The following is a 64,060-nucleotide window of genomic DNA, read 5'->3' as shown; positions in this document are numbered from 1 at the left end:
TTTTTTTTAATTTGTCTCAAAGTTTCATGTATGTATCTGTACTGCCCTATAATGCTTTATAATTTTTATTTTTTTCCAGTTGACATACAATATTATATTAGTTTTAGGTGTACAACCCAATGATGAGACATTTCTTAGAAAATATTGAGTATAAGATTAAAACTAAGAAGCGAACCAACCAGACAAAAGCCCACAGTTTTTACTCCAAAGGACATTTTCTACCTGGAGTTCAAGTAAAATATGTCCTTTTCTGTGTGCAGACTTTTTCTCCTAGTGTCATTCTGAGAACTCCTGGGGCCTATAAAATGTATTCCCTTCCATATAAACAATTCTTCCAAAACACTGAGGAGTCATATTCTGTTTTTGCTGAGTTTTCCTAAGTTACTTCCAAGGTAAGGTGACCAGACGTCCCGCTTTTGGCGGGACAGTCCCGGTTTTTAACAATTTGTCCCGGGACACGTCTGGTCACCTTATTCTAAGGGTTGTATTCAAAGAGGACCTTGAGGTAAGAAAACAGCAAAAGCATCCGTAGCTTTGGTCAAGCAATGGCAGTCACCCTGGCTCGGCTGTGCATTTGCACAATAAAAAGTAGAACATTGAAACAACGTCCAGATAATTCAGGCCTACTAGTGTACCACATTCCCCGAAAGCAGGTGGGCGGGAGGGGGGGGGGGGGAGGAGAAGTGTGTCATTTTGGTTTAAGTTGTCTGAATCACTGCGTTAATTCCACTAAATCTAAGTAGATTCAGAGGTTTTCAGCTTGGTCAGGAGTGTCTAGATTTTTCTCTGATTATTGGTAGCTCTTTCCAAAATTGCAGTGGTCTAAAAGTTCCCCCTATTAGCCGAGGTCTCATCCAATCTGCAGGCTTCCTGGAGTAGACCCACCCAGGAATGCTTGGGGATTTCTGTGTGCCCCGGCCCCGGAAACGCTGCGGCCAGGGAGGGAGCCACTGGGATCTGGAGTTCTCTCCAGCCGCTCAGACTCTGCACGAGGCCAATGGTAGTTTCCAATTACCCTAAGGAATTCAAGAATTGAATTACTTAATCGAGTGCTCATACCTGGATTAAGATACCAGAGCAAGGAACCTGATTGGATGGTGTAAAAGGATGTTGCGTAAGAGCCTGAAGTCATTCTACACTGAAGAATTGAAAAAGGTAATGTGAAAAGAAAAATGTGTCTCTAATAACCAAACTTTTATTGCAGGAGAGGAGTCACTGCAGAATCTATACTAATAAAAGGGAAAAATGCTAATTAGACCGGATGTCTTCCAAATGTCATTCTGGGTGTCCTTCCTGACAAAGCCAAGGCCTGGGCGAAGCTGCCTGGGGTCCGAGTGCCTGCAGCCAGCCAGAGGGAGGGAAGCCCGGATCCTGGTTGCCTGAGACTGATTGGAGGAGAAAAGCCAGGGTCCCAGGTACAGGGCTGAGGCAGAGGTGGTCGTGGGCAATCAGGTAGTCAGCAAGCAGTTAAGGGAATCAGGTAGGCAGGCAGAGTGGTTAGGAACCAGCTGTTCCAGATTGCGAGAGGGTGCAGGCTGGGCTGAGAGGGACCCCCCTCCCATGCACAAATTTCATGCATCAGGCCTCTAGTATGGTATATAAAAGACTAGGAATTTCATGTTTTATTTGAATATCCTACTCATTCTTGTTTGTTTTTAAATGGGAGGAGGGCGTATTTATCCCATGTGGGACTTAATTTTTTGTATATTGTAGGCCAGTAATAACTCGATAGAGGTACTGTATGTGTGAGTAACCTCCACATGAGGACAATAACAGGACCTGCTTCCTAGGGTGGTAGTGAGGAACACACTCCAAAACCCTGCATTTCCCAGGATGAGCTGGGCACATCCAGAACAGTCCAGACAGCTTCACTGTCCGTGCTGTAATTGTCAGCATTATTACTAGATGTTTTCAATGTGTTCACAGATTCTTATCTAAAAGAGAGGACAGCTCTGAATGCTATATATAATTTTTCAGACTTTATAACTTCACTTATGAAGGTGGAGAGTTCCAGATGCCCATGAAGAAGCACACTTAGAAACGTGGTGACCTGGGCTCCTCTCTGGTTCTGAAAGGCAGGGCTGGGAGCCTGACAAAGGCGGCCACCTCTCCCCCCGTCACACCTGCAGCCCTGACCTCACCCAGGAAGCCCAGCGAAGAGTTTCCACTGCGGTGGGCTCCTTCAAACCCAGTGGCCTCGCGTTCAAATCCCAATATCTCTGGTCCGAGTATCAGAGTGTTGGAGGAGCCTCGGGCAGCATTTAACCCGCTAATGGCCATTTCGCCCAGGATTGATGACAGCATTCCAGTCTCAAGGAACGTGACAGTTGGCACACCCCTACATCGACTGAAGTTGCCTCTCCCTGAATCTTTCACTCCCTTGGTTATTATTAGTTTTCCTTCTATTTTGTTTTCTGAGTGTGTGCCCTCTCTTCTCTGGCCCTCTCTATCTGTTGTATAGGTTAAAAAAAAAAAAAAAGACTTGATTTGAATATTTCTGTCTGCAGTAACGTTCCTTGTGCAGAGCTGTGGTTGCCCACCCATTTCTGGCCCACGTGGGTGCCCAGCCAACCACAGAAGGAGGGTCGCCTCCCCTCCCAAAGGGAAAGGCAGAGTGGGGCCTGGCCCTGGCCCTGACAGCTCCCTGAGAACCACAGGCGCTTCTGCCTAAAGTGAAAGCTGGCCAGGGGGCTCGCTGCCCTGCCCAGGAACCCAGCCAGCCTCGGAGAACTTACCCAGCCGATCCAGGAAACATGAGATTTCCATTTATGGACATTTTCCTTTACCATGAAGATCAAGAGGAGTTGCCCGCCCTGCCACCTCCCCACCCCGCCCCTTCCCCTTACACACCCCCCCCCATGGCTTTATTTTACATTAAAAAATGCTATACAGGAGCTGACGTCACGGGCGCTGTCTGGGGAGATTAAGGGCAGGGAATCGGGTCTGATGTCGGCATGTGAACAGCCAGTGCTTCAGTTTTTATCACAAGTGAGCGAACGCGGTGACATGCCAGACATTCCTTCGGAAAGTGAACCGAGGTAAAGATGGCAAAAGATCAACATGTCACTTGCAATGCTATTTGGGAGGCTGGGGTGCAGAGGTGACAGTTCTGTGAAGTGACTGACGCGGCATTGTAAAAGGAAAGTCCCCTGGGTGTGCGGGGGAGGGGAGTGAGGGGAGGGGTGTGACTGAGCTGCAAATGAAACAATGGACCGAGGGGACTTCCAGGGCCTCCGCCTTCCTGCCCTGCCCGTGGAAGTGCCCCAGGACCTTTCCGCCTGCAGGACTGGAGAGCTTCTGCCTAGGACATTGTCCCCACTGATCCCAAGGCTTAGCCTGTAGATGAATGTGACACCTCGGGGGACGATAAGAGGAAAATTCCAGTGCTGACTTCCTAGAGCAGAATTCGAAGACAAGTTTGAAGTGCAGGCTCCTAAGCAAACATTTCAGAGAAGCAGCTGTTAAGTTTTGTAAACTGCCCAAACAGGCAGGTCTCCAGAAGAAGGTCCCCCCTGCAATTCTTGGGTGGTATTTCTGCCTGGAGACCCAAGATGGCCTTCTGCTTGGAGCTCCTGAGAGACTCGGGGTTGGACGCCCTCTGTGCTCTGCGGTGCTGTGCATGCCACGACTTATGCAAATGCTGTTTCTGGTTCTGGGTTTGAATTTGCACATTTGAATTAACGTATCATCTTAATTATCAAGTAGGTTTTTTAAGCTTTTCCTCTTATTTTTATACCAGTTTTGTTGAGGTATATTTTATATGTACAATCAAAGGTATCTATAATCAAAGGTATCTATTTTAAGTGTACAATTGGATTATTTTTTACCACTGTCATATTTCAGAATATTTCTTTCATCTCCACAAATTACCCTCATTGCAGTCAGTCCCCTATCTCTGGTCTCCACTACACTTGTTTCTTTTCTCATAGTTTCACCTCATTTAGAAGTCCATATAAATACGATCACATAGAATATGTTTTTGTATGTGTGTGCCTGGCTTCCTTCACTTAGCACAATGCTTTCAAATTTATCCATGTCCTGTATGTATCAGTGATTCATTCTTTTTTATTATGTTTTTATCTACATTTATTTTGTGTTAAGGTATCCATAATCAAAGTTACCACTTCTACATGTACATCAAATTGACTTTCATTTGGATTTGGAAAAAAAAAAAAAAAAGATTTATTTGGGTCATGTGGAAAAGCAAATCAATTTTTGTTGCCTTTTTGAAAAGCATGTGTTAATTGAAGTGGGTCATAAAAATATGTTTACATCCATCTGACCTTTACAGGTTCCTTGAAATAGAAGACCCCACCCTGCCATGTTTAAAATGAAGTTGTAAATGCACAGATTTTGAGCCATTTGTCAGGCTAATCTGAATGTGAAGGAAATCTCCAGATACTAGTATATAGCAAAAATACAAGTTACTTAACAACTTCCAGGTAAATGGTTATAGTTGGGACATAAGCCTGGGTTAGACCAAGAGTTCCATAGAAGTTTAACATAATGAGTGAGTAATTTCAATTAGTAAAAGGTTAGAGCAAAAAAAACTTCCATCTTTCTCATATATTTGTCAGTAACTATAACAAGGAAAAACTGACGGTGCTTAGTGATACTAAAAGCAACAACAACAACAATAATATTTTATTACAGCTTACTTTTATAGTGTACCTATATTCTATGTCTGATGCTGCTGAGCTCTAGGTAGGTCATTAACTCATTTCATTTCCCCGTCAACATTTCCAGGTGAGTGTCCTATTATTATCCACATTCTACAGATAAAGAAACTGAGGTGTCGAAACTGGTTTGGCTCAGTGGATAGAGCGTCGGCCTGCAGACTGAAGGATCCCGGGTTCGATTCCGATCAAGGGCACATACCTTGGTTGCGGGCACATCCCCAGTGGTGGGGGTGCAGGAGGCAGCTGGTCGATGTTTCTCTCTCATCGACATTTCTAACTCTCTCTCTCAATTCCTCTCTGTGTAAAATCAATAAAATATATTTTAAAAAAGAAAGAAAGAAAGAAAGAAAAGAAACTGAGGCTCAGAGGAAACTAAGTAGCCTGCCTTGCTGAGAGCCAGGATTTGGCCCTGAGATTCTGCTCCAGAGCCTTGATGTTTGACTGTTAGAATACTCTTAACCCTAGTAGTGCCCTAGAGAAAAAATTTCAAATTAGCAAAGGGGGCTGATATTGTCCCTGAGCGAGGCAGGAGATTAAGCCAGAGTGGAGATTGCAAGCCTAGACCAGACAAGTTATTTAGATGGACGAAGAAGCCCAGAACAAGGCCACGAGAAGAGGTAGGAACTGAGAAACATGGGTGCATCCTCTTTACAGGAAAGAGGTTGCTGGCTGGCCTAGGGCCCAGGGGCCTGCTGGGTCCAGGTGACCTCTGGGGGTTCTTTCAGAGCAAACATGTGAGGAAAACCAGAATTCTTTGTTCAGAGTTCATTGTGGTTTGGCTTTATGGACGTGGGCCAATAGCCCACAATCTGCTAGGGGTGTTAACAGATGTTGACAAGTAACCATTGACTGCATATTGAATTCATTCGATATTGTGAGTTTGTCTTTTTTATTGTGCTTTGTAATCGAACCTAACAAAGGGATTATGGACTCCAGAACTAGATCGCCAGGTTTTGAATCTTAGCTTTGCCACTTATTCACAGTGTGACTTGGTCTTTCCAGGCCTCTGTTTTACCATCTGTAAAAAGGGGAAAGGAATAGTACACCTATTTCATAGTGTTGTTTTGAAGCGTTATTATGTGTAAAGGACTTATCGCAGTGATGACAAATAGTAGGAACAATATATGTGATGGCTATTATCACTATCCAAAAATGATGATAGATACAACTATCTATCCACCCTTTAGATAGAATGAACAATCGTGATCTGTGCTAAAATGAAACTGCCCTTCCAGCTTTATTTCAGAGGCCTTGCTCCTGGTCCTGCTGGACTGTGGGACATTGCACAGCCCTGACGGGCGGAAATACAAGGAGCAAAGGGTGCAGGGACTGGAAAGGGGCAGTGTTGGACGCACCCAGATCCTCCATTCTCTGGCTGTCACTCACTTCACCTAGCACAGTGGGCTTGGGTGATACTCACAGTGGGTCTCAACAAACCTCTTCGAATGGGTCCATAGAGAATGGTTACAGAAATAGGGTCTAGGTAGGATGTAAAAGGAGTAATAAATCCAGATCCTCTTTCTCACACAATTCAACAGAATACTTATTTGGCACCCACTGTGAGCTAGAGGCTGTACCAATTATTAGGGAGGTCCACCTGTCCCCAGGGAACTTCATGAGCTGTTAGCCCAAATGATCAGGAAGTTATGGGGACCCAGGGGGCTCAGGGGGGAGAGGGCTGTTGGTCCCGGCCCATGATGGTGAGGGAAGGAAGGAGGTGTCAGCAGATTGGGTGGGCTGGGATCCGTGTTTCCGAAAGAGGCTGAGAAGAGGACCCTGTTGTAACTCTCCTCCGACTGGCCTGTTCTCCTTGGTGCCTCTTAGACCACAGCTGATCAGGGCTGCCAATTCCTTTCTGAGTGTGCGCACTTGAGGCCGGACCTCCCAGTTTGAGGAAGGGGCGGTCTGCTAGCTCCCTCTGCACCCCTGGACCACCCCGGGAGAGGAGGAGGGCCCTGGCACATTCCTCCCCAAGGATCCCTGGGCCGCAGCAGCCTCCGCACGCACCACACCCTTGGCTGGCCCCGGCCAGGTGTGCGCGCGAGGGGGGGAGCCCGCGGCCCGGGGTGAGCGCTTTTACAGCTCGGCTGGTGCTGTTTGTCTGCCTCCCGAGGGCTGGGTCCTCCTTATTCACAGGTGAGTCACACCCTGAGACGCAGGCTCTCTTCCTGTCAGGACTGAGTCAGGTAGAAGAGTCGATAAAACCACCTGATCGAGGAAAAGGAAGGCACAGCGGGAGTGCAGAGTGAAAACCACCACCGGCCGCCAGGCGCCACAGGCAGCGACCCCTGCAGCAGTGGACGGCGCGCCCGGCCGGCCCGGCCATGCCCGCGCTCTGGCTCAGCTGCTGCCTCTGCGTCCTGCTCCTGCCTGCCGCCCGGGCCACCTTCGGGAGGGAAGGTGAGTCGGTTCCAGGAGGGAAGCTCGCAGTCCTGGGCTGCGAACTGGCCGTTCTGTGCAGACGGGGAGGCTGAATGCACATCGGAAGATGCCCACTTCGCCCAGAACCTCTCTGAGCTCCCGCCTCCTCTCTGCCACCCCCATTGGGGCTTTTCCAGAGATGGAGTTTCCACAAGACTAACATTACTATGCAAAGCTTTCTGACTTAAAAACAACTGGGAAGCCAACAGGTGTGCCAAACCAGGGGTTTCCTTACTTTAAGCATTCTCTTTGATTGCCTTTTTTTTTTTTTTTTTTTTTTTTTTTTTTTTTTTTTTTACCACGTGCAATGACTAAATGTTGGTGCCTAAACGCTTTTCTCATTGCGTGTTTTTGCTGTTGGGATTTCGGCGTGAATGTTCTCTGTGACGGAGCACCACGAAGTTTGAAAATGAACCTCTTCCGTAATCCTCCTTCCATAATTCCCGTTTCACCTTTGGGATGGAAAAATGAGCCTCTTGAGTCTTCCAGATGCCTTGCTTTTGATTAATGTTACCTTTTATAGTGTTTTCCTACAGCAATCACTCAGCAGGCATTTCGCCATAGATCACTGGATCTTATCTGGGGCTCCCCGTGGCTGTCATGCCCCGAGAAGTTCAGCTGATATAAACAAAACTCGCAGGCAGCCTAGCAACCACCTACTGTACGCATGTATCAGCTATGACAACACATAACGGGTGTTTTCCTTGTCACTTAGTCTCACCACTGACACTTGACTGGGTAATTACCCTGAGTTTTCATGTTTATATTGCTTCCTGCACCCGATGGCATTCCAGCAGTCATTTCAATGGGGCTAAGAGGCATTTTCACACGTGAGCATGAATGAACATGAGACGATGTTCATGCCCACTGTGGGCTCATCTTAGATGTTCCATTTATTATTGTGCGTCTGGGTAAATGCTGGCCTGAAGGGATGCGAATGGCAGGAATATTTTAGCATGTGTTTCAAACCTCTGATACGGTCCTTTTGGTTTTGTTTCTTGTTTTGTTTTTCTAAATTGGTTTTGGGATTAACTTCCAACACATCATCATAACTTTCATTTAAAAAACTATTTATGAAGATGATCACATAGGTTCCGTTCCCTCAGAGTTAGGATAAGTAGTCTTAAGCCAGTGGGGAAAAAACATTGTAAAAGTAAGCATAGTCTCTGAATATTGGAATATACAAAGGACTTTTTATAGATCAACTGCTAGAATCTGGTGGCTTAAAAAAAATGAGAAAATGGATTTGCACAGAACCACAGAGGCAGCTGTTGGCAGAGACAGAATTGGAACTTGATTCAGGATTCTTAGAATGGAATTTTTGGGACCACATTACGAAAGTAATAAAGAAGAAAGGTACATATTTACCCAATGGGTAATTATTGAAGCAATTTTCCCCTTCACTATGGTTAAGTATGCATGTGTGAGTGTGTGTGTGTGTGTGTGTGTGTGTGTGTTAGTTAGCATTAGATAGTAGAAACAAATGTGTGGGATCTTATCAAGTCTTTAATGAAATCAGACTCAAGTGGACAGAGCTTGGACTGTCCCTTCTCAAAGACGGACCAGCTCTGAGCATTCTGTGTAGACCGTTAAATTCAGGCTCATTTCTAGAACTCCCTCTACTTTGGGGACGGACTGCTTAAGACATTAGACTCCCTTTTCAAAAGGCATCGCCTTGGGGTTCAGTGAGAGTGCGGAAAGTTTGGTATTCAGGTGTTGCACTCATGCTTGTCCACTCCTGGGATGTTGGAATGCAGCGGAAGTTAGGTTGAAAGTATGGTACTTTGCCATCTCCCTAAGCCTCCCACATCTGTGCATCCTCTGGTCTACACCTGTGAGTCCAAAGCAATAACATTGCTTCTAGGTTGTTCCCTCAAAGGTGAAGTTATGGTGTTAGATGTCATCAGCAAGACTTTCGGGGATGGTCTCAGCTAGAGCACACGGTTCAGAGGCAGCCTGACCTGGCTTTATATTTTATCTCATTCACTTACTCCTCTACTTCCTTATAAGTAACCTCAGCCGCTCAGAGTCTGCTTCTTCACCTGTTAATTGGAGGCAGCAGTACTGTGCAGCCCCGTAGAGCTGCTGAAAGGATGAGAAGTTATTGTAAAGTGCCTCAAAATGCCTGGAACCTTCTTTCTTTTAAAAGTCTAATGCTAACTCTAGCCAAAACCGGTTTGGCTCAATGGATAGAGCGTCGGCTTGGGAACTGAGGATTCCTGGGTTCGATTCTGGTCGAGGGCATGTACCTTGGTTGCGGGCATATCCCCGGTGGGGGGTGTGCAGAAGGCAGCTGATCGATGACTCTCTCTCATCGATGTTTCTAGCTCTCTATCTCTCTCCCTTCCTCTCTGTACAAAATCAATAAAATAATATATATATTATTAAAAAAAAAAAGTCTAATGCTAACTCTATAGGCATAATGAACTCGGATGTCTGGAGATCAGTAAGGAGGAGGAATACTCCCCTCCAGGAGCTCACAGTTGGTGGGAGAGAATGTGGCTCCAATGGTCTGGGTCAGAGTTCCCATGGGACGGTATGACTGGAGAAGAGGCTAGAAGGAGACTAGAACTGTAGCCAAGAATCCGGTCCCTAAGAGCCTTACATGCCAGACTGTGCAGTTGGGATGGTGTTCTGTAGGCAAAACAGGGTTGCAGGTGGTTTATAAGCAGGATATAGGCAAGGCCACTCCCTCAGAGGCTTACAGGATGGAGGTGAGCCAGGAGAGGCCAGTGAATGGCCGTTGCAAGAGTAAAAACCGGACAGTCAACAGAGATAATTCAAAGGTGCAATGGAAAGAATTTGGTGATCCACTAAGTGTGTGTTAGGGATACCGGTAAGGGAAAATTGTGAGGAATGAATCCAAGAATGGGTCCAAGGCTCAGTTCCTGTGATTGTTTACACAGTAATAACATGAAAGAAAATGAGGACTGTGAGAAAGTATGAGATTTGGGAGCAAGGTTGATCATTGAAGAGGAGGGATGGAATTCCTGGGGGCACCTGCTGAATTTGATTGAGATGAGAGTAGAGGTGTCCAAAGACCCTGGGTAACAGCTGGAACTATGATTTTGAAGTTTAGAAGAAAAGTTTGAAATATGCAGTTGGGAGCCCAAAGGTGGAAAGCAAAGCCTTGACAGTAGATGAGACTACCTGGGAGAGAGAGGTAGTCCCAACACCTAACAAGTGGATGGGAGAACAATGAGGGAGAATCAGGAGGGATGAGCACCGAGGAGAAAAGAGTTAAGAAAGAGGTGTGTTTTGTTAGGCAGTGAGTTAATGAGTTTCGGCAATGTAGGAGTAACAACCGATATTCAGATTTAAAAATATGAATATACAAAGACGAGGAGTAAAATACACTGTTGGATTCAGCCATCAGGTAAGTTTTGAAGCAATTGTTCTAGAATAGTGAGCTCAGTATCCAAAAGTATTATAGATCACCAATGTGGTTTTTCCCCTGGCCTGGTACTGGAAAAGAGGTGCTATCGATAGTGGAAAGGATCTGTGGAAAGGTTTATACTCCCATGGATTCTGTTATTTAAATTGCTTAAGTAGCATCATGCATAAGAGCGCAGGCTCTGGAGTAAGACTGCCTGGGTTCAAATCCTTGGTCCTGCGTGTACCAGTGCTGGGACTTAGCAAGCTAGCACACCTTCAGGCTCCTCATTTCTAAGGTGAGCACTTTGTAAAAAAATTGAAAAAGAAAAATCTTTACCTTATATTCAAGTGTGTACAATAAACAGGAGTCTAGAATTGGGTTGGAGTGTAAGTTAGAAATTTCCATGCAGCTTAAACTCTGGGTGTCCTGGATTGGGGGAGCAGCCACTGGTTTAGCTCTGCTGGTCCGAGAAGCTGAGGAAGAACACTGATTTGTGACCAGTGTTCATGGGAAAGTCAGGAGCGTGAAATTAAAGTGTCAATCTCGGGAATATTTGTTCCATTTGTTTTTTTCTCTGCAAAAAGCTTTATTGTTTCATTTGGTCCAGTGCCTATGAGAGGGCTTCAGGGTGGTTAAAGGAATGGCCAGTAGTTTCGGGGAGAGGCTCAGGCAAAAGGCAGACACTGGGGAGGGGGTGGGGGTGCAGATGGTCCCCTCAAAGGCCTCGGGGCTCCACAGGCTCCTAGTTGTGCTGGAGGGGAGCCTTTCCAATAGACACTCGCCCCTCCCAGCCGGGGGCCATAGCCTGCAGAGGGGAGCCAGGTGTGGCCCATCTTCCTGAAGAGTTTCACCTCCTCACCCGGAAGTGGTTCTGCAGGAAGTCAGAGCTGAGGGTCAGTGTAGGCAGAACCAGAGCTCCCAGGTCCACAAGGGCCTGGGTCAGGCTCCTCCCCAAGGCCAAGGCGGCCTCCCTGGCGCCCTGAGTTCTGCCCTCTCATCCTGGGGGGCCTCAGCGCGTCCTGGGGGAGAGGGAGGCCACCGCGCTGGGTTTGCAGCTTTAAGACACTCAGAGCCCTCCGGCCTCTCCTCCACCAGCTCGCCCAGAGAGAGGTAGGTGCCCGCGGCCGCAGAGGCAGGGGGTCTGGGGGTTGATGGCAGCCTCCGCCTCAGGGGGATAATTCTGACAAATTTGGGAGCTCATGGTTGTCTGGCGATAAGGAGTTAACGTAGAAAAGAAGCCGGTGTGCTGGCCGGTCCCAGAGGTGGTGCTGAAGATTGAAGATGGTGATTGGGAGGGTGGCCGGAGGCTGGGAGAAGGGGCAGCCCTGGGTCTGTTCGTCCAAACACTGTTGAAGCAAGAGGCAGATCTGGGACCATTGAAGGCACTGCCCCCATTTAAGTTTCTTGGTGGCTCAACTGTATGGCTTCCCTCTTGCTCCTTCTCATTGCCGCACTCCCCCCCCCCCCCAGCCCACCCAGTACCCCCCCCGCGCCCCCCCCACTCCTCCCCCCCCCCCCCCCCCCCCCCGCCGAAAAATTTGCCAGGACAAGACTTGAATCATCTATTACCAGTCTATAGGAGCCCCATAGATTCTGGAATATTCTAACTTAGTCACAAATTAGGCCGAGTGGATTGCTGAATCATTACTGGGCTGTGCTCTAATGTAACCCCCAGGTACATGAGGTCATATTTGCATCATATCCAAAGCTGAAAGCTGAATCTTTCCTGTGTCTGTGGGTGACTGTATGTCTGTGTATGCGCCTTCCCAACAAACGGGTGCTTCTTCTGTCACGATTTTGAAAGAAAAAAAGTACGGTTCTTCCTCCAACTCTGATCAGCAGAAGGGCCCGAGTCCTCCCTTCTGCGCATCAGAGGCAGGTGAGGTTCAGGAGAGCAAAGGCATATGTTAATTACACCCCCTGGACATCTTCAGGCTTCTAGGCCAGTGATTTTTCAAACTTTTTAAAAAATTTCATGGCACACATAAACTAATTACTAAAATTCTAGGGCACACCAAAAAACATTTTTTTTGCCGTTCTGACAGAAAAAATAGATATAATTTTGATTAATTCAAAATTTACGTTTAAAATACCAATAAGCTTTTCAGGGTTTTATCCATCATTGTTCTTCAATGATGGTTGACATTTTGAATCTGTTGATGCATGTTTGTGTCCAGAGGTATAAGTTTTGGAGTCTTTCTGGGTCATGCTGTTTATGGCTAGAACACTGACAACGCAATCTTTATGCATGCTTACTGCTGTTTCAAATCACTATCCATTGTGCTTTTGGTAAAAGGAGCTCCCTAAGAGTTTAAAGATCGTTTCTCATCTCAAAACAGACTGGTCCACTTTGCAAGCAGTGGGTCCAACAGCGACCCAACTTTCTGCTCTGGCCTTGTCAAAGGGGTTGAACATGGTAGGAAGTGAGATCTGTGGAGACAGAGAGGAAGTCACAGTGAACCGGAAGTGGAGAGTGGTAGTGGGAAGCAGCACATTTGTCTGACGGAGACACAGGACTCATGGCTTCCACTCCCTGGGGAAGGCTTCATGGTCCAACCTCTTCTTGGAATATTTGTTACTTCTCGTTATGGATCTAAAAATGGTTGGGCTCCTGAAAGGCCATTTAATTCATTTTCTGACTTTAAGCAGTAAATTTTTAATTTATTGTTTTTAAAAACGGTTTATTTTTAGGAAAAAATCATTAAAGGAGATGTGATAAATGCACTCCACACATAGTTGCCCAACATTGTAAATGTACATGAATTACCATTATGTTATTTTTTTTTTTTTTTCAAAACTGGAAACTATAGTGGTTATAGTTAGCACACAGATACCTAAATGTGTGAGTCTTTGTGAAGAGATGTGGTGATAGTAAAAAGATGAAAATAAATCTATGGCTAATCTCCATGTGCAAGAATATGTTGTTCATAAAAGCAATGGGTTTAAAGGTGGAGAATTATTCGGTAACTTTTTTTAAGGAGCCAACAAATCACAAATTTAGGTAATTGAAATACTACTTGTAATGTATACTCCAAAAATGTCAGTTCAAATCAGAATTTCAGTACAAATTAAAACTTCCTTTTAAGCTTTTCTTTATTCAGGTGCACACAATTCATGCACAGGTAGGGTCCCGAGGCCTGGCTGGTGATTAGGCCCGATCAGGGCCTTCTAGCTGCCAGCCCGGGCCTTCCTTCCATGGTTTCCAGTTGCCAGCTGCCATCTTCAGTCCACGTTGCCCCCTGGTGGTCAGTGAACATCATAGCAAGTGATTGAACTCCTGGTCTCGTGGTCAAACTCCTAAGGAGACACTTTGCATATTAGCCTTTTATGTATATAGATATGCCTCATGCACGACTGCTTTCCTTTTGGTCCTCATTTTTTTTTTTTTAAATATATATTTTATTGATTTTACACAGAGAGGAATTGAGAGGGACAGAGAGTTAGAAACGTCGATGAGAGAGAAACATCGACCAGCTGCCTCTTGCACATCCCCTACTGGGGATGTGCCCGCAACCAAGGTACATGCCCTTGACCAGAATCGAACCCGGGACCTTTTAGTCCGCAGGCTGACGCTCTACCACTGAGCCAAACCGGTCCTGGCCTTTTGGTCCTCATTTTGATGTCACTTCTACGTGTCCTGAGCTCTCTAATTTTCATTATCTCAGCTGCTTTGTAAAAGGTTACATGACACCTTTTGCTGGGCCAGGTAGAAAATGCTTCTTAAGTAGGCTTCTTAGGAATAAAATGTGACTTCTGAATTGGATCCTTTTTTTTGGAGATGAACTCGGGGAAATACAAAAATTGCTGTTTATGTGGTCAGGGATGCATGGGGTTACTTATAGGTGAATGAATACTTTCACATAGAATTCTTACCATGAGCACAAACTGAGTCTCGCACTGGAGCTCACACCTGCTGCCTTGGAGTGGAGCCTTAAAGGTGCAGGTGTGAGAGAAGGGAGGCTCTTCTGTATGGTGTATCCTACTCCTCTCTTCCCTTTACTATTGAACTCAGACTGAGTCCTCAGCCTCCTCCTCTGCCCTCAACTCCTTTGCTAGCCAGACAAAAATCAGTGTCTCCAACCTCTCTGTTCACTGGGATTGTCTTTCCCTTTCCCCACCAGATACTGGAACTAGGTGGGGAGTTAGGGAAATACATCTCCAGGTGTGGTCTCCTGGTGTCATTGTCGCTAGGCTGAGTTCTCTAAGTCCACCTGTGCCTTTTCCAAGTCTGGGTTGTAATACCAAGTGCTATAAACTGAGTGAAAATAGGTGACTCCTTTTAAGCTATCATCTTTCAAAAGAAAAATGGTGGTGATCTGAGTTTCCTTGACTCCTGATTATTTTAGGCTATTTAGAGTTGGAAAGCTTGGCCCACATTTTATCATTCAGAGTGACCCAGATGATCAGAATCCTGACCTCTTTGTCCCTCTTCTCAGAGCACTTCCCGTTGGCAGCCTCACTCACCCTGCTTGGGCGTTGATGTGTCCTGGAAATAAAAGAACCAGGCAGGATGTGGCACCGGTGGTCTGGCTGCATTGTTGGGAAGGTAGTGGTGAAAACGGTGGGAGAGAAAACTGAATTCAGTTAAAAAATTCCTCGTAAGGGATGTGCCAGTTCCATTTTCTTATTCTGATTAGAAGACATATTGTGACAAACCTTAAAAAGATAAAACTAAAGCAGATAGTCACACATTAAACCTAAAATTCAAGATCAGTTTTAATAAAAAAAAAACCTGTTCAGATGTTGTTTTAAATATTCACCCAAATTGAGAACTATTTTAAACCATGGAAAGAAAAATCTCACACAGGAGGTTTTTAAAACTAGACAGTACTTAGGAGCATTTTCATCAGCACATGTAAGTGTAATCATATATATATATATATATATATATATATATATATATATATATACACACACACACACACACACACACACACACACACACACACATATGGCTAATATGCAAAGTGTCCTCTCGGGAGTTTGATGGGTAGACTGGGAGTTTGATCACCTCACTATGATGTGCGCTGACCATCAGGGGGTGGCAATGTTATATTCATTTCAGGTGCAATGAATATTTAAGGACACTTGCAATCATTGCTTTTGTTCTGAAAATAGGGATTTGTCATCTTTTAAAAAGTGAATACTATTCTCAACTTTAACTTTGCTCACCATTTTCAATCGAGCTATTTACATGGAGGTGACAGTTGCTATATTTGAGCATAAAAGCATTGTCAGTTTACATGAGGCCAGTTCTTTGACTCCAAGAAAGGGAATGACATTCAATAAGATAAATTAATGTTTAATTGGTAGTGTAACTTCTTTGAACAAACAAAACAGGAAAGGGTAGTTAAGATTGTTAATTCCAACTCACCTCTCCTCACAATGATGCTTTCCTTTACAAAGCAAGAATTTAAAGAAGCAGAGGGGATGAAGATATGAAATGAAGTGGAAGTGGAATGAACGGGAGAGGGAGAGATGTCTCAGTGGGAAGTGTTACGGGAAATCAGGCTGGAAAAGTATATGGGATTAGAACACGGACATCTTTGTAAGCAATGTTAAGGAATTCTGGTCTTTACCCTAGAAGTAGGTAAAGGGAAGGCATCACGGAGTTTTAAGAAGAGCAGTAGTGCTAACATTTGTACTTTGAAAAGGTTTAGTGACTACTGAGTGGAGGGAGGCAAGGGATGTTGCAGGGAATGCCATTCCAAAGCTATGGCAGACAAGCGATGATTGGGGTTTGGTCTAGAGTAGCCATCGTGGAGGTGCCCTTGGATGGATTTGAGCTAGTTCGTGGGTCGTATTATAAAATGTGGTAAGAAAGATAGAGAACCTATAAGGATAGCTTCCCAGCTTTCTGACTTGATGGGTTGACAACCATGAGTTTTCTTTTAACCATGTTTTATGTAACGAGCTTTTGAGATAACCAGTGGGGAATGTAAAGTGGTAGGCTGAGCATGAGGGTCTCAAGCTGAGAATGAAGTCTGGGCCAGGGCAGAATCTTAGCATGACAACACCTGTCATGGTCACTGAAGGCCTTGGCCTGGGTGAGAGGTTCTAGAGCACATGTGTCAAACACAAGGCCCGCGGGCCAAATCCGTCCCGCCAGGCCTTGCAATGTGGCTCGCACCGCGCTGTCATCACTGCACTCCGCTGCATTTCCATCACAATGACAGTTTATGACTGTTCAGTAAACCATTCGGCCCGAGATTTAGGCTGGATTTTAGATTTTGGCCCCTTCTCTGATTGAGTTCGACACCCCTATTCTAGAGTGAGGAGCCTGAGTTCAGTTCAGGACTGAGCCTTGAGGAACATCAACATTTAGAATTGGGATGAGGAGAGGAGCCCGCAGACAAGCCAAGAAGAAACCTGACAGAATGGCATCATGCTATTTAAGGGAAGAAAGAGTTTCACAAAAGGAAAGAAAAAGATTCAATGTCCCAGAAAGGGGATGAGGGGCACACAATGCTAGGAAGGAAACACAGGGCACACATCTCCCCTCTAAATAAGGAAGAGAATTAAATGTCATCTCTACATGATTTATACATGGCCTGCTCCTTTACAGGTAACTAACTGGTTTGATACCCTTGCTGCTGTTTAACTGCATCAGTATAAGTGCGCACCAAGCAGCAGAATGGAAGCGAGAGCAGCAAAGCTCTACGTAATAGCAGCCAGCACACACCGTCAAGTTCAAACATGACACTAAGATTCCTAGCTCATGAGCTAGTCCCACACATGAGCCAAGTACATTACCTGTCAAGGCTGCCAGGTCTCTGCAAACTGATCTCATGGTCTCCAGCCTGCCTCCCGGCCTCCCATGCACAGCCCTCAGCTTGCTGCCCTTTGAGATGATGGGCAGAAGGTCTTCACAGCTCCAAGCTCACAGAGTGCAGGCGCACAGGCATCCTGGCACAGCAATAGTTCATGTGGTGTAAGCAGCTACCTGGAAGAACATCCCATACTCCTTCTACCTCAAAGTACCGTGTTCCTCTGGCAATTCTTTCTGTTCCCATTTCACCATGGATTTTGTTGTTGTTGAAACATTAGCTTTTTACACTGAATGCCATATATGTAATCTATGTATTGTGTTGAAAAATTTTCATACTGGACTGCTGTGAGATTTCTCTATGTTTGAGTTCTTGTTTTATCATTTTTAAAAGTCAGACTTCCTTCCTTCCTTTCTTCTTTCCTCTTCCTATTCATTTTCCCATCTACCCTTCTATTCACCCATCCATCCATCCATTCATTCATGTATCCATCCATCCACCCATCCATCCTCCCATCCATCCTCCCATCCATCCATCCTTCCATCCATCCATCCATCCATCCATCCATCCATCCAACAATCACTATCCCTAGCTCGGTATTAGGTACTGTGGGGACACAGATGTGTGAAATGCTAAAGGGGAAGTAAGTCATGTACACAAATAGTGATGACATGGGAGAGAAAGTGATAAATGCTGGGAGAGTGGTAGGGATGAAGATCTGTGGGCATTCAGAGGAGGGAGATTGTTGAAGGGTTATCAGCAGGGATCCTACATGATCTGATTTATGCTCTTTTAAAAGATCACTCTGGTTGTCCTGTGGGTTCAAGAAGAGTGGAAGAGGATAGAGCCCTAGGCAAAGGAAGTAGCCATCAGGGCCTGGTCATGGCAAGAGAAGAGCTTGGTGCATCCCAGATTCCTGTGAGGGTCTGTGTGGTGGAGCCCAGTGAACAGGAATGAGATCAAGTTGCAGAGGTCAGCGGAGCCACATCTTCAGGGTTTGAAAAGAAGTTTGCTTTTTAATTTTGCTGCCACTGTTGGAGTACTAAAAACGCGATGATTCCCTAAATTGCATGAAGATGGCAATGAGATCATCCGGGTGAATAGCAGAGCATGTGTTTTAAGTGTAGAACAGAAGAAAGAGGATCTGCTTAGCACAAATGATTCAGTGGATGCCAAATTGTGAAAATTTCTCGTAACTGTTTGCAGCATTTCCTATGGAAAATTTACAATGAGCTCTGGATGAACTGCAGCCACCGATGTTGAGTATTCCAAGGCTTGGCCCACGTCCAACCCGAGGAAATATTTTCAGTTTCCTTCTATTCTCCTACGGATACAGCTTGGAAACAGCCTTTGCCCCCGCGCTTCCTGCCCCGACCTGTTGGAGCTGTGTTGGAAGGAGGGTGGTGGCATGAAGGGAGCCTGAGGGGTTCCGCACACCTTGATGCCTTGCTTGTTGCTGGCGCAGAGTTTCCAGCTCCTTGAATCTGCATCTGGGGGTGCGGTGGGGGTGGCGGCGGGCGGACCAGCCTGTGTCTGGCTGCCTGGCGGGCTTTGCTAAGAAGCACTTTGAGGGTCAGGTGCTATGATAGTTATTATTATAATAAATGCTTAAGTGCCGAAGAGGGTGCATACAGCTTAGTCAGACACAATTACCTCCCACGCTTTACTAGACTGAAAAAAATCTGTGAAAATCTGAGTAAGATGACTCGGTTTTAGAAGTGTTTATGGTGGGCTCAGGGTAAACTTGGTAGAGAGAACCCCTGCCGACAGAGACAAGGATTTGTGGGCATTGGAGCGAGGGGACAAAGAGAGGATGGGACAAATCCTTGAAGAGAGGTCTGTAGTTTGGAAAGAGCGCAGTACAAATGAAGAGACGAATAAGAGAAATGGATGGGACCTGGCGCCTATGATAGAGTCAGGGAGAGAGGGGGCAGGACCTGCCTTTCTTGATTCCTAGAGCCTCTGAGGCCTCAGGGCTGTTCAGGGTCCCAGTCAGATTTGTTTCTGTATTTTCTGGTTCAGTGATCCCTTAAGGCCAGGTCCCAGATTCATGGTGAAAGGAGGAAAACGTGGATGATATGATGAGTGCTTGACAAAACCCAATATGTATTAAGTAAGTATACACAGAATATCATGTTTGACAAAATAAACTCTTAGAAACTCCCCTTTTTGAAATCTTGCTTCTTCACTAAGTCCCAGTGTCCGAGCACCAAGTGCAGCCTCACTGTTAGGCATGAGGCGATGTTTATTAAATGAATGGAATAGGCGTATAGCACAATGTCCAAGGAGAGAACAAGGAGCGGGGACAAGGAACAAGAATCAGTAAAACAAAATCTATCAATGAGACGCTTTGGCGAGAAAGGGAATTTATCAGGAGGGACAAAGAAAATCTGCAACACGACAGGCAAAGAGTTTGCTACCTTTGTTATAAAAACAAGGCATGATAATTTATTTAAAAAACAAAAAAAGCAAAAAACAAACAAACAAAAAATCCCCACATGGTGCCCATTAGGTAAATGGACAAAGATCGTGAACAGATCACTATCAAAATAGAAATAAAATAGGAAACCAGCACCTGACCCACTCTCTGATTTTTATTTCCTTTCACCATGTTCTGTAGCTGTCCTTAACAAATATCACTCTCAGGATTCTCTCTGTATTTCTTATTTATCTTCTTTCCCTCCTACTTGCATGAGAACTTCAAAAGGGCTGAAACATCTATTGGTTTTGTATACCCTTTACCCCCTGTGCCTAGAACAGGGCCTAGCATACAGTAGATGCTTATTATCTATTTGTTGGGTGAATGGATTGAGTGAATGGACTGTTAATAAAAAGGGAATGTCCAAGGCCTTTATCTTTACACTTCCATCAGTTGCTTATGAACCAAGGCTTCCTGATGGAAACTAGAGAACATAGTCATGAAATTTGCTGCTGGCCCAGAATTTGGAAAAATACCAAGTACATTACAAAATGAAAATGAGAAAATTCTGGGCATAAAATTGAACAAGACTAAACACAGAGGAAGGAAAGTATACTAAAATCCTTTTTAGAATTTCCTCCTGTTTGAAGTGTATTCTAGCCTTGTATTTAGGTCTGTTAGTCTAAATAAGTCATATGATAAGCTATCAAAGAATGCTAGTTTTAGATGGGGCTTCTGTGGAGAAAAGCATCCCCTCCAGGAATGGGGAACAGAGTGTCTGCTCAGTGGCGGTATTTGTATTTTAGGGCACATCCAGACATGTGGGAACACGTGGAGTCCTTTGAATGGTACAAACACATCTAGGAATTTCCTGAAGTTTAAGAAAACATTCATTCATTTGTTCATTGAAAAGCACTAAACACCTACTAAATACAGACACTGAGCCAGATACCAGGGCTTCATTTTTCCTTTTCTAAGCATGGGTGTACTTTCGGCCTGTTTAAAGGGCAGAATCAAGTGAAGATATTTGCCCAGCTTCATTTCAAAAATAAATTTAAAAAATATTTCTGCCAATAGTTAAAAATCAGTACATTTCAGACATAAAGCGAAATTTCTCTCTCCTTTGAGAACGTAAGTGGAAATGCTATCTATGGGAGACATCGTTTCTGTATGGCAAGATTGGCTAAGGGGGTGTACAGCTTCTCCCTTTAGCCCTTTTGGCAGAGTTCCCTCTGCTCCCTGTCGCCTTATTCCTAGCCTGGCAGTGCCCTTTGGCAACCAGTGGTGTGCCAATGGTACTGGCTGGGCAGAAATTGGTCACAGAGTAAGACAGACCAGGCACAAGCTGTATGAGGCCCATTTTGTTCAGCTCTGAATTTGTAGGAATCATCTGAAATTGGAATCATAAAGATTTTTTTTTTTTTTTATCAGTAGTGAGATTAAGTAATAATTGGTTTTTGGGAAGTTAGTCTAAATTTGGGAGATGATTTGAGAGAGGCCATGTTGCAAATGCATCCATGACAAAAGGGGTCATTCCATGCAAAAGGGCAAACTCTCCTCATTCTCTGGGTGTGAGTGTTTGGAAGATACTTGAGCTAAGTGCAGTGCAGCTAAGTGTTGAGCTCAGTGCCATTTGGTAACTTCAAGGTCCCGCAGACAAGGCTGGACAGAGTGTCTTCATGGGATTATCACATAATGCAGACACAGGAGGCCAGTGCACTCCCCGGACATGAGGCCCATAGGTTCTTTCATTCCAAGCAGCATGACCTTGGGGTTGACAAAAACCCACGTGAGAGAGAGGAGGATTGACAATAGGTTTGTCACCTGTCGGGCAAGTTTCAGAGTGGAGATGCTGGTTGGAAAACTCCCTTGCTGGAACTGTAATGCATCTCCAAGAATGACTATGACTTGAAAGGAAGAACATAGTTCTTTCAGAATAGAGCTTGGACAGTAGAACATAGTTCTTTCAGAATAGAGCTTGGACATAAGTAAAAAAAGAGGAAAAAAAGATAATGACAAGGTTGTCTATTTTTTAAATATTGCTCTAAAGTAAATATATCATGAGCTGTCTTTATGAAGTCAACTATCACCAGCAAAAAGTTTGTTCTGAATTAGAAAGGCACAATGAAAAGTTTGTAATTGCGACTCCTTGCCAAAGTCATCCAGGGCACAGAGGGCTGAGTAACCTCATAAGGATCATTGGCTGGTGAATGTAGCTCTTTTACATGCCTGATGATGTACTCAGTAGAAACTTCACAGCCTGTGACAGCTGTGTGGCACATCTGTTCCAGATCCAAAACATCAGTCACACACGCGTTCACTGGGAAAGGTTCGCCTTGGCACCAGCTCTGTGAAAAGCCCTGGGAGCTTGACTTGAGCACAAATTGAATAGGCTGTGAGTTGAATGAAATGATAGGCTGCAGCCATAGAGTTGTAATACCTGGTCTTGTTGGAAGCAGAGCTGTTCAAGCCACACTAGAAGAACTGTAATAAATCGGGTCATTTAAACAAACATACTGAAAATTTGTTCTTGGATGGATAGTCAAGAAGGATCTAGGAATCATCACATGGGAGATGGTTGGAGGTCTTGGAGGTGATAGCCTTCCAGCTTAACCTGAAGGGGGAAAAAAAAAAAGATGAAGGGGGGAGATGCTATGGCTACCGTGTTTCCCTGAAAATAAGACATCCTCCGAAAATAAGACCTAGCGCATGGAAAAATAAGACATCCCCTGAAAATAAGATCTAGCGCATCTTTGGGAGCAAAAATTAATATAAGACACTGTCTTATTTTCGGGGAAACAGGGTACTATCTTAAGATATTCAAAGGCTTGGCTGATGTAGAACAATCTCTAAAATAAGTGTCTGATGAATAAATAGATAAATGAAAAAGAGAGTAGGGGTGTGTGTGTGTGTGGGGGGGGGGGTGTTTCCAAGGAAGAACAAGAATACAGGGTAAAAATTACAGGGAGGGAGACAGATTTAAGACTCTATAAAAAATAATTTATAACAACTAGCACTGCCTAAAAAAGAACATGAGATGGTACTAGATTAGAAAGGATTCAAGAAGGAATTGAATTTATAAAAAAAAATGCCTACTTTCCGTGGTAAACCAGATTCTTGAGAAGTGGAAAGGTAAGGGTTTTGTGATTGGACAGGCCTGGGAGCAAATTTATCTTAGCCCATTTAGCTGTCTGATTTCGAGCAAGATACCTACTCCTTCTAAGCCTTCTGTGAAATGGGAATAGTAAAACTCAGGTTAAAGTGTTGTTATGAGCTGGTGCACTTAAACTCCTGGAAACAGAGTGGGCTCTGGATTGATGTTAGTTGACTTGGCCCTAAATTAGTTGGCATCCCAAGTAGCATGTGAGTTCTAGGAGCTGATGTCAGGAAGTCGCTCAGGAAGCTCCTAAGATTTGCCGAGTCACCTTTGTGTCTTCAGAGCCTGACTCGGCTTGCAAGGGGCAGCTGCTCAGTACATCTTGGCATATTTGCGGAAGTTATTATCAGTGTTCTGGGTAAGTCGTGGCCCTAGGCGCCTCTAGAAACAGGCTCTCAGGAGGATTGCATGACCCATAGACACAGTGTGCCTGGCGAAAAGAAAGTGAGTTTTGGCCCCAGACGGGTTCAAATTCCAGCTCTCCACTGTGTCAAGTGACTTCCCCTTGCAGAGCTGCACTTTTCCCATCTGAGCCAGTGCCTGTTCCATGGGAGGGAGGAAGGGACACAACAGTGTAGGCGAAGGACTAGATATTCTCTTCTCAGTGGGACCCTCTCACAGGCCAGGGAGGCAGACAATGTGTGTACATTTCTAAGAGAAGAGCCAGGATTCAGAGTCTTTTGCCCCAGGAACTAGCAGAACTAGTATTTGATCCAATTCTTTTCACCTCGAGGCTCATCATCTTTCTCTTCTACGTGGTGATGAAACTTTTTTTTAGTATCTGCCTCTGTGCCAGGTACTAAGCTACGTATTTCCACGTGTTACCTCATTGGCTGTGCAGGTCTCTCATGGAGATGCCACTCTGAGAGTCTCTTTTGAACATCCACTTGGGAAAGGTCATTCTTTATGGGGCCATGGTTTTCTTTGATACGTGGCTTTGGGAGGGACATGCCAGGCACAGTGAGTGGGGCAGGAGATACCTGTCCAGACAGTCATATTATTAGCTCCTCAGCATGGACCATCACTGGAGGAGCAGATGTTGTGCTGTGTGTCTTGAAAAGATGAAACCACCAGCTGTTAGCTAGGCCACTGTCCACATGCTGGCAGTCCTCAGGTCTCCATCCCATACAGTTTTCTATAGGGTTACATGGGGTTTTAAAAATGAACTTCTTGCAAATATTTAATTCAGAAAATTTCACATAAAAACACAGAAGACTTTTGAGGAAATGGACACTTGGGTAACCCTGGACTCATGTTCTCCCGGGGAACATCCCACCAGCCCTGTGTAACTGCTCCTTCCTTTAGATGAGTGAGAACTCTCCCAGTCCTCACCTGGCTCCTTTCATGTCCTCCTCTTACTCCATCAAGTAGTTGGAACTAAGCTGTAGGCCCCATGCATAGCTTATATTAATAACACAGCACCTGGGAGAATTGGCTCTGTCCTTTTTGCTAACGATGTTTTTCTTTGCCTGATTCCCAGTCTGTGATTGCAATGGAAAGTCCCAGCAATGCGTCTTTGATTGGGAACTTCACAGGCAGACGGGGCATGGATACCGCTGCCTCAACTGCAAGGACAACACCGGTGGCATTCACTGCGAGCGGTGCAAGGAAGGATTCTACAGGCAGAGAGAAAGAGACCGCTGTTTGCCCTGCAACTGTAATCCCAAAGGTAGCTGGGGAAGAACGGGAGGGAGGGAATGAGGGAAGAAGGGAGGGAGGGAGAGCGGCTTGGAGGGAGAAGCCAACAGGCCAGGAGAGAAGTGTTCAACTTCTAGAACAACTGGGAATCTAACCAGACACTGGTCTTTGTGTGTGTGTGTGTCAGTTTCAATCTGAAAAGAAATATGTTTTTCTGAAGTCTGAATTGTAGGAACCAGCTGGTGTCTTTAGGGTGCATTGATTTGAATTCTAGAACCAAGAGGCCCAGGATTACTTATCCTGGCAGATGACAGTCTTTGACCCTTGGACAAAAGAAGCTCACACTCTCCCAGTGATAGCTTCTCATATCTGCAACCATCCCTTTGCCCAGCCTCTAAAACATTAAAGGATTAGAAAGGTCTGTTTCTGGTGCTGTGCTAGGTGCTAAGGATATAAAGTGGCAGCAATAGAAAAGACAGACAAATAAATAGTCTTTCAAAGGGTTGTTGACAAGAAAAAATAGAATTAACAAACAGGAAACACCTAAAGGGTGGCTGGCTCAGAGGTGGGTTCTTTATTGTTTTTGTTTTTTTTGCTGAACATACCACCTGGAGCTATATTATCAGAACTGAAGGGAGTTTTGTGCACAGACACACGCGATGCCCTGGATTCATTGTGGGCACACGGTAGGACAAGCTAGTAAAAATAGAGACAGGTAGTTCTGCTGAATAAGTTGAGTTTTTCTTTTTCATTGACCTTATTGTCTATTACCTTGACAGTGTCTGGGTCACTTCTTTGTTAGAAAGTGTTTAGTAAGATAATATGATAAATAGGAAGCCACCTAAAAGCTATGGCCTAATACGTGGCAGTGACTCAGTGTGGCTGCATGGAACCAATTCATAGCAGCAGCTCAATGCATCTGAAAATAGTAGATTGTGGTCCAGCTGTGAGTTGCTTATATTGTGTATTAGGGAGCTTCATAGGAAACGGGGGCGACCCTGTCATGATACAGACCCATATCCCAGCAAACACTTCCCAGTCACCAGAGTGCCCTGATGATGTGGTTTGAGTCAGGTTTGCTCAGCTTGGTGGTAGAGAATCAGCATCCAGAATCTTTTGGATTTAGCAATTCTCCCTAAGAATCAAGAAATTTCATTTAAAAAAAAAAATCTAAACAAAAAAAAAGTGATTCCATTTGAATGGGCATTTAACCTCTCTGAAGAGCCCACATCCCCTTAGGTTATGTAGCTTTACTGTGAGTCACTGGAGTTGGGTCATCCCAGCAAAGAGATTGGTGAGAGTCTAATTAGAAATATAATTGGCTCCACTGGAAAGCCTAGCCTGAGGACAAGGTCATTGTCCCAAAGTAGAACAGGAGGCTGCTGCTGCACTCAGAGAGATGGTGACAAGGGACTGGCAATCCATTGCCCATCTGGCAACGATGAGCCTAACTCTTTTGGGGAACAGCTATCCCAGACTAAGGGTGATCAACCCGGGAGAAGGTAGAGCCCAGCAATGACTTACACCTTGTGCCATAGCTAGCATGCATTACTTGCTTTCTCTGTGCCAGGCACTTTTCTAGGTGCTTTGGAGCAATAATCTAATCCCCACAAATCACCTTATGAAGAGGATGCTGTTATTATTTTTCATTTTACAAATGAAGTAGCAGAGGCTTAGAGAGAGATAGGAGATGAAACATGTAGAAGGTTGTAGAGCTATGTGAGTTCCAGCCCCAGGTGTGCTGACATCAAAGGTCATAATGTAGAGTATCGCAGTGGGTTTTGGAGCCGGGCAGCCTGGGTTCAAATCCTGGCACTGCCACTACTGTGTGTCCTTCTGGGCGAGCCCCTTAAGGTCTCTCTGCCCCCAGTGTCCTCATCTGTAACAGAGTGATCATGCTATTTACATCATAGGATTGTGTGAGGATAAAATGATGTTTATTAAACACATGCTAGACAACTCAATACAGTAATGTCATTGTTTTTCTTATTAGGACAGAGGTCAGGGTCCCAATCAATTACATGCCAGCCTAGAAAGAAGCCTCAATAAGGCAATTTGTTAATATTTTATTATTAACATCCTGAAATTGGCAGAAAAATTTTCAAATATTTGTTAACAGTGGGGAAACTGAGAGCTAGAAGAATTAATTCATGGCCTAACATTTCCCAGCAAATTATTACAAGAGCTAAAGTTGTAGCCCAGGTGTTTGGATCAGTAGCTATTCCCTTTTATTCCCTCTGTGTGAAAGAAAAATATCAATCGCAGATAATTAGAGGTTCAGGAAAAAAATATCATGGATATTATTTCCTAAGATCTGGGTAATGCTTTCTATTTTTCCAGAACATTTTATCATACTATGTGTTCTTTATGTATGTATTAACATGTTCCATCCAGCATTAAAGACATGAAGAGACTGAAGCTCCAGGGCCCAAGCTGCACAGATCACTAAATCAGTGGTACAAGATTAATTCCCAAAGTGATTTCTCAGCCTCTTAATCAAAGGATATTTTTCACTTTCAAATAATAATTTCACAAGGGACCTTGTTGTATATTCAATTTAAAATGTCGGAGACTACATCTTCCCAAATAATGCTATGATCCCATGTATGGCAAAGGAAGCCAATAGCATGAATCATCCCTTAGCTGCTCCAGATTTGGACTTGACATCAGTTTTTCATAATCAGAGCAGCTAGACTTATTTTTATGTGATGATTTTGTGGGCTCAGCAATCAGCCCACTATCTTTAATTCTTATAACCACATGTGTAGGCCCAGATACCCTTTTGCAAATACTTTGAAATTCACTGTGTGTGCACGTGTGTTCATTCCTCTCATGACACCTAAATTCTTGAGATCTGTGTTGACATCAATAATGTTAAACTTGTTCTCTTAATTTTAGCTTTTTTTTTTTTTTTTTTTTTTTTTTTTACATACTATGACCCTGATAGTGGGTTACTCAGTCTCTAACATTTGAGTTATTATTTAAAACATGTCTTAAATAATAATTACTTAATTATTATTAATTATCTAGAGGCCTGGTGCACAAAATCCATGCACTCAGAAAGAGAGGGGATGTCCCTCAGCCCTGCCTGCACCCTGTCACAGTCTGGGAGCTCTTAGGGGATGTCCGACTGACAGCTTAGGCCCATGAGCCCAGCTTCTGGATGAGCAGCACTCCCCCTGTTGGAGCGTCTGCCCCCTTGTGGTCAGTACCCATCATAGTGACCAGTGGTTCCTCTGTTGGGTCGATTTGCATATTAGCCTTTTATTATATAGGATAGAATTATTCCATAACGGTCATGTCATTTTTAAATTCAAGTATATATTTACACCCATTAGGTTCTCAAAAGGAATTATATGCTCTCCGTTTAAATTTGAAATGTTAATCCTTTTAGAATACCTTCCTGAGTTCCCAAACACATGTAGACTATATGTTCATAAGTTCTGAAAGTGCTTATTGGGACACAGACTTGAAACAGGAAGCTTTTCTCATCTGTTCTTGAAACCCAGTTGTTCACAGCCCCTGAGAGTAGCTCTTGATGTAGGAACTGGGACAAGTGCTTTTATATCAGTGAGACACTTTGGAAACCCAGTGCTATCACTTTGGACATTTTGGAACATGAAATAAAGTCGTCCTGTTCATGCTAAGAGCCTGTGTACTTGGCAAGGCTTGAAGGAGGCCTAGAGATAATGTATAAACTTCAATTCTTGTGTGCCTACTATGCATCAGATACTGAATTGGGCACTTTATATATTTCAGTTCAAAGTCTTAGGACAGCTCTCCAAGGTGCAGGTTGTTATCCCCTCTTCAAAGAGTGATGAATGAGCAGTTTGCCCAAGGACACAAGCAAATAAGTGGTAGAGTTGGTATTTGAAGTGAGGTCTGTTGGACTTCAAAGCCTGGGCTCTTTTCATGACCCCCCAGCGTCTAGAGCTGTGATCTATATATAATGTCCTAAGGAACACTGTGTTCCTCCAGATAATAATAGGTGTTTCCTGTAAGAATGTCAAATAATGTTTGGAAACACTGGCATTACAAAGTTAAGCTTTATGCCTACTGAATGTATTATGTTATAAATCTCTGCAAGATTTAGTCTGTACTATTTCCCAAACTCTCTGGAACACAGAGTGCCTATTTTTATGAGGTGACTGTTAATAACCCTCAGAAAGGTATTTTATAGAGTACCATTTGGGGGTTATTTGGGCCAAATCCAAAAGCAAAGTACAGTCTTCTTCATTCTATAAGATTAATTCATTTCTGGAAAAACTGTAGAAGGAGTCTTCCGAATTCAAAAGCATAAGTTCTATTCATTTGAATGGGAAAAATTATGTTTCTGAGTCCCAGATCGGCACCCATTTATGTTAAAAAAACAACAACTCAATTATATTAAAGAGATAATTCTTCTGTTAAATGTTCCTTATCCTCCTGTATAATAAAAGATTAATATGCAAATCAACCAAACAGCAGAACAGCCAGTCGCTATGGCATGCACTGACCACCAAGGGGAAGATGCTCAGTGCAGGAGCTGCCCCCTGGTGGTCAGTGCGCTCCCACAGGGGGAGCGCTGCTCAGCCAGAAGCCGGGCTCATGGCTAGCTAGGGCAGCAGCGGTGGTGGGAGCTCTCCCGCCTCCGCAGCAGCGCTAAGGATGTCCAACTAATGGCTTAGGCCCACTCCCTATAGGACTAAGCCATCAGTTGGACATCCCCTGCTGGTCCTGAGAGGGTGCTATCCTGGCTGAGAGACACCCCCCCCACATCCCCCCGCCCCCGTGCACAAATTTCATATAGTTAGAGTATAATTTTGTTATATTATAGGCCTCTCGTTAGAGTATAACTTTGTTTGTTTGTTTTTAGCTCTGTTTACTGTTGGTAGAGCAGTGAGATGGCTGTCTCTAAATGTCAAACCCAACAAACAACCTCTCTTCATTCTCATCTTGTTAAATGTTCTCTGCCTTAGATCCTGAAAACTATCCCACTCTCCTTCCTGGCCTTCCTCTGTCCTAAGACTTTTCACCTCTCTGGTCACCTCTTTCCTTAATCAATAAGGCTGCATTTCTAAGCCAGGCACTTACCCTAACCTCTCTATCTGCTCCCAGAGTGAGCTCATGCTTCCTTGTTTGGCCTGTGAACTTCATCTCCAGCCTCTTTCATGAGTTCCAGAATTACATTTCCACCTAATATGCCACTAGAAACTCAAGTTTCCTATGTCTAAACTAAACCACTGAGCTCCTCTTGATGACTCAACCCCAGATCCTGCTCTTCCTTTCCCTTCCCTTTGGTAAATAGCATCCCATTCCATCTCATTGTGGCCTCCAAGACCTTGGTGCCACCCATGTGATCCCTGTCTCCACAACCCCCCATTATCCATGTCCCAAAAGTCACCGAAGTCTGTTCCTTCTACATCCACAGTGACTCTCCCAGGGTTTCCTTCCTCTTCTCCTCCCCAGACCCGTCTCCTCCAGGCCATCAGGTCATGTCGGATTCCTTTCATGGGAGCCTGCTGGTCTTCCCTTTCCCAAGCCTCTCTGCAGATTCCTCTAGAGTTGTCTTTCTAAACTGCAGGTCTGGCCAAGACCGGTTTGGCTCAATGGATAGAGCTTCGGCTTGGGGACTGAAGGGTCCCGGGTTCGATTCCGGTCAAGGGCATGTACCTTGGTTGCGGGCATATCCCCAGTAGGGGGTGTGCAAGAGGCAGCTGATCGATGACTCTCTCTCATTGATGTTTCTAACTCTGTATCTCTCACCCTTCCTCTCTGTACAAAATCAATAAAATATACTTAAAAATAAATAAATAAATAAAATAAATAAACTGCAGGTCTGATAGTTCCGTTACCCACAAATGGACCTTTTATCCTTCTGTTGGCATTTAATTCACTGATAGCTAGCATGAAAATATATATATATATATGCCTCACTGAGCATCTTGCATGTCGTGGGTGCTCAAAAAATGCACTTTAGACTATTATCCCTGAGAGCCCCCAAGTCTTCCAAAGTTGACATAGAGTCCTTCATAGACACTAACTCTGGATGTGGCTAATTTATTTCATGTTCCATATGTGGCATAAAAGCCTTTATATGGATACAGATCCAATACCTTTATTGGTTTGAATTGTAACTACTAGTGAATTAAAAGTTCATAGAAGGATAACAGATCTTTTTTTTTTTCTTCTTCTAAAGGAGCAACTGGTTAGTGCTCTGTTGGCTGGCTAGAGAATGGATACCCTAATTATCACAGTGGAGCTACACAGGCTATTTTATAGTTCTACCAGCCACAGGAACATTTTAAAGTAGGTGAGCTGTACCTCTAGCCAGTTTCCACCTCGTTGTTTGGCTCCCTCCTACGTGCTTTCACAACAGCCCTTCTCTTTCTTGGCATGGGTGCATCCCTTCAGTGAATGTCTGGGTCGGGCTCTGTGCTGGGTGCTGGAGACACAGCCGAGAATATGGGCTAACTCATCATAAGTAAGCAGGGCTAAGGACTGGAGTAAGGGTGGGATGGATATTTTAGCTATGAGGGTCAGAGAAGATTTCTCTAGAGAAGTGATATTTAATCAACATCTGAGTGCTGAGAATGGGCCAACGTAGGGAAGTTCTAGGGCAACAACATTCCAGGCTGAGGGATCATTAAGTGCAAAAGCCCCGAGGAGGGAAGCAGTTTAGCACCTTTTAGGAACAGTGTGAAGAGCTGGGAACTTTGGAAGGCGAGTAGGAGATGAGGTCAGAGGTTTAGTCTTGCAGGCCATGGTACAGAGTTTGCATGTTATCTTGCTGATAGCGGGAAGCCACCGGAGAACTTAGACAAATAATATAATCTGAATTCCACTTTAGAAAGAGCACCCTGACTTCTGTATATAGACTGGAGTGTAGGGAGACAAGGATGAGAGGCGGGGTCCAGGTGAACTCGGTGGCAGAAGGCGAGGTGATGGGTTCCGGGGGTGATGGAGTGGCACATTTTTTTTTTTTTAATATTTTATTGATTTTACACAGAGAGGAATTGAGAGGGATAGAGAGTTAGAAACGTCAATGAGAGAGAAACATTGACCAGCTGCCTCTTGCACATCCCCTACTAGGGATGTGCCCGCAACCAAGGTACGTGCCCTTGACCGGAATCGAACCCGGGACCTTTCAGTCCGCAGGCTGACGCTCTATCCACTGAGCCAAACCAATTTCGGCAGAGTGGCACATCTTGTTATCCTAGCACCCCTTGCCTTTCATCAACGCTTCTGAGAGGACTCAGTTACAAGGAAGAGCATGTCTATAAAAAACTAATCACGGGGCAAGGACTCCAGTGCACTAAACTGGGTAAGAGGCATACGTCCTCTACTCCTCCAAAAACAAGAATTTCTGCCCCTCCCGGTTGGTAGAGATATTTTTGGTTAAGAGGCCCTTTTGTCCTCTTAAAAAAAAAAAAAAATCACACCATTCAAACACTAACCCTTCAAAGATGGCGTTTGCCTGCCAGAAATAAGGGAGAATGTGGCTCACTTCCTCATGCTCCCTTGTGCCAGGAGGCCATGCCCATTCACAACTGTCCTCCTGCTGACGATCTTGAAGATCTGACAAACTTAAAAAGCGGTGGCTTACACATTACTTCGTGTTGAAAGGAGGCAGATAGATGTACTAAAACACATTCAGGAGTCATTTCCACTCATTTCCCGGGAGAAGTCATCCTTTGCTGTTAAAACTCACCCTGGTGGGCAGGTGCAAGCTCAGACAATGTGGGAATTGCATGAGGGAGCAGGTGGTGTCTATTGCATAGTATTTATTGTCCCCCGGAGTGCTCCCTAACAGTATATAAATTACCTATTTCCTCTTCTTCTTTCCTTTCCCCTACCTTGTGGGTTACAGGTTCTCTTAGCCCTCGATGTGACAACTCGGGACGGTGCAGCTGTAAGCCAGGTGTGACAGGAGACAGGTGTGATCGATGTCTGCCAGGCTTCCACACACTCACTGATGCCGGGTGCACCCAAGACCAAAGGCTGATGTAAGTGCCCACTGCTGCCTCTGCCATGAATAACGACAATTGCATTAACCCTGTGACCAGTGACAGTTCCTGAGAACCTGTTGTGTGCCAAACACTGCTGTGAGAACTTCATGTGGGTTATCTCAGCCCTCACAATAACCTTAAGAAGTTGGGATCACCATTATACTCATGTTAAAGATAAGAAATACATTCCACGAGAGGTTAAATAAATTGTCCCATGGTAGTGGGGAAGGTGGATGTGATAGTCAAACCCAGAGTCTTGGCTCAGGAACCCATGTTCTGCACCCTGCCAATTGCCCCCTTTAGATGAACAATGATGGAAGAAAGAATCTTCAGATTCCCACCTGAGACCTGTTCTCACCCAATGAGCTTGGAGTAGAGAACTGTTGTGTATAACTTTAATCTCCATTATTTTGAAGCAGCTTCTGTCCCTCCTCACATTCTTCTCTGGAAGAAGGTGGAGCATGCATTATAAATCACATATCCAGTCCGCAGAGATGCAGAGCAGGCAGGGCACTGGTGTGGCTTGTGCGGGGCGGGAGGGGCGGGTGCGGGGGGGTGGTGGTGGTGCGGGGAGCTTGGCAGTGAAGCCCTTAGTTATAAGGCGGCCTGCGGAGGATTTGTGTCCCCTTGCCCTTATGGGAAGATCCCTCCAGCCATGCTCGGTCTGCCCCCGTAATTACTCTCCCATGTTCTCTTACCCTCTGGGCCTTTGCATAGATTGTTCTCTTCCAGCCTCCTTGTTCAATGATCTTCCCTGGGCCCCATCTCCTTTTCATAACCCTCCTAAAATACAAGTAGATCGTATCACTTCTCTGCTGGCGGTCCTCTGTTAGCCCCCTTGCCCACTCAAAGTGAGTCCAGACTTCTCATCAAAGCCAGTAAGGCCCTGTGAGATCCTGCCCCAACCTCAGTCACAGTCTCCCCGACTTCTCACCACTCTTCTCCACCCACCCACACCCCACCCCGCGCCCCCTCTTCCGGCTCCCCACACTTTAGCGCACTAGCCTTCTTTCCCTCCTCCAAAGGAGCCAAGTGTAGATGGCCTTGACCTTGGCCTAGAGCACTGCCCTTCCCCAGTCCCCACCCCAGCCACACAGAGCTTCCTGGGGCTCCATCCCCACCACATTCATCTCCTCACAGAGGCCTTCCCTGCCCAGTCCCCACTCCTTCGTGTGCTGACTGCTATTCTACTTCAAACCTCTCATTTCCTATATGTGCTCATCTCTCTGTCTCTCTCACTAGAATAGGGGTGTCGAACTCAATCAGAGAAGGGGCCAAAATCTAAAATCCAGCCTAAATCACAGGCCAAATGGTTTACTGAACAGTCATAAACTGTCATTGTGATGGAAACGCAGCGGAGTGCAGTGATGACAGCGCGGTGCGGGCCACATTGCAAGGCCTGGCGGGACGGATTTGGCCCGCGGGCCTTGTGTTTGACACATGTGCACTAGAACCTGAGCCCCATTATGACTCTGTCTTGTTCACTGCTGCCTCCCTGTAGGAGGCACATAGAGGGTGTTCCAGCTCGGCTACAGCTGCCCCCTGCTTTACTGTCCCTGAGACTCCCAGAACAACAGGGGTATCCCCCATGTCTTAGTACCCCCAGTGCTTAGCAGCCAGTGGATGTTGTATAATGTCCACCAAAGGAGCTAGATAAATAGTACGGGGCTAAGACAGGGAGGAGATCATGGGAATTAAAGGTGAAAATTGACAAAGAAATCTTCAGGAAGCCTGACAGGACTTGGCAGCTAGTTAGATGAGGAATGTAAGGGAGAGGAAGGAGTCAAGTTCAAGTCTGGGCAGGATTTGGATGGGATCATAGGGCAATCAGAGGAGGAGCAGATCAGTAGAGTACAGATGACACTTGGTTTTGGACCCATGAGATAACTACATAATTGTGTTCCAAACTGAGTGAAAGAGACCCATGCTTTGACTGTCAGGGACCAGTCACTAGTCAAAGCCCTAGTCTGCAAAAGACAAGGAGATTGTGCCAACATTAAATAATGAAGAACTTTACTGAGAAAGTCTTGCCAAAAAAAAAAAAAAAATCAGCCAAACTCAGCAATTCCACTCAAGAGATATGAAAACATATCTTCACAGAAACTAGTACACACATGTTCAATGGATAAACAAAATATAGTATTCCCACATGATAGGATTTTATTCAGCCTTAAAGAAACAAAGTACTGATACATGGCATGACATGGAAGGACCTTGAAAACATGGTAACTGAAAGAAGCCAGACACAAAAGGCGACATGTTGTATGTACATTCATAGGAAATGTGCAGAAGAGGCACATCCACAGAGACAGAAAGCTGTAGTGGCTGCCTCGGATTGGGGTAGGACATGAAGGGGGATTGCTAATGGGCACCAGGCTTCTTTTTGGAGTGATGAAAATATTCTAAAATTGTGGTGATGGATATTCAACTCTGAGAATCTACTAAAAACTATTGAATCGTACACATTAAATGGGTGAATTACATAGCTTGTGAATTATGTCTCAATAAAAGGGTTACCTAAAGAAAGAACTGAATGAATTAAAGTAGAAAATAGATGGAATTAATCATAATTAAAGCAGATATCATTGAATTAAACAATGGAGAAACAAATACTTTAAAAAAAATCCTCTGAACCAAACAGTCAACCAAACTAGACAGCTTAGTGATGAGTTTGGCTTATATTCTGGCACAGAGCACCTTCTCTCTGTAGGTAGCAAACAGGTCATGGACCGGTTGCCACCCAGAACACACTGGAGTAGCCCTGTCATAGACAAATGAGTCTGTACAGAGTCGGCGAGGCATGAGCATGGACAGGGATAGTTAAGAAAGACCTCACTGAAGAGGAAAGATTTGCTCAAGTCGGTGACGTTGGCTGATGAGCACTTGATCTTTATGTGGAAAGTTGCAAAGCACTTGGAAACACATCCCTAACTCTTGTTTTCTTCTTTCCCAGAGACCCCAACTGTGACTGCGACCCAGCTGGCGTCTCGGGGCCCTGTGACTCAGGCCGCTGTGTCTGCAAGCCGGCTGTCACCGGGGAGCGCTGCGATAGGTCTGTGAACGCGGGCCCTGTGGACACAGCAGGGGGAAGCCCTTGGCCACTAGCATAAATAATCCTCTAGTGCAGTATGGGAAAGAGACACTTAACAGATGTTGATGGCCTTCTTCCTGTCCCCTGTCTTTAAAAAACGAAGCTTAAAAAGGGAATACCACGGAGCCCCCAAACCTCACTGGACTCCATGCGTTGGCTGTGGCTCCTTCTCTTCGTTTGCACCACAGGAGAGGCACAGGGCCCCAGTGAGAGCCCTTGCCAGCTGGCTCCGAACCCCAGGTGCTCAGCTACCAGGTGGTACGCAGTGACGAGGTCACATGACTCATCTTGCTCCCAGGAAAGGCCTGACCTAATTAAGCACGTTGGGAAAATTCTCGTAAGAGGGAATATCGCAGTGCATGGCCATATTTAACCATCGTGTGCAGAATAGGACCCGCCCAGGGATGGCATGGTGGCTGCGTGCATGCACACGCACGGGGGAGATGCAAGAGCATGCAGGCCCCATGCCAAGCTTGGGCAGGTGGCCCCAAGAGAGGAGACCCACCCTCGGCTGCTGCAGGAGGACGTGCCTGTGTAAACAATGCTCAGACCTAAAGCTCTGTCCTCCTCTCCTTGCCCTCCTCCCTCCCCCCTCAGAGACTGTGAAGTCTGTGAGGAGCAGGGGCTGTGGCCAGGCCCCAGGGGTAAAGGCTTCCTCCTCATTTCCTCACAAGAAAGAAAGCAGCTCTTTGGCATCCTGCCAGTCACTCCTACCTGGGCAGAGGAAATGCCAGGCACATTCCAATCTTGCTTTTCAAGGGGGTTCTCTGCTGCCGAGGTGGGGAGGAGGAAATGCAGCTTCAGAGTTAAAAGAGGAGTCACTTTGTTGAAAACGTTTTTAATTTCAAAATATAACACGGAAATAGAGAGCCACAGGAAACCAATGTTGTCAGCACCACCAATTGTAGGAAATAGCCCTGGGCTGAAAATGTGGCATCCCAACACCACCCTCCCTCCTCCCTCCACCCTGGAAGCGACCACTATTCTGACCTGTAGGGTGATGGCTTCCTTACTTTTCTTTATGATTTGTTATGCAAATGCACCCCTGTAAACACTAGTAGTGTTGCCTGATTCCCTTCATTTTCCTCCCCTCCTTTGTCATGCCCTCTCTCCCCTTTCTGGACCTACCTCCCTCTTCCCTTCACCCCCCTCTCCCTCTCTCTTTCCCCCCTCTCTCCTTTCTCCCTTTTTCCCTCCCTCCCGTCCCTCCCTCCCATTTCCTTCCCTCCCTCCCTTCCTCCCTCTTTTCTTGTTTCCATCCTTGTTTTTAAATTTCTTTTAATCTACAGGTTTCCTCCATAGAAACGATGATAAAAAACAAACAAACAAACAAAAAAACTTGTCCTATAGAGAAAAGCCATGCTTATTTACTTGCTGCTGTTCTCTGAAGCATCCCAGCCAACTGGCTTTTCTGGGATTTTGTACCATAAGCATTCTCCCGACCTATGGCCCAGTGAGTTTAGACGGCGTGGATTAGAAACAAACGTGCTTGAGTTTGCATCTTGCCTCAGCCACCTACCAGCTGAATGAACAAGCTTCTTAGCCTTTCTTGGTCTCTTCATCTGAGAAAATTGGAAACAACAATTGCTATCTCATAGGGAAGTAGTGAAGATTAAATGAGTGAGCACACGTCAGGGCTCTGGCATATCATTTGAAGTGTTAAATAAATTATACTTAAAACTATTGTTTTTTCATGTATTATAGAAGGATGTAGTGAACTCGAACAGAGAAAAACATGAGTCCTCCCTAGTTCCCCTCTCCTCTTCTCTGTGACCCCAACATCTGGGACTCGTGTGGCAGCTGTTTTCAGAGAAGCCCTTGGACAGCTCCAGCTGGGAGAGGGGTGGAACTCTAGCCCACACTTTGCTTCTGTAGAGAGTCTCCAGCCATCCTTTGTCATAGATGCCAGCTAACACCTTGTGCTCTGGTTGTGGGGAGGGGGGGTCAGTGGGGCTAAGTGGTGCTGGGACTGGAGCATTTGCTTTCCTTTCCTGCCCGCCCCCCCTCACCCTTTTGTCCCCATTAAGCCCTTACTCTGGGATGAGTCCAGCTCTGCATAGCCCTGCCCTGTCCTACCTCATCTTGCCCATATGATTTCCACTCAGTTCCTCACCACGACTGGGGAAATCACTAAGTTTCCAAACCTCATAACCTTCCAAATTTCACACATGATTCTGCTCTACCAGAGGAAGAGAGAGTGAATGCCTGCCATGCTCTGTCACTGGGTGGGGAAGGGGAGAGCTGTGATTGTCCCCAGGTGGTCTGGGAGTAGGGATGGCATGTATAATTTATATTTACCCCCTCTGGGAATGAATAGGCCTGGGTGGGAGAGAAAATAGAAAAATCAGTCACCATTCATTGTTTCCCAAACTTTTGACATATGTGTACCCCTCCTATAATTTTCGTAACGCTGAGTACCCTTCGTACTCATGAGAACGTATAATTAGGCACAGCTAAGCACGGTGCAGTGCATATCCCCACCAAACTCCGGTGCAATGTGTACCCCCACCAAACTCTTCCCGTACCCCTGGGGGTACTCATACCACACTTTGGGAAACACTGCCATGGACTAAGAAATAACCTATAATCTTGTTCTGACTTCCAAAACCCTGCAGGTGTCGGCCAGGGTACTATCACCTGGATGCAGGAAACCCAGAGGGCTGTACCCAGTGTTTTTGCTACGGGCATTCGGCCAGCTGCCACAGCTCCGGAGACTACAGCGTCCATAAAATCACCTCTGCCTTCCATCATGGTAAAGTCCTCTGTTTTCTAGAACTTCTGTTTCTAACATTGTACAGGGCTCTGTGCTGACGGATAACCACATGGCCATCCACAGGATGGGAGTCTGGAGTCACCTTTTGCAACTCTCTCCTAGCTTCTAATGTGCATTATTATTACAGGCCAATCAGGCAGACTCTGGTGTCTTGAAAAAGTTATAGCTGAACAGGTTACTCGTACCAGCGAATGAATAACTTAAAAGAATCACTACAAAGAGACCAGGGTTTCTTTTCCCTGCATTTCCCATCCCATCTGTTTCAAAACCACAAAGAATCATTCATTGGATTGAGTGCTGGGGGAGGGGTTCTTATGAGCTCCTTCCTGGAATTCATATTCACTAATCATTCTCCTTTCACATACATTAAATGAGTTCATTTATGTGAAATTAGTTCCCAAGCTACAAGCACCGTAAAAATATGGGAAGCTCCAGATGATCCCAACTCTGAATTTCCCCTTGAACATCCTGGACCCTCTTTCCTCACTAAGGCCAGACGCTGTTTATGTCAATAAAATAATATTCCAAATTACAGGCAGATGAAAACGTGCTCTCTTCTCACAAGAGACACAAAGGCTAGAAGTCCATGCAGCTGTGGGCGGAGCAGCTGAGGCTGAGACCCAAGCAGAGAGGTGCCTGGGGAGTTTTGAGGACTGGACGTGAGGGTGGAAATATTAAGAAAACCCCACTTGCTACTCACCGCGAGGACTTTTTGGCAAGCACATCTTGCCTTGTTTATCTCAGTAGATGGTTTGTCCACATGCACAGTGGTTTTATTTGTCTTCCAGATGTTGACGGCTGGAAGGCTGTCCAAAGAAACGGGTCTCCTGCAAAGCTCCACTGGTCACAGCGCCACCGGGACGTGTTTAGCTCGGCACGGCGATCGGACCCTGTCTATTTTGTAGCTCCTGGTATGTATGGCGTTTGTCCCATAGAAGCCAACCTTTAAGACTAGGAAGTGAGGATAGAGGAGAGGAATTGAAGAAGGGAAGCCATGTCCCGTAGTGTTCAGGGCAGCAGTATCTGCAGCTGATGGTTGAGGCTTCAGGCCAATTTGACAAAGTCATAGCACAGCAGAGCAGAATGGGTGCCCAGGCCGTCAGCTCCTGGGTGAGGGTCCTACTTTAATCAAAGGGGAAGCTTCTAAGTTTCCCACCAAGACAAGATATAGGGACTGTGGTCAAATCTATGGGCCTGTTGAGAAGCAGATGGAAAAACGAAAACAAGGCATTTCTCAAAGCTTTAAGCACTTAAAGATTTAAAAACAGTCAGTGGTATAGAAAAGCTGATGACAAAGCTCTGGTGAGGATGTTAATCCTGGTCACGTCCTTAGCTGATACGTGATTCCTGGATGAGTTGTCCTCATAACTTTCCCAATTTCCAGTGCTCTCAGCTGTTAAATGGGAATTGAGATGCCTACTTTCAAGTATTATTGCCATCAAACCTAATGGTGTCTGTGAAAGCATTCTGTAAACTCTAGCAGGCGTCTTCAAACTACGGCCCGAGGGCCACATGCGGCCCGCAGAGGAGTCTGATCCGGCCCGCCAGGTTTTTTGGGCAGTGAGCGCAGCTGAGGGTTACAGTAGGAATTAGTAGTTCATATAGTCCAGCCCTCCAGCTCTCTGAGGGACCGTGATCTGGCCCCCACTTTAAAAAGTTTGAGGACCCCTGCGTCTACAGCAAAGGTGGGGAGCATCGGGCCCGTGGGCCATGTAAGGCCCATGAAATCATTTGGCCTGGCCCTATCAAGGCATTGGGGGTGAGTTAATTAAATGTTTGACCAAATGTAGCAGGCTAATTTTTAAGCTGATAATTCTGTATGGCCCGCAAATGATATAAATATCTAAATGGCCCGTGGCAGAACAAAGGTTCCCCAGCCCTGCTCTAAAGCATTAGGTAACGAATGGCACTATTGCCGGCACACCTGGGATGTTAACATACTGGTCTGTCACAGGGCCATGCCATGAATCATCTGATACAATGGGCGCCAGCCTTTCGGACCTCATGAATCACCAGTGGGCCACGACCACTGATCGAATAGGTGGAACTGTGTGATAATTAGGCCCTTTGAGCATTTCCGTAACTAACCCATCTTTGTAGCCGACAGCAGTGTGGCCCTGTCCAGTGCCATGAACTGGCTCTTCCGAAGGGTGGTTTGGGGCAGGGTGGGGGGTGGGTAATACAGGATTCCAACAGAAATGGCCAACATTAGTGCAAACTTGCTCCCTAGTTTGCTTCTCCAGCTTCACACTTATCTCAACCTCTTCAAATTCTATTTCCCAGCCAAATTTCTCGGGAATCAGCAGGTGAGCTACGGGCAAAGCCTGTCCTTTGACTACCGTGTGGACAGAGGAGGCAGACACCCATCTGCCCACGATGTGATCCTGGAAGGTGCTGGTCTCCGGATCACAGCTCCCTTAATGCCGCTTGGCAAGACACTGCCTTGTGGGATCACCAAGACTTACACATTCAGGTAAGAAGAGAGACTACCAGTGGGTCGAATAGAACAAGCTGTGATTGCAGTCACATTTCTTCATTCATTTGCTCACTCATCATTTGTTCATTCAACAAGCTTTTCTGAGCACCTTTTATGTAGCAGCCATGGTGTTATGTGCTGAGACAGGACATGACTCCCGCCCTCAAGCCTCTGACAGGCTAAAGGGAGAGAAAAATAAACAAATGGTTACAGTGCAGCTTGTAAGATAGATAAGGTGGGCCCATGCCCCTTTGAACACACAGAGGCAAAACTAACCCACGCTGGACTGATCAAGGAAAGAGTCTCAAGAAGATGTGACAGTGAAGAGCAACTCTCTAAGGAAAGAAAGGGGGAAAGGTTAACAAGGCAGAGAAAATATGCTTGCGGAAGGTTGTGCTTTAGGGAAAGTCCAAGTAGTTACGCATGAGTGGAGCGTGGAGTGGGGGAGAGGAACACACTGAGAGTGAGGTCAGGGAAAGGGGGGAGGAGTGAGCTCACGGACAGCCCTGCGTATATCTAAGGGGGTTGCTCATTCTCCTGCGGAGTGGCAATTTTGAATGGTGGGTACAGAGAGGTTGGGAAAGGGGCTGTGACTTTTAAGTGCTCAGTATTGGTTAAAAGCTCGGAAATCAAGATGAAGAAATAAGGTCTTTGTCCACCAAGAGTTCATGGTCTAGTAGAATATATTAACATGTCAAAAATAAACACAGTACAGTAGAAAAGATGCTTCAGCGGTATGCATACTCGTGGGGACTTGAGAGGAAAGGAAAGAGTGCCCAGTTCTGCCTGGAGGAGCACAGAAAGCATTGCAGAGGAGGCAGCATGTGGGCTGAGACCAGAAAGAAGGGCAGGACTTCCCAGGGACAAAACCAAGACAACTGTGCGTATCGATATAGGTGAGGGTGTGGAAGGGCATAACACGGGGGGATTGGCAGAGCTGTTTATGGCTGCTACACAGCGTGTCTACGAGAGATGGACAGATAAGGTTGAAAAGACTGGGGAAGGACCCACAGGGTGGTCCTTGTATGTCATGCCAAGGTGCTGAGATCCTGTCCTTGCCTCTTCCCTAAGCAGGACTGTGAAGGGGCAAAATTTGTATCAGGCGTGCAAATGATAAGGCTTTAAAAGAGTTGGGTCCTTAAGCCTTTGGTTTTAAATCTCACAGGTTAAATGAACATCCAAGCAGCAACTGGAGTCCCCAGCTGAGTTACTTTGAGTTCCGGAGGCTACTGCGTAACCTCACAGCCCTCTGGATCCGAGCGACCTATGGAGAATACAGTAAGTGATGGGAGAAATGGACCCCTCCCCCCTTAGGTCTGCCTTTCATTTGCTTCAGTGCGCTAACGTTCAGCCACCCAAACAAGTAGATAAACTGCTCGATGGTTTCAATGTAGAGTCTCGGCGTTGAATTTTTCGATTCTAGAAGAAGTCGATAAGAGGGAATGTTTCTCTCAAAAGGGGTGTCAGCACCAACGAAGAGTGAGGATGCTTCCTTGCTAAAAAGAGTCTCTGGATTTAGATGGAAGCTGACGGTTGGAAGACAATCTACAGCACACGGGCCCGTTCCCCCAACTGGGAAACCGTCCCTGAGAAGCAGGACCCGCTGCTATCCCTTGGGCAGCTCTTCCTTTGGGGTTACACTCGGTGCCACCACGTTCGCACATCATCACACAGTCTGTTGGTTCTGTTTATTGAGAACCCGATTGAAGTGAGCGTTCCTTCAGCCTTGGGCCCCGTGTGAAAAGGGGCCACGGCTGTGGGTGCCGTTCCCACGTCACCGATGCAGCGAATCAGACAGGACGTAGAAAGATGTTTCCTCACAACGCCTTGAGTCTTTACTGCGAGCCAGCCACATGACACCATGTGCGTTGTCTCATCTAATTTTCACAGCAGACACGGGCAGTAGATCGCACTGTTGCTTCCACAGTTGAGGAGACACAAATTATGCAAAGGTTATGTGACTTGCCCGGTTCACACAGCCTGTGAGGGCGGAGCCAGAATTTAAACTCTGATTCTTCTGACCCCAGAGCCTGTGTGCTCAGTCATGACGGACGGCTCTGCCCCCATGCATGGCCGAGTGAGTGAACACCCGCTATGACAGCGCGTTAGGAAAGATAAATCCCAAAGAGAGGCCTGCCTGTCGCTCTTTATTTAGACCCTGCCACCTGCTCTGTGTGACCTGTTCTCTCCACTGCAGGCACTGGGTACCTGGACAACGTGACCCTGATCTCGGCCCGCCCTGTCTCGGGAGCCCCGGCACCCTGGGTTGAACAGTGTGTATGTCCCGTTGGGTACAAGGGGCAGTTCTGCCAGGATTGCGCTTCTGGCTACAAGAGAGATTCGCCCAGACTGGGACCTTTCGGCACCTGTATTCCCTGTAACTGCCAAGGGGGCGGGACCTGCGACCCAGACACAGGTGAGTGACATGAGCACCTGGGCCAGGGGGCTGGGCGCAGCCAGTGACTGGGGTCTCCCCGGGAGGAGCTAGACCTGTGTGGGAACGCCTGCACCTGAACTCCCTTCAGAGATGGAAAGGGATTAAGGAGCGTCGGGCCTGAGCCGGGGAAGATGGACACAGTGCTCTGTGACACTCAGTCCTTTTCATTGTGGAAATGCCACGGGGTTGTGGGAAAGGTGCTGGGTTACAGGAAATGGCTGTCCTGGTTCAGTGCTGGGGTGGGCGGGGAGTTGGTGTCGAGTTGCAGGAATTATGTGGGGAGATCAAAGGCAGTGCCAAGGCCTGGATGAGTGTTGGGACCGGGACTCATGGTGAGGGCAGGGGGAGGGGGCCGGGGGCACCGTGTGAAGCTAAGGAGAGGAGAGGAAGGGCATGTCTCCTCGGCATGGGAGAGTGAGGGGGAGATGCGGGGTTCTCGGCCATGCTTCGAGTTGGTACCAGGGCCAAGGTGAATGCCAGTGCTCCCACGCGTGGAGGAAAGCTTCAGGAAGGAAGGCACTAGGTTACTGAACATCACTGTATTGCAGGAAGTGTCGAGTTTTACCCTGCTCATGTCTGCGTCTCCCTTCCTCCTCTGCCTCCCAGGGGACTGTTACTCGGGGGATGAAAATCCTGACATCGGGTGCGCCGACTGCCCCCTCGGTTTCTACAATGACCCACACGACCCCCGGAGCTGCAAGCCGTGCCCCTGTCGCAACGGGTTTAGCTGCTCAGTGATGCCTGAGACGGAGGAGGTCGTGTGCAATAACTGCCCCCCCGGGGTCACTGGTAAGGCCCGCGCCCGCGCCCCCCGTCCTGATGCCATGAATGCGCGGACCAAGCTTCTATTTCAAGGAATTTCTAGGGAATTATAATTACTACATGGGCTCGTTCTAAAGTTAGGACAATTTCGATGCCTGAGAGGTGACGTGGGTTGAGGAAGGGCTGGGTGGGCGAGGAGGAAACACCTGAGCTGTCTTAGGAGGTTTGTAATTAGGGGATGAAGTGTTCAGACAAAAGACATGCTTTGGCCTAGTTTTTTTTTTAATGAACCAAGGTAAAGAAGGAAAATGTAGTGACTTTGGAAATGTCCTTTTGAAAGGCAAGTTCATTTGTTAGCAGCAGCCTTGGGAGTATTGCTCCATGCCTGCTTCGCCCCACCACTTAGTTCCCAGGGCCTGCTCCTGAGGCTGTTGTTCTGGGGCCCAGGGGGAAAGAGTACTTCCTGCCTCTGAGTCTGGTCTTGCTGCCGATGGATGACCCCCGGGACTTGTCCCTTTGTTCCTTCCAGGTGCCCGCTGCGAGCTCTGCGCCGAGGGCTACTTCGGGGACCCCTTTGGGGAACGTGGCCCGTTGAGGTCCTGTCAGCCCTGTCAGTGTAACAACAACGTGGACCCCAGTGCCTCTGGGAACTGTGACCGCCTGACAGGCAGGTGTCTCAAGTGCATCCACAACACAGCCGGCGCCCACTGCGACCAGTGCAAACCAGGCTACTTCGGGGACCCCTTGGCTCCCAACCCGGCAGACAAGTGTCGAGGTAGGACTGCGTCTCCAAACAGGTGTGTGTGTGTGTGTGTGTGTGTGTACATGCACGCTTGCTGGTATGTACACATGTAAGAACGTGCTAATTGGCAAGGCCAGCAACAGGTCGTATTGCGACGCTACTTCGGTTTCTCTGACCAGCTGGCCCGTGAACAGCCTGTCGGGACTTGGACCAGTTCCCTGTAGCAGGGCTGGAGCACAGAGCTGGCGGATTTCGAATGGGTAAAGCCAGGTGGGAGAAGTGAACAAGCTCAGGTTCACATTCCTAAGTGGAAGAGGAGATAACGTGGGGCCCCAGGCTCTGCCCAGTCCCAAGGCTGGTAGGCAGGGAAGTGGCTGCCACACCTGTTATAGGTCAGGGATAAATGACTGGCCACTAAGCCTGAACAAGCTGAGGCGGGGCCGGGAGTGGGCAGTAAAGAAGTTTGAGACTCTTGGGAAGTCGGTGTCATTGATGCGTAGAAAGGTAACGGTCAGATGTCTCCTAAAGAGACGCAGCTTCCAAGCAGCAGCTGTCTGGGGTCCTAATGCTGCTCAGATCAGAGTGTGGATGTGCCGCCCAGGCCTCTGGCTCAGCCCTCCTGTCCCACCTCTGCCCGGATGACATTCCTGAGGCAAGTTCAGTTCCAGGGGTCTGGCCTCACCACAGACTCACCCTTGGTGCCCAGAACTGAGGAGCTTGCTTATTATAAGGTCCAGAGTGGCTCTGGAGGCCCAGGTTGGAGGACACCTGATTCCCCAGGCGTCTGCAGGAGCCCAGAACCTCCCATCGACACCGGAGTGTCCACCCCAGAAATGCCCGAGGAACTCCGTGCAACCAGAGCTTGCAACCCGGGGTTTCTACCCAGGGGCACGAATCCCACCTGCTCCTACCCCAACCTGTGGGCCTGCTGTGATGTGCTAAAAAGTACCCCATGATGGGAAAAGCCCATGTGGCATTGGCACTACTGAGTTCCAGTCCAGTTTTTTAACATACCTACTGTAGTATTCTGATTCTACCAATTAATTTCTCTGAGCTTCAGTTTCCTCATATGGATGGATAATATTTAACTTCAGTTTCCTCGTATGGATGGATAATATTTAACTCAAAGTGGTTGCAAAGATAAGACAACTCACCGAAAGTATACTGTAAGCTATATAATTCTAGTTATAAGAGGCTATTAATAGGGATTTCACTGGCTTTAGACCATACATTTCTTCACTCAGCTATCTTTTGTGAAGCACCTGCCAGGTTCCCAACATGGAGCTTGATACTAAGGTTATAATGATGAGTAAGTCAGTCCCAGCTCCCAAAGAGCTCATATGCTAATAAGGATGATACAAATATGTAAGCAAATAATGACAGTGCAGCATCATGTATAATTATTACTACACTAGAGGCCTGATGCACGAAATTCGGGCAAGAGTAGGCCTTCCTTCCCCTGCTGCCAGTACCAGCTTCCCTCCAGCACCCGGCACCCTATATCCAGGCTTCCCTCCAGCTACCAGCAGGCACCTGGGACCCAGGCTTCCCTTACAGCCCCGGCTTCATCCACAAGGTTGTCTGGAAGGATGTGCAGAAAGATATTCGGTCTAATTCGCATATTATGTTCTTATTATTATAGATACTGAGTATTTTGTGAGCACCAAACATAGAGCAACCCAGAGAATCACTGTACCTCCATTAGAATGTCTCGCTTTCTGTTATATCCTCAGCTTTTAGAATAGAATGTAGCACATAGTAGGTGCACAATTAATTTGACTGACTGATTAAAGGTATTGCTTTCTTAACTGTATTTCATACATCAAAGGCAGCAGGACAGAAGGAAAAGGGCATTGGCTCTTTTCGAGTTCTCCTTTGAGCTGGCCATTCACTTGCTGTGTGACCTTGAACAAGTTACTTAACCTCTCTGAGCTCATATTCCTCATCTGTGAAATAGAAGAAGTCCCAGAAGAAGTACTGTTCACCTTGTGAGCAAAGTCAGAGTGCCAGCCTTACAATTTAACAGGAGAGAAAAATAGTGCCATTAGAAAGGATGGGCTGTCATAATATTTCTTCACCCCGACACTCAGCAAACAAACTTGCCAGATGAGTCCTGAAACCTAACTATATTAGGGATGTGCTTAGAGCCGTAGCCCAGAGATGCGTCTCACCCAGTGTGAGTCAGTGACACAGTATGAATGCTGACTTGATCTTTTTTATTTTGCTATATCTCACGCTTCTGGAATTAGTGTGATAGGAATGTTTTGTCTTTTGTCTCTAGCTTGCAACTGTAACCCAATGGGCTCCGAGCCTATGGAGTGTCGAAGCGATGGCAGCTGCGTCTGTAAGCCAGGATTTGGTGGCCTCAACTGTGAGCACGCAGCATTAACCAGCTGTCCAGCTTGCTATGATCAAGTGAAGATTCAGGTGTGCATGCTAGCCACCCCTCACCTCATGAGTGAAATCTTTCAGTGTCTACTGGGTGGTTCTGCCATAGCTCTAGGATCTGCCTAGTCTCCTTGGGGGTGGAGGGAAGGGTTATTATCTTTTCTTTAAAAATTACTGTATTAAAAATTATAATAGTAGTAACACTTCTGATTTATGTTCTTCCATGTGTCATTTGGAAACCCCTTCTATAGATATTGTCTCATTTGGTATTTGTGATAGCTTAGTTAAGGTGGGAGAAAAAGCATTCTGATCTCAGTTTTTATTGAGAAAACAGTCTCAAAAAATGTGCAGCCTTTTAAAGTCACACGGTCAGGTGGACGTGGGAATCCCACCCATGCCCCTGACTTTGAGTTCCGTGATTTTCCTACTATATTATGCCAATTCTTAGGATTTTTTCCCCAAGAGTTGTCCTTGTAAGACAAATGAAGAAAAACATAAACACACAAAAGATATGAGGAGTCCAGAAGATCTCAAGGCTGTCTAAACAGAGATGGCTTCCAGAAATGTCTCATTTATATTCCAGAGAATGAAATTGATGTTGTTGTTAATTATTAAATAGTTTCTTACTGGAATGAGGAGTGGGGGAAGAAGGGGCCCAAATAGAACCCTAAATGTAGGACAAAGTCAAGTTGTTTTTCTAAAATATATTTTTATTGATGTCAGAGAGGAAGGGAGAGGGAGGGAGAGAGAGAGAGAAACATCAGTGATGAGAGAGAATCATTGATCAGCTGCCTCCTGCACACCCCCCACTGAGGACTGAGTCTGAAACCTGGGAATCGAACCATGAACTCCTGGTTTATAGGTCGATGCTCAACCACCGAGCCACATAGGCCAGACACCCAGTTTTAAAATTTACCTATTTAACCATCCCTCTGTAGCACTTTCTTTGTTCCAGGCACTGTTCTAAGCACTATACAAATATTTAGTCATTACTCTATGAGATATTATTATTATTATCCCCACTTATAGGTAAAGAAGTGACATGCCCAAGGTCACACAGCTAGTGAGTAGCGGGGCCAGGAGTCCAGGCCTAGAGTCTGAACTTCGGACCACTGTGGCCTGCTACGCATTTCCGGGCCTTTAGCTTGTATCCCCTGGATACCTGGTGTCCGACCATGATGAGTTCTGATCCTCTTCCCTGTGTGGCTTCAGATGGATCGGTTTGCGCAGCAGCTCCAGAGCCTGGAGGACCTGGTTTCGAAGGCTCAGGGCGGTGGAGGAGGAGCACCCAACGCGGAGCTGGAAGGCAGGATGCAGCAGGCTGAGCAGGCCCTTCGGGACATGCTGAGAGAAGCCCAGATTTCAGAAGGTGATGGAGGCCCCTTTCCCTTCAGACCGGAGAGAATGCACAGTCCTAGAAAGCATTGCCACCCGAGGTCTCAGACTCCTCTGTGGGTACCATTTCAGCGGGTCTCGCTGCCCAGCCCTTGCGGAGGGGCAAGGACTGTCTGAGACGTTCTCTGGGAAATGAATGGTGGAGACAGAAGAGCAGTTGCATGCATTCATCTAGTGGGTTTGCGCCATCTTGCCGTAGGGCAGTCGACGTCCCCTTGTCAGCCCTCTATTATGATTGATCCCCGTGATGACTTCAAAAAAGCTCATTCTCCCTTTCCTTGTTGCTGTCCAGGGGCCATGCGGTCTTTCAGCCTCCGGTTGGCCAAGGCAAGGAGCCAAGAAAATAGCTACCGGAACCGCCTGAATGAGCTCAAGATGACGGTGGAGAGGTTTCAGGCCCTGGGCAGTCAGTATCAGAATCGAGTTCAGGACACGCAGAGGCTCATCACTCAGCTGCGCCTGAGCGTGGAGGAGAGCCGGTCTTCTCTGGGCAGCACGGTAGGTGGTGCTGGCTGAGGGTGCTGAGACCACGGCTGTGTCTGGGACCCGCCTGCAGGCATCACTGGCTGTTTCTCCAGTTTTCTTATCCATCTGGCAGAGAGTTGGACTTCTCTCCCTTGAAACAGTCACACCTAGTTTTGTGTTCTTTAGCATCCCCCCGTTTCCCATTTCACTGCGCTACATTATTCCCCCTGATTTATTTCTTGCTAACCATGTCTCCCTCTCGGGCCAGTCTCTTCTCCCTTCTCTCTGCCTGTCTGCTAGCTTGTTAGCTCCCAGAGGGCAGGATCTGGGTTCATGTTCACATTCTCAGACCCCAGCACAGTGTGTGGCTGTGATGTTTGCTGCAGGAATGAATGACGGAACAAGCGAAAGAACAAATGAGAAGTAAAGGAAGGAGGGCATGGAAACATGGTTCTGAAAATGGGAAATAAAAATGGTTGCTAGTGGGGTGGGCAGAGGCGGAAGAGGGTACCTGAGGGGTAAATGGTAATGGGGGAAATTTTTAAAAATAAGGTAAAGGGAAAAAATTGTTGTCAGTATGGTTATCTTGATTATGTAGATTGTAGTATGGTAGGAGGGGAAATTTGAATGAGCACTCTTCTATTTCAGAATAAAGAAGGCAAAGGTGACAATTATGTAAGTGGGTAGGTGGGAAATGGATAAAGGAAATTAGAAGACAATCAGATATTATACTGAGGAAAATTTATGGTAGAAAATTTAGAAAACAAACTAAAAAAACCGCTGTAATCCCATTACTAAGAAATAACCACCATTATAACTTGATATAAAGTCCACTGGACTTTGAATACTTTCACATATGTTTATATGAAAATATAAGCATGTGTATATTTTTAATGCATTTCTACCTATCCAGACTTATTTTGAACATGAATTTCAACCTTATTCTTGCATGTACTTCTTTTTAACTATAATGACCACGGTGACTTGGGACTCTGTGTTGCCTGGTGCACAATGCAGTGTGGCTAATGACAAGTGGTCCTGACAGGAAGATGCGAACTTGCTTAGGCTTCATGGCCAAGGGCAAAACCTTAACCAACTTTCCTTTTTCACAGAACATCCCTTCCCCGGACCAATACGGTGGACCCAATGACTTTAAAATTCTGGCTCAGGAGGCCATGAGACTGGCAAGCAGGTGAGCATTTGAGAGGGCGCCCCTGCTTCTGACCATCTCCGCCAGCCCCGACTTGAACAACAAACACTGCAGGGCGTTCCCTCCCCGAGCACCCTATTCATGACCTCCCGGCTCATTTTTTAACCGCTTCCCTTTCGTGTATGTTGGTGGCCAGTAGATATGGTCATTTGGCAGAAGATGGGGGCCAGGGTGTTCCCAGATTTTTCCGTGACTCACGACATGGCTTTGGTGTGTGTCAGATGTGAGTCCTTGGGCCCCAAGAAATGAACCCGCCCTTGGAAAAGAACACGCTGCAGCTTTGAGGGACTCCAGGCTCCCACAGCGAGCCTGGGAACAAGGAGCAACGTGTCTCTGCCAGCCTGGGGAGGCGGGTGGTGGCTGAGTCTGCAGAGGGGGCCTTCCCCCTGAGCAGCAGCTCTGCTGGGCCCCCATGACCTCAGGCAGCTCCTCCGTGTTGCCATGTTGCATAGCTCTGCCCAGAGCCCACTGCTCCGCAGGGTAGCGTGTTCTGCTAACACGGAACTCAGTCTGCACAGGGGGCTGGCGTGGAGTTTTGTAGCATGAGCTGCCTTAAAGTTTGTTTTGTCCTCCAGAACCAGGAGGACAAAAGCATGTGGGGGACTTTTATTGATTGGTTTGTCCCCCCTTGTGATGGCCCAGGTTAGAGTTGTAGCACATGAGTAAGGTTACATCCTGAATGAAATAGACCCAGGGTTTTTGGGGTTTTCTGTTTGTTCTCTCCCTGCAGAGCACAGCTTATAAATGCAGTATTTTATCCCCTCGCTGCTGCTCCCAGCCATCCCAAGCCCCACCCCAGGCCTCTCCTGGGCATGCCATAAATGGAGAAGATCGCCCAAAAGTCGATGACACGAGGCCACTCCTGCAGAACACCTCCTGTTTCTTGACAGTTCTCCTAATTCCACCTAACTGGGTCAATTCTGTTTGGCATTTCTAGCCAAACCAGTTCCTGTGCCTCTCTCCCTTCATTTAAATAAAAAGCCTCAAGGAGGATCTTGCCATGAAAACCCAGATTCTTCATTTAATTCTTTCAGCCATGAGGAGTCAGCCAGGAACATGGAGCAACTGGCAAGGGAAACCGAAGATTATTCCAAACAAGCTCTGTCACTGGCGCGCAAGGCTATTCAGGAAGGAGGCGGCAGCGGCAGCCTGGACGGCTCCGTGGTGCAAGGGCTTGCGGGAAAGTATGTTTCAGCGGGTCTTCATGGGACCAGTGTCATTGGGGCATAATGCAAACTGTGTTTCTTTAAAAAATATTATAAGAGGGACAAGAGTGAAAGGCTTGCTTTAGGGCAAAACAGATACCTTTAAGACTGGAAGAACAAGTTGGTTAATTTAAGTAAAATATGTGTTTTGATTGAGATATTGCATGCTTGGAGATAAAGCCACCCTCTTAAAAGATGTGAGTATGTGAGTAAATTCACCTAATGGAATGGAGGATATAACAACAATATATTTATATTATTAAGAATTGGGAAACGCCCTAGCTGGTTTGGCTCATTGGCCTGCCAACTGAATGGTCCTGGATTCGATTCCCATCAAGGGCACATGCCTGAGTTGTGGGCTCAATTGCCAGTAGGGGGCGTGCAGGAGGCAGCTGATAATTATTCTCATCATTGATGTTTCTTTTCTTTTTTTAAAAAATATATTTATTGATTTTTTACAGAGAGGAAGGAAGAGAGATAGCTAGAAATGTCTGATGAGAGAGAAACATCAACCAGCTGCCTCTTGCTCACCCCCTACTGGGGATGTGCCCGCAACCAATGTACATGCACTTGACCAGAATCGAACCTGGGACCTTTCAGTTCACAGACCGACGCTCTACCACTGAGCCAAACTGGTTTCGGCATCATCATTGATGTTTCTATCTCTCACTCTCCCTTTCTCTCTGAAATAAATAAAAATAACATTTAAAAACAAATAAGGGGGTCCTATATGTGTTTAAAAAAAAAAAAAGAATTGGGAAACGGATTGAATTGTCCTTAGCCAACATATATCAATTTTAAGGCTTGTGTTTAGATGCACATATTTGAAACATAACCTAATTTGGCTTTCCTGATAATCCCAACTACATACTTTTAAGACAACAGGATGGATTTTTGCTTTTAATAAAAAGAGTTAATTCTCACAAACTCCTCTAACTTTCCCCTTTGCAGACTGGAGAAAGCAAAGTCTCTGGCTCAGCAGTTGTCCAGGGAGGCCACTCAGACTGACATCGAAGCAGATAAATCTTATCAGCATAGTCTTCGCCTTCTCAATTCCATGTCTCAGCTCCAGGGAGTCACTGATCAGTCCTTGCAGGTAAAGACATCTCACCTGTGTGCGGATGAGCAGAAGACGGAACCATGCTGTTTTCTCTTGGGGTGATTCCATCATGTCATTCAGGCATTCAGTTTTGTCTCAATGCTGATCTTTCTTGCTTAGATTTAGGAGGAGTATGTATCTTTCTCATTACCCATGTCCTTGTGCTTTAATCCCAGTCTTGGTATTTGAAAAGGCCTCAGCTCACATCCTGAAACAATTTATGGATTAAGGTTTTATATCTCTTCCCTACTTTTGGGGACTATTGAAAACTATGGAAAATTATTATAGATATTTGATACTTATATCTAGGTGAAATCTATAATACTATGTATAGCCACTCAAAAGGCATGTGTTCTGTTCAGTTTTTGTTATTTCTGTCATCAATTCCAAACTTAGATTAAGAAAATTTGGCTTTCTAAATACCACAAAAAGCACTCTCAGTAATTCCCACAAAAATGTTCCCCTGTATGTGTATATATATATTGTATATATGATAAAACATGAAAACAGACACAAAACCTCTTTGAGGATGGTGGTAAGGGTGGAAAAGGGGAAGGGGATTAAGAAGTACAAACTTCCGGCTATAAAGTAAGTCATAAGGATGTAAGGTACATCATGTGGAATACAATCAAATATCATCGTAGTGTATGGTAATAGATGATTACTAGACTTATTATGGTGATCGTTTTTTAGATTGAATCACTACGGTGTACACTTGACACTAATATAATATTATATATCAACTACAGTTAAAAATGAGTTTTAAAAAGAAGACCTGTTTGATGCCTGGGGGGTTGGGAGGAGATCTGCTTTGGCCTAGTGCCTATTAGACTTTGGGCCGTTGTTGTTGTTGTTGTTGTTTTCAAACAACGATGGCAGGCCCTAAGAAGATTGGTGTGGTAACTGATGAGCAGAAAGTTGACTTACTCATTTCCTTTGCTCACAGGAAGAAGCAAAGAGGATCAGACAAAAAGCTGATTCTCTCTCAAGCCTGGTGACGAAGCATATGGATGAATTCAAGCGTGTGCAGAGCAATCTGGGAACCTGGGAAGAAGAAACCCGGCAGCTCTTACAGAGCAGAAAGAATGAGAGACAGGTATCTTGTTGATGCACTCACTCAACAAGCATGCATTAAATGTGAATAAATATGGGGGGGGGGAGTAGAAACTCTCTAAAAGATCATTAGTTACTTCCTCAGTACATACAGAGGAAGTAACTAAGATATAGAGACCTTGGTATAATTAGCTCATCTTCACCTACTGAATAAGCCCTCAAATCTAGGAATAGGACCCAGGCCTTGTGGGTCCAATTTTGGTCCAGCTCTGTCCTCTAGCTTGGCTTCAAGAATTATCCAGAGGTTTAAATTATGATTTGCAAAACTTATCTCTGATAATGGGCTAGAGTTGAGACTGTTCTCTGAATGGGATCCTTTTGGGTCATTGGGTTATAGTATTTGCTTTGTCCCAGATTGTGGAGGGGTTTGCTCCAGCACCACTATACTCTTAGGTGAGTCACAGCACTCTGTTGTCACAAAGAGAAATGTGTGGGAACGATTTTGCTTGCAGGAATGCACTTCCCAGGTATATGTTACATTTACACTAACCTTGTTCTATCTGCCTCTCTACAGCAATCAGCTCAGCTACTTTCCCGGGCCAACCTTGCTAAAAGCAGAGCCCAAGAAGCACTAAGTATGGGCAATGCCACTTTTTATGAAGTTGAGAACATTTTAAAGAGCCTCAGAGGTGAGCACTTCATGATTCAGGTCCCTTGAGCATTTTAAGAATGCAACCATGACTGTTTTATTTTGAATTCTCATGTATCTCTCTAAGTGATAGGTACATTGGGAGTATTAATAGACAATAACTTTATAAAGAAAAGGTTTTAATTAATATTTGACGCAGGGGAAAGAATTGAGCTAAATGTCATAAGGCTTGAGTTCCAATCTCTGCCGGACCCCATGACCAGGCTGAGCTGGCTGTGTGGCCATAGCAAGTCACAAAGCCCTTCCAGACCCCAACTTTCTCTTTAAAGGGAGAAGGTTAAGCTATGTGATCTGTAAGGTCCCTCACAGACCCAACATCCCACTACTATACAGATATTTATCTTTCTCATTCTTTTTGTTGTTGTTGTTGTTGTAGCCTGGTTGGTTCCAGTATAGGTCAATTTGTTGTGGTTATGGGGCAAGCTTTGTCACAGCAGCCAGGTCCCAGGAAATTTAGGTTTGTGTCTTAGAATTCTGGTGAAGTTTCAGGCTTCGTCACTAAACAACAACAAAACAAAACACACACCAAAAGAATTCCTAAAGACCTGGGATGTTCTTCACAGAAAACACAACCCTATCCAACCCTCAACTGCTGTCGCTGGCAGCTTAGAGTTTAAGGCTCTGGCTTGAAACTTTGGACTTCAAAGATTCCATCTGCTTCTGATTTGCTTTGGGGTCTTCAGATTTCTGCAGTGATGGGAACCTGGGTAGGCTGAGTGTCATTTCCTCTTCACAGTGGACAAATTATGGTCTTTTCAAGGCCTCCTTTAAGATGCTTTCTCCTGGATAAGAAAGAGCAATAGCCACAGCTCCTCCTACCCCTCTCGTTCCCAGGCAGTAATAACACTCTTTCTGGAATTTTTCTTTTGTAAGTTGGTTATGCAAATTTGTTTTCATCTTCATGGCGATGTTTCTTTACCTTCATTTCAGAGTTCGACCTGCAGGTTGGAGACAGAAAAGCAGAAGCTGAAGAGGCCATGAAGAGACTGTCCTACATCAGCCAGAAGGTGACCGACGCCAGTGACCAGACTCAGCAGGCAGAGAAAGCCCTGGGCAGTGCCGCTGCTGACGCCCAGAAGGCTAAGAACGCAGCCAGGGAGGCCCTCGAGATCTCCAGTAAGATAGAGCAGGTAACGAGAAATCCAGATGTTGGCCAGCATGAGTGGCCCCAACCACAAGGTTCATGTGGAATGGGAAAGAGCGTCCCAGAGCATTCAAAGGGCCCCTTTGACCTACAGGGCTCAGAGTCCTGTTGTGGTCCATGGCGGCTCCAGATCCACTTGGGCACCCCTTTTGTTGGTTGACTCACAGTCTATCATTGATTGAATGCTAGAATCTGCTATTTTCAATTCCCTTTTTGGACAACACCATGAAAAAAAACCACCCAACATTGTTTTTATATAGGCTATTACATTAGTTTCCAAGAGCTGCTGAACAAAGTACTACAAACAGGATGGCCTAAAACAACACAAATGTGTTCTCCCACAGTTCTGGAGGCTAGAAATCTGAAATGAAAGTGTCAGCAGAGCCAAGTTTCCTCCGAGACTCTGGGTAGAAACATTCCTAACTTCTGGTGGCAGCTGTCAATCTTCGTGTTGCTTGGTTTGTACCAGCATCACTCCAGTTCCTACCTCTGTCATCACATGGGATTCTTCTTCCTAGATGTCTCTGACTCTTCTTATAGGGACACCAGTCGTATTGGATTAGGGGGCTCACTCCCATATGACCTCACCTTAACCAATTATATCTGCAACAACCTTATTTCAAATAAGTTCATATTGTGAGGTACTGGGGGCTAGGACTTCTTTTGGGTGGGGAGGAGAGACACAGTTCAACTCATAACAAAGGTTATCAATGCTTTAACTCAAGATGACATTCTAGAGTTCTGGGTTCATTGTCTGTGTTCTATATAAGCTCCACTTATTTATTTTTCTCTCTTCTCCCACTGCGGGCCAGGCTGTGCTTGCCTCGGGATATGGAGACCCAGCCCTTCTCTCCCAGGAGCTTTTAGTAATGGGGAGACAGATTAGTGACACTTACAACCCATACATTAAATGCTCCACTAGGAGTGCTTCTCAGCTGGAAGAGAGTTTTATTGTTGTTACTTAAGCATGACTTCTACAAAGCCAGTGCAACTCTAGACAGCCTGGAGGGAACTCTTGATATTTTTACTGGCCTTACTCTTGGACCACTTGATGACTTGCAAAAATAATCTCTAATTTTAGGTTTCTTGAGGGTAGAGACCAAGTTCATGTGCCTCCCTTATATGGCTTCTAGCACAGAGACATCTGCAATTTGGTGCTTAATAATAGCTATTGACAAAGATGTTGATAAGGTTTGTCCTAATGAAAACAAAACTCAACGCTATAGCCCATTCATTCTCTGCACCCCGTACTCAACTCTCTTGGGGAATAAAGTCATGCAAAAGACTAAGGCAGCAAAGGAACATGACAGAGAATGAGATGAGTTTCCCACCCTCTGTGTTATCTCAACTCGTTCCTTTTGGATTCACCATTTGGTGATCAGTGTCCTGCGAGGGAAGCAGTGTCTCAGTGCTGACCCTCATGATCCCCAGGCACAGACCCCCAAATTAACTTGTCTGAGGCAGAGCTTTGGAAAGGGTATGTCCCCAAGTCTGTCTCTCTTCTTGTTCATTTCTCTCTGTCAGGGCCTCGCTGCAGCTGTATTTTTTCTGCAGTTGTCTTTGGAATGTTTTTGTGCCTCACCCCTCTCTTCCCTTCCGTCCCTGGCTCCTTTTCTTCTCCCAGGAGATAGAGAGTCTGAACTTGGAAGCCAATGTGACAGCAGATGGAGCCTTGGCCATGGAGAAGGAACTGGCCACTCTGAAGAGTGAGATGAGGGAAGTGGAAGGAGAGCTGGCCAGAAAGGAGCGGGAGTTTGACATGGATATGGATGCCGTACAGATGGTGAGTTCTCATGGCTTTCCAAGGGAGATTCCTTTAAACTTGCCAATATGGAAAACACCTTTCAAGACGAGTTCGTGTGTGTGTTTCCTTAGGTGGTTACAGAAGCCCAAGGAGCTAATGACAGAGCCAAGAATGCTGGAGTTACGATCCAAGATACACTTAACAGCTTGGACAGCATCCTACATCTAATAGGTAGGAGTACCCCCAGCTTCCAGCCCCAACCTCCATGCCTTTTTCTAGAAGACTAACCACGAGTCCCGATGAATGGGAGTCTCAACTTTCCTTAAGGGTATCAGGAAGTTAGCTTTGTCCAGGCCCAGATACTGTACATTTTCTGGACTCTATGTTAGTTAGCATCTCTAAGATGGGTTACTGAGCACATTTGCTCTTAGAGGTGAAAGTCTCTAAGTCAAAGAGCTGAATGTTTATAGGGAAGGTATATTGAAGCTCAGGTTGATAAATAATGTCTCATGGATCACAAAGTAAATAGTGGAGGATTTGAATGACTTGAAAGTCCTGCTAAGGTCTCTGGCCTTGATTCTGAGAATCTAGTGGACAGCTCTAAGCAGAGGAATACCATCATCACTGTATATTTCAGACAGATCACTGGGTGGCTGTGTAGAGGAGAGTTAAGGCAGGTTAGACAGAAGGCAGAGTGAGGCTGCTCAGGAGATTGTTGAAGGAACTGAGGAGAGAGGTGATGGAGCCTTCTCTGAAGCCATGGAAGTGGTGAGAAGGAAGCTTCTCCCTGTTTAGGAAGTTAAGAATCACTAGTTGACTCTGCTATGTGTCCCTCCTCAAACCACAGCTATAATTGGATGTAAGAGGTGGCGGCAACTTGAGCTGCCCGATGGATAACCCAGAAGAAATATAAAGGTGGTAGGCCCATGAGATACTGCAACATTTTAGGATGAAATAGTTCAGATGGCACGGTGTGGCAACAAATCAGTTTCTCCATAGAACCCTCCAAAAGACATTGATTTGAATTAAAATTCTAGATTTAGGTAGAACTGTTTCAGGCCCTCATTTGGCCTGTTTGATCAAGCTTGGACTATAGCAGACAAGCAACTAGGTATTTGATTAGACTCCAGCCACATTCTGGAAAAGGCCTAGTTCCACATTGTTAGTTCCATGGAACAACTTTAAATAGAGTAGAAACTACACTGTGACAAAGATGGATCAATCACCCTGAGTATCTTCATCACCCTGTGAGGCCAATATTATTTGTGTTGTTATCCTTATGGGTCTGCTTTGTGATCCCATTAGGGCCCCTAAGAGTAAAATACCCTGTAAGGGTAAAAAATGCGATCCCGTGGAGATTTTAGCAGCTTTGTTTAGTGTTCTGGAAAAGGTAATGAAACCAAGGGGGCCTTTAAATAGAAAATGAGAGAATGGGGAGAGAGAGATAACTATTAAACATTTACTATGTGCTAGGCACAATGCCAGGTAGTTTCATGGTATGATATCATTTAAGTCTTTATAAGGTCCTATGAGGTGGTTTTATTGTTTTACTTCACACAGGTATAAACTGAGACTCAAAGAGGTCTCTTTGTCTCCAGCACTCCTGCTAGTTTGGAGTAGCTCATGCTGCCTCCCCATGGACATAGTTATTTTGTCCCTATGCTTACTTAACATTCTCTGCATGTCATAGGGACCAACCCTAAATTCGTGAATTCTCTCCTGCCCTCGGTGAAGGATCGGTCTGTTTTGTTGTTTCTACTCTGTTTGCTCTGCTCAGGCCTGGAACAATAGCATTTTAATTGCTGTAGGTACACCCATGCAACCAAATACTGTCATTCAGCTTAGATATGTGAGGCCAACTGACCTTGACTTTGAAATGACCAAGGGTCGCTCAAACCTATTCAAGCCAAATGCATTTGGCCTGGTGCCCTTTATGCTGACGTCACTTTTAGATTGCTTACTGGGGAACATACCTGAACAAATGGGACATTTCATATTGGAAGTAAAGCAATATCTAGCTGTGTCAGGCCAGAAGGAAACCTTGTGTCATTTCCTAACAGCTGGAATCCATCCTCCAAATAGTAAAGCATACCTTGGCCTCTATGAAGCCTGAAGCACAGCCAGTTTCGACAGGTCCTTCGATGGATAACAGCAAGATAATGCCTGAGGGTGGTTCAGAAGGCAGAATGTGGGGTTGATCCTGATCCTAGGATGAGATCAGTCCCATGTGACCTTCAGCCCCTATCTTTCCAGAGCATGAACTGTTGACTCTAACATCGAAAGAGAATTCCAAGCTTCATATTACTTAACTGGAGAGCTCAGAATTAGACACAGTAACTATGCTAGTGCTCTCAGCACTTTCCCCGGATTATTTATCATTTAAAATAAACCTTTTAAAAATACATGCATGGCATATTATTAGCTCTGGACAAATGAAAGAAGAATTAGTTAAAGATACAGAAGTGCCAGGTAGGTTTAAGGGGATCTAACCCACAACTGTTTTCTGTTAAACTCTTTTTTCATTCCCTCCAATAGACCAGCCTGGCATGGTGGATGAAGAGAGGCTGGTTTCATTGGAGCAGAAGCTTTCCAGAGCCAGGACTCAGATCAACAACCAGCTGCGGCCCTTGATGAAAGACCTGGAGGATAGGGCACTTCGCCAGCAAGGCCAACTCCATTCGCTGGAGACAAGCATAGATGGGATTCTGGCTGATGTAAAAAACTTGGAGAACATTCGGGACAACCTGCCCCCAGGCTGCTATAACACCCAGGCTCTTGAGCAACAGTGAAGCTGCCGTAGTGATTTCTCAACTGAGGTTCTCGGGACACAGATCTCAGGGCTCCAGGAGCTATCTCAAGTGGGTGGGGTGGATGTGGATGTCTGAAAGGCATGCTGAAAGGCATGCTCGGGTCAACGGAACCTGATTCCATCCCTGAGGCCGTGGCCAGACAAATGTCTTATTGCACCAATGTGATGCTATTTGCTTTCTGATGCTGGATAAGGAGGCAAATAGCACTGAGTAGGAGACTGATCAAGGACCTGGATCCCAAGGGTATACTGGATAGAAGGACAAAATGTACGGGCAGATGATTGCCTCAGAATAGGCATAAACTGAGTCCAGGATTATGGACAAGTGCTGCTGGGTGATAGCTCATTCATTCTTTGAGTAATGTTATAAAAGGAAAATATTTTAACTTGGCTCACGCATAAAATTCTTCCCAATGTCATAACAGAGAGTGAAGTCCAGTCATACTGTGGCCAGTAAAATACTATTGACTCCCAGTGTCCAGTGTTCTTGTTGATCAGAGTTCCTCCCACTTACCACCCAGTATGTAAGCATGTACTCCACTTTCAAGCTGGAAGAGGAGAGCAGTGATGGAGTGAGGAGCTGCAAGCCTTCCCCATTTGGAGCAATGATGCCTGCCATGCCCTGCTACCTTCACATTCTGGACTGAGAGTGTCATCTGTTCTCCTGACAATGCCATGGCATCACCCTACCAGCATTTCCTACTAGCAAAGCAAACACTGGGAATTCATTTTTGGGTCTCAAAGTATAATAATAGAAAAATGTAAGCTTGGGCATTGAAAGAGGTACAATATTATCTAGACGATGTATTAGTCCTAATTCAATCCTACTTCAAACATTAAAAATTATCTGCACCCATGTGTTATTTCTCTCTCTCTTTCTCTCTCTCTCTCAAAATGTTTCTACTCACATTGGAGCTAGATAAAAGTCATCCTTCCATCCATTCATCCATCCAGCCATCCAACATATATTTATTGAGTACCTCCTGTATGCCAGGGGCTGGGGTACAGTGGTGACAGTCTCTGCCCTCTTAGAGTTGATTGTCTAGTGAGGAAGATAAACATTCACAAAATAAATTAAAATTACAAATCTGTTTGTCACAAGTGGTGTTTATTTCAATCACCCCCTGGTTTGCAACCTCTTTTCTCAACAGGACATATGTTGCAAGACACTCCCTGGGGGGCTCTTGGGTTTTGGCAAAGCTGAGACGGCTCTGGACGGTGCTCATGTCTTTGTATTCCAGCTGTTCCTCTGCCCCTTTCCACAACCTATTGCAACAGACCATTGAGTCATGTCAACACCAGTGGGAATTGCTGGAAAAGCCAGAGGCCCTTCCACCTCGGCTCAGAAGACTTGGGCACTGTCTCACCTCTGAATTCCTTGGCTTTTCATGAACATATTTTTAATAAAAAATAATTCTTAGATGCCTGTGGTCAATTTCTAATTTGTTCAACTCTAAGCCTGGGGTGTAGGTTCCAAAACCATGGAAACTAAAATGCCTCAGAAAGAGCAAGGAGTCCTAGAATCAGCATCCTGAAGTCCTTTTTCTGAGCATCTGTCTGGCCCTTTCCAACCATGGGAGTATTTTGTGAGGTTTCACTGGTACTATCTCCTAAGCATGAAGAAGGATTTATTTCTGAGATACCCTTAGCAAGGTGTGGATTATAATGAATATTTTTGTATTTTTATTGGCTATAAAATAAAGGTAAAATCAGTAGTTTGTGGTACATTGCCATGCTTTCCAACATATAATAAAAGCTAATATGCAAATTGACCAAACAGCAGAACTGTTTGCACACTGACCACCAGGGGGCAGATGTTCAACGAAGGAGCTGCCCCCAGGTCACAGGCCCCAGGCCTGCCAAGGTGGGTACCAGTGAGGGGCCCTGGATAGTCCCACCAGTCACCTTACAGATCAGCCCTGATCACCAGTCAGGCCTAGGGACTCTAACTATGCACAATTTTTGTGCACTGGGCCTCTAGTTAAAATACAGTAAATTAAGATCTTGAATTGGCCATTACCCAAGTGGCTGAGAAAAGGACTCTGCTCCTGTCCACATTGACCCTCCCTGCCCCTGCCAGGTACTGACGGGTCTGATCACTTTGCTTTACCTTCCATGGAAGTGAATTTATAATCCTGTCTTGACACACCCAATCACATATTCTACAAATCTCTTGCTTTAATTAAGTAGTGCCCAGAAAATAAGGTGTATTAATTCTATTAGATCAACTACTACATCACATAGACCTAAAAATGTACATAACTCAAACACAATAGATGTTTTTCTTGTTCCAATAATGTGCCAAATGGGGAGAAAGTTGGTAGGATGGAAAAGCCTCCATGTAATCATTCTAGAGGCCCTGCCATTTATAACATGCGACTTTTAGGGTCACCCTGGAAATCATCTCCACTCCAGTGGGTGGAAGGAGAAAAAGATATGGAAGAGGGAGACACTTGGAAGGTTTTTGTGGGCCAGGCCTCGGAGGGGCTGTAAGTCGCTTTCTCTCATATTCACTGCTAACTTACCAGGGAACTGGGGACTATCGGATGATCTAAAAAGGGGAGAATGCATCGTTAGTGATTAGCTATCTATCTCTGCTGAGTAAATGGCTAGGCAATACATACACTAGGACAGTGGTTGGCAAACTGGCTCCAGAGCCACATGTGGCTCTGTGGCCCCTTGAGCGTGGCTCTTCCACAAAAGACCACGTGAGGGCGCGCACGTACAGTGCGATTGAAACTTCGTGGCCCATGCACAGAAGTCAGTTTTCGGCCTGGGCGAGTCTATTTTGAAGATGTAGTTCTAACACCCAGCCACACTCAAGGGGCCAAAGAGCCGCATGTGGCTCGAGAGCTGCGGTTTGCCAACCACTGCACTAGGGAACTTCATGAGGGACCCAATTACTTGGAACATTTAACCATAAAGGACTCCTCAGTGGGATAGATTGTTAAGTCATAAGATTGTCTTCCTGACCAGTAGTCCCTAAGAAGAGAGAAAGGCCGTGTGACTTAGAGATAGCCTACCTGTTACTGTGGGATGCGGCTACTGTGATTGGACAGGTCCAAACCTTGGACTGATGAGTGGTCACAGTCCTCTCGTGGCCACGTGCAAGTCCCAGCTTGAAGGGCAGGGCCCTCCCAGCACAATTATAGCCAACAGCTGTTGTTGTAAGCTTGAACCTATGGTCCCAGCACGTGGCCCCACGTGCCTGAGTGATGTGGGCTTGATAGAACTCAGGTGCATGTAATTGAGTAGGATCAAAACCCACGAGAATGTTGTAAACATCTTGACCATGCCCTTACTTTGCCTCATGGAAATCTGGCTATACAATAAAGACAAGGCTTGTGGGCACCGTCGCTCTCTCCATCCGAGAGGCAGTATCCCACTGAGACCCAGCTTTCCTTCTCTTATTGTCTTTTCTAAGCCTTTCAGCCACCCCCACATATGGTCATCCTTGGCCGTGCTGGCGCGGCACATGTTACCACACTTGACCTGACCCTGCCATATTGAGGGAGCTTTTTTCTTCTGATTTCTCATCAGTACTTGTCATTTGTAGTGGAAACTTTCTTATACTTCTCCTCTGAGAGTTTTCTGATGAATTGTGCCGACAGTGGGCAATTACTAGTACACACATCATCATCTACTTTGATTCATGGGGATTTCTGTATGGAGATGGGAGTAGAAATGAAACTGCCTATGGACTAGAACTTCTCAGCAGATGCATTTCTGGCCTTATCCCAGGATGTGGTTTCCTTCCAGTACTCTTGGGAGGCTGGAGGGAGGGAGAGGAAGACACTCAGTCATGTCCAATGTTTGGAACAAGTCTCAAGGACCATGAATATGTTTATCGTGTCATGGTTTAATGTTTTGCATGGCCATGGGAATGTTATGGATTCTTGCTGTGGTTCGGTTTTCCCACCTGGAAAGCAGAGATTGTTGTTCTTGTTTTCTCTGCTTTTGTTACACTATGAACCACATGAAACTTCCTAGGAAATTCCAAGATCTGAAGCTTATGTATGGGTCATATGGGAAGAAATGTTAATGTACATATATGTTCATTAAAATATCTATTTGACAAGTTCGTGAAAGTTAGCAGATCAAATCAATGTTTAA

General features: G+C 45.8%; 1 protein-coding gene across 1 annotated transcript; it reads left to right on the top strand.

Moving 5' to 3' along the window:
• The first annotated feature begins 6,860 nt into the window (after positions 1–6,860).
• On the top strand, positions 6,861–61,034 carry LAMC2 (laminin subunit gamma 2). Its single transcript, XM_036442011.2, has 23 exons — positions 6,861–7,079; positions 24,300–24,488; positions 32,307–32,442; positions 35,399–35,497; positions 38,152–38,288; positions 39,098–39,220; positions 40,593–40,782; positions 41,951–42,063; positions 42,983–43,201; positions 43,829–44,011; positions 44,514–44,759; positions 47,008–47,153; positions 48,327–48,483; positions 48,802–49,007; positions 50,087–50,166; positions 51,219–51,368; positions 52,341–52,485; positions 53,435–53,584; positions 54,116–54,230; positions 55,181–55,380; positions 57,019–57,177; positions 57,270–57,369; positions 59,674–61,034. The coding sequence occupies exons 1-23, from the start codon at positions 7,004–7,006 to the stop codon at positions 59,925–59,927; spliced, it is 3,573 nt and encodes a 1,190-aa protein (XP_036297904.1). The 5' UTR covers positions 6,861–7,003; the 3' UTR covers positions 59,928–61,034.
• Positions 61,035–64,060: the final 3,026 nt, after the last annotated feature.

The sequence above is a fragment of the Pipistrellus kuhlii genome, unplaced genomic scaffold (genome assembly GCF_014108245.1).
Source record: "Pipistrellus kuhlii isolate mPipKuh1 unplaced genomic scaffold, mPipKuh1.p scaffold_m20_p_18, whole genome shotgun sequence".
Classification (NCBI taxonomy): Eukaryota; Metazoa; Chordata; class Mammalia; order Chiroptera; family Vespertilionidae; genus Pipistrellus; species Pipistrellus kuhlii.
The sequence above is the reverse complement of the archived record's forward strand: the minus strand, read 5'-3'. Positions and strand labels throughout refer to the sequence as shown.

Bases quoted from the DNA above. Each gene is read 5' to 3' on its own strand.
- LAMC2 (XM_036442011.2), top strand. From the start codon at position 7,004: ATGCCCGCGCTCTGGCTCAGCTGCTGCCTCTGCGTCCTGCTCCTGCCT. The intron at 39,221-40,592 runs GTATGTATGGCG...TCTATTTCCCAG, and splicing joins TGTCTATTTTGTAGCTCCTG to CCAAATTTCTCGGGAATCAG. The intron at 57,370-59,673 runs GTAGGAGTACCC...TCCCTCCAATAG, and splicing joins CAGCATCCTACATCTAATAG to ACCAGCCTGGCATGGTGGAT.